Source organism: Lactuca sativa, chromosome 8, assembly GCF_002870075.4.
Source record: "Lactuca sativa cultivar Salinas chromosome 8, Lsat_Salinas_v11, whole genome shotgun sequence".
Taxonomy (NCBI): domain Eukaryota; kingdom Viridiplantae; phylum Streptophyta; class Magnoliopsida; order Asterales; family Asteraceae; genus Lactuca; species Lactuca sativa.
In genome coordinates this window covers 115,654,723-115,726,811 of record NC_056630.2, presented here as the reverse complement: position 1 = coordinate 115,726,811, position 72,089 = coordinate 115,654,723, and the positions used below count along the sequence as shown (strand labels likewise).

At 36.1% G+C, this 72,089-nt stretch overlaps 2 protein-coding genes across 2 annotated transcripts; both read left to right on the top strand.

Moving 5' to 3' along the window:
- The first annotated feature begins 20,682 nt into the window (after nucleotides 1-20,682).
- LOC111909485 (probable L-ascorbate peroxidase 4, peroxisomal) lies at nucleotides 20,683-61,882 on the top strand. Its single transcript, XM_023905310.2, has 10 exons — nucleotides 20,683-20,804; nucleotides 20,913-21,037; nucleotides 21,449-21,498; nucleotides 21,808-21,873; nucleotides 58,156-58,204; nucleotides 58,814-58,896; nucleotides 59,304-59,383; nucleotides 59,838-59,940; nucleotides 60,417-60,578; nucleotides 61,634-61,882. The coding sequence occupies exons 1-10, from the start codon at nucleotides 20,683-20,685 to the stop codon at nucleotides 61,880-61,882; spliced, it is 1,089 nt and encodes a 362-aa protein (XP_023761078.2).
- A 5,230-nt stretch (nucleotides 61,883-67,112) lies between these two features.
- LOC111909484 (uncharacterized mitochondrial protein AtMg00810-like) lies at nucleotides 67,113-67,598 on the top strand. Its single transcript, XM_023905309.1, has one exon. It carries the CDS (start codon nucleotides 67,113-67,115, stop codon nucleotides 67,596-67,598), a length of 486 nt encoding a protein of 161 aa, XP_023761077.1.
- The last annotated feature ends 4,491 nt before the right edge of the window (nucleotides 67,599-72,089 follow it).

Sequence of the window (72,089 nt, the reverse complement as noted above, 5' to 3'; positions counted from 1 at the left end):
ACGCCGAGAGGCCAGTGGCCATCGGAGATCGGAAGATCAAGGTTCTGAGGAACAAGGAGGTACCTCTGGTATTGGTTCAGTGGCGGCCTCGGAAGAGATCGGTAGTGTCTAGGGAAGCCGAAACGTGAGATGCGGGAGCAGCAGCCAGAGCTATTTTCAGAGTGAGACTTCGAGGGCGAAGTCTAATTCTAGTGGGGGAGAATTGTAACAGCCCAAAATCTCAAGTATTGTTAAGTTGCATTTTGGGGGTGTTTTAAAGGGGAGACTCGACGAGTTGGAGCCAGACTCGCCGAGTAGGGTCGCAGGTTTGGTCGCGGGTTCACGACTGGACTCGGCGAGTCGACGCTGTTCAGCGGAAACCCTAGCCGTTCAGTATTGGGTCGTATATAAGGGTTATTATGCCGTCATTTCACGACTTTTGATCGATTGGGAAGAACCCTAGGCGACTGGGGCGGCTAGAGCAAGCTTGAAGGCCATTGGTGACCTTGAAGGAATTGTTGTGCAAGGAGGAGAAGGGTTTTAGCTAAAGGAACTGCAGGGAGTTCGAGTTCTGAAGTTTGGGGACATGGAAGGTACATCATTCAGGTAATAATTCGGATTACATTCTCCTGTGATTGATGTGTATATAGATTTAGGGTTTATGGAACCCATTTGGAGTCTAGATGGATTGTTGTGTTGTTATTCAACGTTTATAACCTTGTATTAGGACCCTTAGAGGTCCAGAAGGTCCCATGTTTGTATATTCGAGAATATATGTATCTCAGGAAGCAGTTCGATCGACTGCATGGCGTAGACTCGCTGAGTCGGATGATCAGACTCGGCGAGTAGCTTGAAGATTCACTGGGACTCGCCGAGTTTGTTGTTCAGGCTCGGCGAGTAGAGTCGGGGTGGCCCCGCGATTCTTCCACGAGGACCTCGTCGAGTCAAGAGGGATACTCGACGAGTAGAAAGGGATCATGCAGGAATTGGTGAGGACGACTAGACTCGCCGAGTCGCCAGGGTACTCGCCGAGTCCAGTCGAGATGGCCGTTGACCAGAGTTGACCTGTGTGTAACGTTTTAGGGTCAGTTAACGTGGAAGATAGAAGTATTAAAAAGAGATATATGATGAGACAGGGAGCTTGTAGCTCGGAGGATCAAGTGCAAGAGATTTCAGGAGTTGCTATCTTCCAGTGTCCGCGAGGTGAGTCTTCTCACTATACTGTACCCGGAAGGGTTTGACTGTGTGACCGGAAGGTCGGATATGATATGTGATATGGATGCTATATGTGGTAAGTTATGTGTTATATGTGCTATGTATGTTATGGGCCGGAAGGCGATTATATTATGGGCCGGAAGGCAATATGTTATGGGCCGGAAGGCAATATGTTATGGGCCGGAAGGCGATATGTTGTGTGATGGACTGGAAGGTCGGCGTGGGTAAGGCCGGAAGGTTTACCCAGCAGGGACGGAAGTCCCCTGAGACACATGGACCGGAAGGTCGGGCCTGGAAAGGCGTAATTGTGTAAGGTGTATATTGGGGAACTCACTAAGCTTCGTGCTTACAGTATTTATGTTATGTTGTTTCAGGTTCTTTCAGTAACGCGGAATGGCATCGGCTCGATTGTACACATCGAGGAAAGAGTTGTATTTTGGAGGATCCTGGTTGTCTATTCAAATGAAAATGGAACTATGTTTTGTAATTCGAATATGAATAAGATTCTAAACAAGTGTTTTAACATTAAATTGATTATTTAAATGAAAAATTTTGCTTTGAAAATCACGGTGTTACACATTGAGTCACAATTGTCACTCCTCTAATGGTTCACAAACACCATAAGCAAGAGGATGAAAAGGAGAGAGGTTAGAGGCTGCCCAAAAACGTGTGAGACCCAAGAACATGTCTTAGCCACGTTTTTGGTCATAAGGGATCCATATATATAGGAGGAAATTAGGGTTATCTAACAAGGAAACCCTAATTTGGTTGCTTAAGCCCTAAGCAACCCATGGAGCCCTTTCCTTAAGGCCTTGGATGATTTCATATGGGCTTCCCCCATAGAATTCGTCCACCTTATAATAAAAGGCAATCCATGGCCCAAATTTCAATTATCTTATAATTACAATTCCAGTCCCTTAAGTTTAATTAATCTCTTTCAGTCACAAAACTAATTACCAATTAATTCTTGACTAATATTAATTAAACAATATGATTTCTCCTTTAATATATTATTCTCATAATATATTAATAAATCATATTTAATCCTTTCTCTCCATAATTCATCCTATCAAGTTGCTTTGGTGAAGGCAACCCAAAAGGACCATGCACCATCGGGTCAAGTACATACCAAATTAGTTATGGACTTAGACACTAATCCAACAGTCTCCTACTTGGATAAGTCTAATAACTATTATGCGTATGACGTCAGATCCCGATCTGCAATCGTAGCTTTCCAAAGCCGCTGTCAACTCTGATCCTATCAGATACGCGTGTCCTTAGATAAGGGATCATATATTCCTCCATTCTAGATATCGTATGAGATATGATTTCAAATCATTCTCTTTGTACTATATCTCGATTTCCGATTTATGACGACTGACTAATTGAACAAATCAAATTAGCCCTAGCCCGGCCGAGCATTTACGTTTATCATCACTAAATCATCGAGGGGCCCAAAGATATCCCTTTTATCCTACTTTGGATAAAAGGAACGGATAAACTTTGAGACAATGCTTGCTTCCACTTCCTCACCGAATCACACACAACAATATGTTTTATAAAACCAAGTTACTAGTGCGTTTACATATTATCAATGTGCAACCGATTTGCAAGATACAACTCACACATCTCGGTTTCAAGAATATAAGATGTTATCGTCTCACCAACCACTCGTGATGCAATTCATGGAGTGATCCAAGTGAGTGTGGGTTTAATCCAATGCTCAAATCATATTCATAAGCACTCATGAACATTGCAGCAAACCTTTGTCATGTCTAATACGCTCTAGACAATCTACAAACCAATTCATGACAGTCTTCATTCATACTTACTTCCAACGTATGACTAACTGTGGTCTGTTTGAATAATTCGATTATTCTTAATAAACTCAATTATCCAGGAAGTCAAAACATGAAAATGTGAAACACAAGAATAATACTAATCCCATATGGCCTCAAACCTTTGAGTATAAATAAAACACCTTTTATTTATCACCATATCGATTACTCATTATTTGTCGGTTCGGGTAATCAACTTCTTACTTGAATTATTACACTTGTCCCATGCTCTTAGCATGCACACAATGTTTACCTATGGTTCTCACTTTGTGAAATAGACCAAATTGAGCACATTTCCAAACATTCTCGTTTCACAACTCCAAATCCTTTTTCATAAGTGAAAGAATATCAAATTCTTGCTACTTATAGAATATGCTAGATTCTAACATCCTATGCAACGATCCTTTCTTAATGTCACTGCACCAAAGTCACAAAGACTATTGCCAATGATATTACAAAGTCCTCTATCGGAGATTGTTACAAGACAATTCCATAGACGTGATGTCTCTCACTCAAAGTACATTTTTTGAACATCCTTTTGCATAAAAGTTTCTAATCTAGTCATAGATATTCAATATCCAATTCCCAATATGGACACGCTTCCATATTTTCCATATGACAACTCATTCTTAATAGAATCTTATCTATTCGTAATGATTTCGATATGGTCCATCCAATATGGAAACATTTCCATAATTTCCATATGACAAGTCATTCTTAATAGAATCTTTTCTATTCATAATAATGTCGATATGGTCCATCCAATACCATGCTTCCAACTACTCACAAGCGACCAATCCTCGTCAAACTTTGGATTGTCCTTTGATAGTTGTTTAATTATTTTAGTCAAAACCAATTCTAGTCCCTTTTCCCTCTAAATGCGCTCGACATTTGGAAAATTTTAGAATGGTTAAACATTAAAGCATTTGCAATCGATCCTATACCCGAAGCGTATGGGACACGACGCATAATGTTTTATTTGCTATGTTCTCAAAATTCGAATTGTGAAGAGGAATGCCGTAATCATAATCGAAATTTTAAGAACACACTATGTACCCTTGACTAAATTTATTAACATTTCTCAACCTAATCATTTAGATTTGAAATGAAGCATAATATTCTCTCCCTTAATTATAGCAAAACAACTTTATAACCCTTACGACTTTGCAAGGTATAACTCTTGTTTTCTATAATTAATATTGCCAACTTGCAATACGTGCCTTAATAATCATACAATCATAACATTTATGCTTCCACTATCATGATGATTATTATAAAACATAACACTTATACTCCCACTAGCTTCGACATGTATTCATAAACATCTTAACTTCCAGAAAAACAATACCTATTGAATTTCTTAAGTCCATGTTTCTAATACTTAATAATTTGATAATCTTTTATCAAGGCTTCTTGAACTTATACACCTTTGCCTTAGATAGTTCATATGCGTGTCTAAACAATTAAGACTAATTGCCAAACCTCACAATTCAAATTATGGAAAGGGATACCGTAACCATAATCGAATTCGAGAATGCAATTTTACAATCACTATCTTCTTAAAATATTTCTTAGTGAAAGCATTTCCTCACAATCATTTTCATGAAGGAGGAAATCTTATGACACTTAGATTTAAACAGTGTATTTGTTCCTATCCATGTGAATTTGTCAAAACCAAAGTTTACGACAAATTCAAACTCATATGGATCGAACTTTCTTAATCTTGATTTCTTGCCTTATGGTAGCACAGCTTTCCACCATGTATTCCAAGTAGTTAAGCAGCTCACCTTTTCTTATCAATTTACTTTCCATTGATCAAGGTCCTTGCCTTTTATGCATTCAAATGAGAACTCATAGGACTCACATGCATAATTAACTCGATTGGATTGGCACAGAAACAAAATAATGTCAACACGATAGGTTGTAAACCTCAACTCGTGTGCTAGTGATGATCGATAAGGTTTATTTGATTTGTTCTTGAAACCTTTCAAGACCATTAAGACTCCCACTGACTCATTGACATATAAGATTCTCTTGTAAAAACATTTCTTGAAAAACAAATATTCAAGAGTTAGTGTATCTTTTATCAAAACTCTTCATAAATTGGTCCTAGTTGGTCTTTGTCTTATCCAAGACATCACAACTTTCCACATTTGATGAATGTTATAAACCTTCTTAATACTTTTCCACTTAATGTCACAATCTTACCTCTAAGACTTGTTTTGGAACGAAGTATGATTGACTTCTTGATTTAACCATTTCTTCAATTCTTGATTCCTCTTCTTAGACATACAATTGTACTAAGACTCACTTAGAGGATTAATTGAGATATCGTTCTTAATCATTAAGACCTATCATAAAGCATAAAAGCTACTATCCCTTCTTCTTAGAATGGAGAAACTTTTATCTTTCTGCCTACATGATTCTTCTTATTCGTTTTGCTATTGATTTAAACCTTTTTCAATCAATCTAGAATTACACTTAATCTTGTAAGTATAATCACATTTACTAAACCTTTAGTAAATCATGACGAATATCTTTGTTACTCTTATGGTGGACTTGATCAACACATAACTTTGCGTACTCGATCTCCTAGTCCTTCACTTGACACTTTCTCAATGTATTAGTCCAATTATAAAATATGAGATTTCTCATTCATCGTGCAACCAAGTTACATGATTCCAAATTTCTGTCCAATTGAAACTTTGGGCGATGAGAAACTCTCCCTATTTGGTAAATTCTCGACTTTCCATAAATAACATAATAAGAACCAAATCCATTATTGCTAATAATAGAAACATTCGAACATCAATTTTTCATATAAGCCATTGCAAGGATAAATAAATAATATAAAATCAAAATTTATTTTACTGCGGAAAAATTTTGTCCTTACAATGCAATTCATTGAAAAACTATGCTAATACATCTTTCTTAGCAATCTAATTGTAACTCTAAGTAGTAGCCCAAGAATCTAATCTTCGAGAAATGCGATCGAAATCCATTCCTTCACAGTTAGATTCTGCTCACTTCTTCCCTTAAGCTTCCTTTCTTTTCTTCAATCCTACAAAACATCAATTGCAATCTTATCACATTATGTATTAAGAATCTAGAATAGAAGCTTAAAAGAGTTAGTTAATGGATTTTACCTATATTAGAGCCATACGTTTTGACTCTCCCATCTCTTAGATCTCTTAGGTAAATGGGGCAGCTTCGTCTCCAATACCCTTTCTCTTGGCAATAAAAGCAAATTGACTCTTTTGGAACATGACATGGAACTACTTCAGGCATTTCCTTTCTCTTATGATCAAACTTTTCGATCATAGCATGTCTTTCGTTGCCATTGTCTATATCCATAGAGGTCTCGAAGGCAGATTCACCAATCAACTTTGCTTTTCTATTGCGCCAAACCATTGCTGATTCAGCAGTAATAAGCATATAGGTGAGATCTATAAGGGTCACGTCGCGGTTCATCATATAGTACTCTCTTACGAACTCACTATATGAGTTAGGAAGTGACTGAAGAACCCAATCAACAACCATTTCCTTACAGACAATGGATCCCGACATTCTTAACCTATCAATGTGTGACTTCATCCCTAGGACGTGTGCACACACCGACTTTCCTTCTTTATGTTTACTTGCCAAAAGGGCTTGAGTGACCTTGAACTTTTCAAGCCTTCGAACTTGTGGGTTAGGGAGAATAATTTGGAGGAGGTGGAGGAAGTGAAGCATGATTTCTTGTTCCTCGATCGAATCGTGGAATATCATCTTCATGTGGAATGCTTGTTCCACGGGATTTGGGAAGACCATAGTTGTCAAACTTTGACATCTACAAAACGGGAGAAAACGAATTCAAGTTAGTTGATTGATTGAGTCCTTAGTAAATCACCCAAACGAGATACTAAAGCTAGGACCCAACACAATATTCTACAACTAGGGAGAGGGATGCCGTAACCCAAATTGCAGAACATTTGAAGGTAAGTGAATGACGATTCACTAATTTCCACCATGAAAAATGAAAAAGAAATTTAAGTTTTAAATCTATGAAAACTCCTAGATCCTATGAGATTCATTGAACATTTCAATGGCATATTTAAATCTCGATATGCCCCTCTAGTTTGTGACTGGGATGCCGAGGATCACAAAGCGGGTGTGAATAACCATGCAAACTTACATGGTGCCCTCACATGTTACAATCACCTATTCGATGTGCCGGTAAACCACACACGTTCCACCGAACTATGACAAACATTGAGTCACCCTTTGCTACCTTTGCTTAGAACCATTTAATGTGCCGGTAAACCACACACGCTCCACTAACGTCTTCGCAAGGGCACAAAGTGTAATTTCATGGAATTGCATCAATTCACTTTTGCCTAAGTAACTAAGATTGGGAATTTTATGAAAACATTTAGTTACTTTAATAATTCATTATACTTATAATGGAAGGTTTCGTCCTATCCTACCCGTACGGCTAACGACCCTCCACTAGTCAAAAGTGCGGTGGGTAAGAGTGGATACCCATTCAATCGCCATTTTATTGGCAATTTCCTTAAACACCCCTTATAGACCAGCTTCGTGAATGAGGCCTACTAATGCTAAGATTGACTTTTACTCATACATATATATATATATATATATATAATGTTAGACTTTTAATGTTATATATAGTATAGGGTGTATTTTACACTTTTAAAATAATAGGTGGTTAAATTTAACAATTATACTTTTAATTCAATTAAATTTTAAACCAAAAACTTTATGGATTTATTAAACCTCTTTTAATTATACACCTTAATTAATTAATAAAACCATAAGGGTGTGATTTGAACTTTTTCAAAACGATACTAGGGTTTTAAAATTTAACATTCTTAATTAAACTTTTAATCAACTTTTAAATTCCAAAACTTGAGGGCAAGTTTTGAAACATTTCAAAACATTAGGGTTTAGAATTTAAATATACATCAAAATTAAACTATTAATCAAAATTTAAATTCCAAAACTTGAGGGCAAGTTTTGAAACCTTTTTCAAAACATTAGGGTTTTAACTATTTAAATTTCAAAACAACAAAACCTTTGGGTTCAAATTTAAACTATAAAACCTAAAGGGGAAAACATGAAACTTTTCATAACAACAAGGATCAAATAACAAATAATATAAATTAACATTTAATCACATAATTATCCATATTTGATTTATTTAATGATTTCTTGCAAAACAATTTACCAATTTAATCAAAGTAATTAATCAATTATCACATAAGGAAACAAATATTTTATTAATTGATAAATATCCTCAATTAGATCAAGAATATAGTCAAATATATCATAAAATTGGATTTATATTGATCTAATGTTATAAGGTAACTATCCCAAAGCAAAAAACAGCAAGAAATCCCGAGATATGCTCCATCTGACGAGTTGACTCGTCGAGTCAAGCTTGGACTCGTCGAGTCTGCATGGACTCGGCGAGTTCAGCTATGGACTCGGCGAGTTCAGCTATGGACTCGGCGATTCCAGCCTCCAGAAACCAAAAAATCGAATTTTTCAACCATATCAAGCATCAATACAATAGAAACCAGGCTAGTCTCTGATACCACTGATGGGTTTTGGTCCTAAGAACATCCTATGTGCTCATACAAACCCTAATGCTTGGATCTAGGTTTCTCTATTGTACATGCAAGTTATCCAAGACTATAAACCCTAATTCTAGCATACAAGTAATCATATTAACATGAGAATGGGTTTAAGATGTTACCTTGATTGTTATGTAGCAATAACAATCCCAAATCTCCTTGTATTTACTTTAGAAGGCATTGAGTCACAATTGTCACTCCTCTAATGGTTCACAAACACCATAAGCAAGAGGATGAAAAGGAGAGAGGTTAGAGGCTGCCCAAAAACGTGTGAAACCCTAGAACATGTCTTAGCCACGTTTTTGGTCATAAGGGATCCATATATATAGGAGGAAATTAGGGTTATCTAACAAGGAAACCCTAATTTGGTTGCTTAAGCCCTAAGCAACCCATGGAGCCCTTTCCTTAAGGCCTTGGACGATTTCATATGGGCTTCCCCCATTGAATTCGTCCACCTTATAATAAAAGGCAATCCATGGCCCAAATTTCAATTATCTTATAATTACAATTCCAGTCCCTTAAGTTTAATTAATCTCTTTCAGTCACAAAACTAATTACCAATTAATTCTTGACTAATATTAATTAAACAATATGATTTCTCCTTTAATATATTATTCTCATAATATATTAATAAATCATATTTAATCCTTTCTCTCCATAATTCATCCTATCAAGTTGCTTTGGTGAAGGCAACCCAAAAGGACCATGCACCATCGGGTCAAGTACATACCAAATTAGTTATGGACTTAGACACTAATCCAACAATGTCAGCCATTGATGGGGTGAAGATTTTGATGGAAGGGTGAACCAGAATGTTAATGGCTGAGAGGAACTTTTCTTTGGACAAGATGACCAAAGAATCGTTAATGAGATTGAGGTGATATTCTTGGGGGTTTTCTAGTGGACGATAAGCAGAAAAAGCACATTTGAAGAGAGTAGAAACTGGAACAATGTCTGTAAATGCATCAAATGGACCAATCAGAGGGTGGTTCTTGAGAAATTTAGTCATAAGCTTGATGGAAGCATTATATGAAGGATGATCTTCAAAAACTGCTCTGAAATTGCTTGATGCGATTGTTGGAGAATCCGAACCTGTTGGATTCACTGAGCCTGAAGCCTTGGATTGCTTCTTTGATGCACCTGATTTCACCATTGTTGAAGTTTGAAGGAATTTATAGAAGAAGTAGAACACAGAGTTCATGAAGGTTTTTTTAGAGGGAATGATCGATATTCAGAAAGCGTAAAGTGAATTTGGGAAAAAGATGTGTTTATAAAGGGGGAGTGAAAAGTGTTTAACCCTAGGTAAATGGTAAGGATAGGGTAAAACGTCGTTTGAATTGGGGGGAATCTTTGAATTTGGGATTAAATCTCAAAATAAATTAGAGATTTACTAAAACGGGTTTGCATTTAATGAAAAAATCAGACGCATGTCAATACGTCAGGTGATCGTGGGGGTGAAGGGAGAGGAAGTTGTAACGGATGCGACGTGCTGGGGAGAGGGAAAGACAAATTAAGGATGAGTTTATGGAAGCACGTTCCTTTTGTCATTATCCCTAAAATAGGTCTGACACAAGGTTTTGGGAGAGAAGAACGTGACAGTTTCTCAAAGGAATGTTTTTATTTAATGTTTTATTTAATGAAGGATCATTAAATAACATACTATTTTTTTTGTTGTTTTCCAAAGAGAATGAACCGTCTGGAAGGTGATTAATGTGATTGCGGATGAACATATCATTGCGGATGATTTCTTTGATGTTGCGGATGACTGCAGTGAAAGAAACTGAGAAGAGCACTTGTACAAAAGTTAGTAATCACAAAGAAGAAGGACCCATGAAAGATAGATATAATATATGGTTGCGGTACATTGACTGCAGTACAGGGAATGTTCCAAAACCATCTATTATCAATATCTTTCAGTAAGAACCGCAATGGAGACCATAAAGGTTTGCGGCGCTTTGTTAATTCAAGAAGAATTTAGGGTCCGAATTCATCATTCCCAACATTTGTAGGAACACATTGAGTTTTGTAGAGTCAAGTGCTTTTGTAAAAACATCAGCAATCTCTTTATGAGTAGGAACAAAGATGAGTTCAATATTACCTTTCAGAATGTGGTCTTTGATGAAGTGATACCTTAGTTCAATATGTTTAGTCTTGGAGTGCTGAATATGATTATGAGAAATCGCTATGGCACTTTCAGAGTCACAATAAATTGGTATCTGTAGCATTCTGTATCCGTAGTCTAACAGTTGTGTCTTCATCCAAAGGACTTGGGAACAACATCTGGCTGCGGCCACATATTCTGCTTTTGCGGTAGATAAAGAAACACATCTTTGTTTTCTTGAGGACCAGCTAACAAGTCTACCTTCTAAAAATTGACATCCACCAGATGTACTTTTTCGATCAAGTTTGCATCCGGCATGATCCGCATCAGTAAACGCTTGAAGATTGAAGTCATTGCCTACGGGGTACCATAGACCAAGAGATTTGCTTCCTTTTAGGTACCGAAGAATTTGTTTGGCTGTGATCATGTGAGACACTTTTGGGTCAGCCTGATACCTTGCACACACACCACTTGGAAAGACAATGTTCGGTCGGCTTGTGGTGAGATACATTAAAGAGCCAATGATACCTCTATAAGTCTTGTGATCCACAGATTCGCCAAAGGGATCAGTAGAGATCTTATATCCGAAGGCCATAGGAACCTTAGCCGAAGAACAGTTGTCCATAGAGTATTTCTTCAGAAGTTCAGTGGTGTATTTCTCCTGATGAATGAATATCCCTTGATGAATTTGTTTGACTTGAAGGCCTAAAAAGAAGTTAATCTCTCTATTCATGCTCATTTGAAATTTGTTTGTCATGAACTTAGCAAATTCATCCACCATTCCTTGATCAGACGATCCGAAGATGATATCATCCACATATATTTGTACAAGCATAAGGTGAGATCCGTTTGCTTTTCTAAATAGTGTGGGGTCAATCACTCCTCTTTTGTAACCTGAAGAGACTAAGAATTCAGAAAGAGTCTCATACCAAGCTCTAGGGGAATGCTTCAGACCGTAGACTGCTTTCTGAAGCTTGTAGCAGTGATCAGGGAACTCGATACTTTCAAAGTCGGGAGGTTGTTGAAGATAAACCTATTCTTTTAATTTCCCATTGATAAAAGCACTCTTAACGTCCATTTGGTATACTTTGATGTTTTTGTGAGAGGCAAATGCTAAGAAGATTCAGATTGCTTCCATTCTAGCCACCAGAGCGTATGTTTCATCGTAGTCAACACCTTCCAGTTGACTATAGCCTTTAGCAACTAGTCTTGCCTTATTTCTGATATCCGCACCAGATTCATCTAGCTTGTTCTTGAATACCCATCTTGTACCAACAATAGTATGGCCTTGTGGAATGGGAACAAGTTTCCATACTTTGTTTCTTTCAAATTCTTCCAGTTCTTCTTGCATTGCAGAAATCCAATCTGGTTCCAATAATGCTTCATTGATAGATCGAGGCTTGACTGCGGACATAAATGTTGCATAGTGACAATGATCAGATAAATCTTTGGCAAATCGAGTTTGGATACATGCGGATGGGTTGCCAATAATTTGGTCTGGTGGGTGATCCTTCGTCCATACATGTAGACGAGGCATCAGATGATCAGCAGCTGCAGTTGAAGGAATGTTTTCAATATCAGATGTTGCTTCGGATGGGGAAGGAAGTTCCCCCTGGATTTGTGAATAGCTTGCTGAATCATCTTGACTTGTTGGAGCGAGAGAGGAATTTTCTTTAGTTTGGAGAGGTTCCCCCTGGATTGTTGAAGGGTGTTCATCTGGAACCTGAGAAGGTTCCCCTTGGACTGCTGATGGATGTTCATCTGAATGCGAAGATGAAATTAATTTTCTGAGAGTGGGAGCTTGAGAATCATCAAGTACTGGAACCTCGATGGTTGTAGTATGAACCGAAGTAGAGCTTTCCCCCTCAACAGGAGAGGTGGAAGTATTGAGAGATGCTACTTCGGATAGAGATGGACCAGAAACATCAGCGTGTTGTTGTTGAGCAGTTGGTGATACCAGAACATCGGATAGTTTTGCCGTTTCAACAGGGTCGAAAAGATCATCATAATTTACTTCAACCAGGTTTAGAGGTCCTGAAGAAACAGGAATATCGCTCTCCATAATGGCAGTGGTTTCTTTAGATGGAGGGGTGTTGCGGATGTAAGAGTCATCGAACGTTACGTCAAAACTTTCAATGATTAACCTTGTACGTCTGATGAGAACCCGATACGCAACCTTATTTGTATAGTAACCAAGAAAGATACCTTCATTAGACTTCGGTGCAAATTTGTTAAGTTGATCTCGGTTATTGATCACAAAACATCTACACCCAAAGATGTGAAAGAAACGCACATTTGGCTTTCGGTTGTTGAGGCCCTCATATGGTGTCTTGTTGAGGTGTTTGCATACGATGCTTCGGTTCTGAACAAAGCATGCAGTGGCTACAGCTTCAACCCAGAAGTAAAGAGGAAGATGGGCGAAGTTAAGCATGGATCTGGCTGCTTCAACAAGGGTGCGGTTTCTTCGCTCAACAACACCATTTTGTTGAGGTGTATACGAAGCTGAAAAGTTATGTGAAATACCTTTTGACACCAAGAAGTTTTGGAGTGGATGATTGGTGAATTCAGTACCATTGCCACTGCGGATGCGTCTTACGGGAAGCTTGATCTGAAGTTCTATTTCTTTGATGAAGTTTATTAGAATCTGCGGTGTTTCTGATTTGAGTCTGGGAAAGAATATCCAAGTGAAGCGAGTGAAGTCATCAACTATAACCAATATAAATTTTTTATGATGAAGACTAGCTACGGTTGATGGACCGCAGAGATCAATGTGGAGAAGTTCGAGTGGTTCAGATATGGAGGAGTCAATCACCATAGGGTGACTTGCTTTTGACTTCTTACCACATTCACAAGCAGGACATAGAGTGTCATTGTTGTACTTGAGAATGGGTAGGCCTTTGAACAATTCTTCAGTGACTAAGGTATTGATGTATTTGAAGTTGGATGAGCGAGCTTGCGGTGCCATAACCAACTAACTTCGGTTACGGCTTTAGAGAGGAAGTACAGCTGCGATTTACCAATGATGAGAGACACATCCAGAGGATACATGGTGCCTTCCGATCGTGACTTGATTAAGCAAGTGCTTCTATCACTTGTCATTATGTAACAGAATTGATCATCAAACTCCACTCAATGGCCTGCCTAACATAGTTGGCCAACACTAATGAGATTGTGTTTAAAGCTTTCTACATAGGCGACCTTCTGAATTGAGAAATTCCCAGTAGTGAGTACACCATAGACGCGTATGATCCCATTCGTATTGTTTCCGAATGTGACATTTCCACCATTGCATATAGGCCTGAAATCCCAAAGCTATTCTAACCTTCCGGTCATGTGCAAGGAGCAGGCACTGTCGATCAACCATTCTTCTTCTTGATCTTCCTTGCACAAAGCCTGCAGAAATTAAGTGGTTAATTTGGGCACCCAAGCGAGTTTGGAGCCTGGAGTCACATACGATGTGTTAATTGATGCATGATGCGAGGTGGCAGGGACAGGTTTTAAGTCAACTTACAAGCCTAGTCCTGGGTGTTTGAAGTTCTTTGGAGTTTTGTGAGATTATGGATAGTTACGAGTTTTTTGGGAGAGATGAGATGTGTCATGAGAGAGAATTTTTTGACATTGACATTGACACTTGAGCTTTTTGTCATTTTCCCTGATATTTGACTTAGTCTGAGGTTTTAAAGAAAAAAATATGCTTTTGTCCAGTTCGAGGATTGTGAGATTTGACCCTTTTGGTTGTGTGTCTCGAAAAAGTGTTTTGTGCAGGTCTTGCAAGTGTGTAGACACATGCAAACCTTTTGTGATGTGATTTCTTAAACACTTGAGATGACCTTTTGAGTGCTGGAGTTGGTAAAATTCCTTTCCATTTTTGAGATTTTGAAAGTGACATTGGAAGGGTTGGAGTAGGTAGAATACCTTTCCATTTTGGATCATTGAGTGAATAGATTTGAAAACCATTTGATTGAAAAGACTTATCCTTAGAGTTTGATGTTTTTTAAGTATTGTCAGAAACGGTGAACTCCTTCCTTTTGTTTTCTTGGAAACAGATTTCTTGAAATGATAATTTGAGAAAACAAGTTTTTCAGGACTTTTTGACTTTGGACATTTCACATATTTCTTTTATTTTGAACAAATTTCCTGTTGCTTCCCATGAGAACGAAATTCTTCTTAAAAAGCTCTTTTTGCTTCGCTCTTAGGAGAACCACAGTCAGTGACATTTAATTGTGGTTTCCTTAAATCTTTTGAGGATTTTGAAAAATAGTGATTCGATTCATCCGAACTTGAGAAGTCAGGACATCACGAACATTGACCAAATTCAAAATTTTCAATTGGTAATTCATGATTTATTGGTTCAATAGTCACAGAAATTTTGACTACGGTCAGCGGTGTAGTGCTTTGGACTACCGCATAGTAAGTCTTGGAGGACAATTCGATGGGACATTTGATATTGTGCAATGGGACGGATTGCAGCTCATGACTGCGGTTAGAAACACTGCGGTCAGACTGCAATGATGGGAAGTCTAAAGAGACTTCAAGACTTTCAATAACAATTTCCTCATCGGCTACGGATGATGTCTGAGAATCTGTGTTATCAACATGAGTAGGAAATTCAGGGAGAATTTCTTCTATAACACAATTATTACTCAGATCCTGAAGTTTACCAAAGTGGGCTTGGATGTCCTTAGGAAATGTTTTGTTATTGATTGGAAATAAGAAGTTGCGGTCTGGTTGGATATAGGGACGTTCCGGTGTGAACCAAGGTGAAGAGTTCGTTGCGGTTGGATAACCGTTAGACCAACCCCAGCTAAAAGTGTTATCAACATTCCCATTATTAACAAGATTCTCAATGGCCTCAGTTTCATTAAATAGTTTTTCAATTAAAAGATTTAAGCGTACAGTTTCATTATGTGCTCAATCTCTCTGATTCAAGGCTATTTCCAATTGTGTTTCACTTAAAATCCTAGCATCTTTTTCTAGCATTAAATCCTTCTCTAACATTTCCATTTTGAGTCTCTTATTGTCCAAAAATCCTCTAACATGAAACATCTCCTGCGAAGCGATGTTCTTCTCATCTAGGGCTTTATTGTAGTCTATAAGGACGGCATCACAAGTGTCATTGAGTGTGTCTATGAAAGGTTGACAATCATGTATGCTGTAATTTAAAGTTTGAATCATAAGTTTTTACCTGTTCCACAATGCTGAGAGTTCCAACTTTTGCCATATAGCAATGATTCTTCTTTAGATTGGTTGAGTCGTCTTCATCAGCAGTTGCTACCATACAAATCTTGCCTTTTCCTTTACTGAGATTATCTTCATCTTCATCTCCTGATGACCACACTTGATGATTACTTTTCACTTGAGCAACGTAGGCCTTTCCCTTTTCTTTGTCTTCCAATTCTTGATCCATTTTGAGATAGAAGGCTCTATCTTTCACTACGTTTGCCTTGCAATCCTTGGAAAAATGGTTTTCCTTGTTGCACTTGTGACATATAATAATGTCACTCTTGTCTTCTAAAGAAGTACCGGAGTCAGTTGATTGGGACTGCGGTGGTACTTCTTTGGGTTGTGTTTGCTGAGGTTGCGGTGGAGGGAGAGGATTCTTGGTGGAACGGAAGTGATTGTTTTGAAAGTTGTGGTTGAAAGGTGGTCGATTGTATTGTTGGTTTTTGCGAAATGAAGGTGGTAAACGATTGAATTTCTGACTGATAAGAGCAATGGCATTCTGAAACTCTTCTTCATCGTCATATTCTGAGTCAGCTTCATATGGCTGCAGTGGTGAGTCATACGAAGTGGGATAGGTTTGAGTGTGAGGTGATTATGCTACTAATGCAAGTGGACCTCCGAAGTCTGAGCAGTCATTGAGTACGGTGGACTCTTGAGCTTGCAACTCTCCATAAAGCTTATAGAGAGATAATGAGTGAATCTTCTTGTTAGCTTGTACAATCATTTTGGCTGTTGTCCAGTGTCTTCCTAAGCCATTAAGGAACTGTAGATTTGTTTCATGATTGCTACGGATGGTACCCGCATTGGACAGTTTTGTGACGATCAAGTTGAATCTCTTAAATGAGTCTTCCAAAATTTCACCGGAGTGGGCTTTGAAGTTGTTGAATTCATTGAGTGCTGTAGTGAGCTTCTTGTCTTGAGCCTGCTCTGAACCTTCGTACAAGTTTTTGAGAACATCCCAAATCTCCTTTGCTGATTTGCAATTTATGATGATGTCGAAGTTGTCAGGAGCAACTCCACAGGAGATTTCATAAAAGGCAATTGCATCATTTTCCATCTTGTCTAGATCATCTTTGGTGGGACGGTTCAAAGCTGGTTGACCTCCTCCTAGCCTTGTTGTGGCTCCATCAGTTTGGACAGGTGTAAGGACTGGAACATGGGTCCTTCTTCTATGGATCTCCAGACATCTCTACCAAGTCGTCTGAGATATCTTTCCATCCTTTGAAACCAGTGATGATACTCATTTGCAACCAGTATTGGGGCTCGATTGGAACCACCAACACTGTTGGAGACATTCAGTGATAACGATTGTGCCATATTGAAGATTTTTTGTTTAGAAATGAGCTTCAGTGGTATAGAAAGCTTTTCGAAAAACCAGAGACACACTTGAACAAAAGTTAGAACAAGTATATAGCGGAATAGTTAATCTCGAAGGATCTGTTAGATCAATTATAATATTAATAGTTAGAAATTAGCGAGTTAGATGCAGAAAGTAAAGAAATGTAAATGACTATAATTGTTATATCAAGTATACACATAAGTTGATTCATAACAAGGAATACATTCAAACCAAGTTAATAAGGAAGATCAAACTTAGTGATTAAGTCTCAAAGACTTGTTCCGGAGAGAGGTTATAATCAGATATGCTTCAGTAATAATTGAGAGTAAGAAGTAAAGAGTAGAGAGATAGAGAAGATAACTTTGGAGTAATGTATTCAGAATAGATCGTAAGTTATCAGTATTTGATACAATAGAATGAGCTCTTATTTATAGAGACTCAAGAAGAACACTAGATTACAACTCTATGGTAGCCATGCAAGTCATACTGGACAATATAGTGAATTAAAATAAGACAAGTAAAGTAATCTAGCTATGATGACTGCAATAGCAAAAGACTCTGATTGCGGTTGCTGATGAGGAGACTGACTGCGGGTGTTGAAGAGGTTGTGGTAGCAAGTTTGGATGCGGTAGTTGAAGTTCAAGAGGGTCACCTTCATGATTCAACAAAGAAGAAGAGACTTACAGAAATATCAACAGAGGCTAAGAAATAGCAATCAAGATAAGGGAATAAAGCAAGAACAATGCCATGCATATTTGTTGCATAAGCTAATCTTAAACTCCATGCTTCGGTTTCTTCTAATTTGATTCCATCAGAACTGTTATTATAAATATCATCAAGGTTGCTGCAAAGACTACTACTTGAAAGTTCTCCTCCATAGTCACAAAAAGGGGAACTTCTTTTTGAATAAAATGATATTGATCCACTGTCTGAGTTTTGTTTGTGTTTAAGGCACATGACTATCAATCTGCCTTTTGTACTGTAAACATAAAAAACAATTCAAAACACATTCGTGTATGAAAAAGAATAGACCAAATAAGAAAAATGGGTCCTTATGCTTTCTTATTTTTACTTGAGTTACTAGAGAAGAATGTAATTTACACTAATTACATTATATATTCAGATACTAAAAATGTAATTTACACTAATTATATATTCTTTCATAATGAAGCTATCATTACCCCTAGAACCTTAGTGATAGGGAGTGGCTCCCCAGTGAAACTAGACTCATCTACTGTGCTTCTGCTAGCTGTAACTATACCATCAGCAGGAATACGATCCTAAATGATAATAAACATAACATTTTGTAAATGGATTAAATTTATAACAATAGTTTATATTATAGAAGTTAATAACTTTTTTTTTACTTATTCCAGGTAGTACAATAATTTTATCTCCAACAAAAATACTATCATGAGGAGCATCGACTGTTGAGGTTGACTTTTCAACATCATCACCATCCACTAAAAGACGAGCTTTTAGTGGAAGAACACTAAGAAGCCCTGTCATATCACTAGTTGCCTTAATCACAGAAGAAGCCCTATCATATCACATAACTTGTATGATGAAACACCTCTGAATATATATATATATATATATATATATATATATATATATATATATATATATAACTTCTTCACATGGGTTATTGATCTAATTCAACAAACCCTGATACATTTGGGAACATCAAAAGAACTAAGGGTTTAAGTACTTAAGTGATTGATGTTCATGGATATTACAAACATGAATGAGGAAATGAGGACTATAAACGTTATCTTGCGATGAATTTGCATCAAAAAATATTCAAGACCTAGAACATAGGATCTTCTGCATGAAAAGATATTTTCAATGTTGAGCGTATCCATCAAAGAGATAAACATGTCAATAATGAAGGATCTTCATTGTAGTCGCTATCGACATCTTGTGGAAATACAGTTGAGCGTTTAGGGCAATAAATCAGATTATCGTCCTCCTTCAAATCCGACGATTAGGTTTTCTGATTGGTGACAGGAGAAGGGAGGCGATCATGGAGGAGAGAGTGGTGAAGAACATCTAAGCGATAGAGAGAATAGATAGATAGATAGATAGATAGATAGATAGATAGAGAGAGAGAGAGAGAGAGAGAGAGAGAGACTAATTTGGGGGTTTTTCCTTTTACTGATAGTGGTGTTAGATAGAACGGTACCTTCAATTTCAATTGAGTTCCGAATTTGAGGAATTTGTGGTTTCCGACTTTAAGGAATTTGTGGTTTGAACTGAATCGTATCATCCGTAATAAATCCAATTGAGTTTGTGATTTCTTCCTGAACTGTTCGTGTAGCATTGGTGGCAGCGGGGGTAACTGCATCATGCTCGTGAATGATTAGGTTACTATGAACGTAAGGTCGGAGGCGAGGGCTTGAAACGGGAATGGTGGCGATCGGAGGAGATGAGGTAGTTGGTATGACGATATGATACACAGATGCCAAGAAGACGATAGAAGTCGTTATATTTAGGGCCATTTTCATCGGGATAGAACAAACATTTGTGTTTCACACATTACCCTTGTCCTTTTTAAGTTAAGATACCCCCTCTCATATAAGTTTCTTTCTATTTACAAAAATGCTACAAGTAATCTTGATCATCTGTTTTTTTATCTAACGTTCCACATTTAGTTCTCAGGTCCCAGGAAACTATGAGTTCTCAGATAATCATTCATCTCTCTCTCTCTCTCTCTCTCTCTCTCTCTCTCTATATATATATATATATATATATATATATATATATATATATATATATATATATATATATATATTAAGTTGGAGTAAAATCGTATTAATTACAAATGAAAATGAAAATGAAAATGGTGTAACAAGAGCTGTTAGTAGGCCATTAAACTCTATGTTGTTGAAATATACAACATTAACCAAAATTAGGGTCATCTCATCTCTTAGGCAATTACTCAACTTGTTAGGCAATAATAAAACAATCAATCATCTAATTCATTATGCATGATATGGGCAAGCACCACGTGAGTTTTTTTAGAAATTCAAAACGTATTGGTAGAACATTCTATAAAAATATAAAAATTAAAAATTAAAAATTAAAAAAATTTAAAAAAAAAATTAAGGTTTTATCATATTCTAACATTTAATAGTTTAATATCCCCCAAGAATTTTGTTTATAATCTTTTGGAAACATAATCATATAATCTCTTTATAAACTTCAAAATAATGAAATACTTGGTTATGAATATTAATAAAAATATATATTCAAGTGAGATCTAAAAGGTCATAAATAACTCGACTTTGCATAAACAGAGACACATAATTCGTTGTTCTTCACCATCTTCGATCGCTCCCAAATCTCAAAATGAACTATGATTTAACAAATCTGTCGGATTATTGGTACAGAAAAGAAATAGAGAAAGCTCGCAGAGACCTACGTTATTTGATCTTCTGCAAAGAATGTGCGCCAATCATGCTTCGTTTAGCGTAAGATCCTTCTTGTATAGCGCATATATATATATATATATATATATATATATATATATATATATATATTGATAATCGAATTGAAATTGATGATTATATTGTATGTAGATTTCATGATGCTGGAACGTATTGCAAACGTACGGGGACTGGAGGTCCAAATGGCTCCATCAGGAAGCCTGAAGAGTTTGAACAAATCTGTAATAGAGGACTAAAAACAGCCATTGATTTTTGTGGTAAAATGCTTATATATGTTGTTGATATTTACTATGGATTATTATATAAAATGATTTGCTAGCGGTGTCATAGGAAAATCCTTCATTCAGATGTTAGAAACAAAGAGGTTTTGTTTGTTGATTTATTCAAAATCGATTTTCCAATTTCTGTCTAGGAACGGCCGGACCAAATGCTATAACATCACGCTTCATCGCTTCTTGCCTGATCAGTAATTATAGTCGATAAATAATTGGTTAATTTCTCCACATTTTTTGATACTTCTTTATCTAGCTTAAATCAAATGGTCTACAATACAAATGTTTTACATTTTCTGATAGCATTTGCATTTCCATGGTTAACTTTCCTTTACAACAACAATGTAATTAAAATTAGTTCAATTTATTAATTGACATTTTTTTGGTCCACTGTAGAAGAAATTAAGTTAAAGCATCCGATGATCTCATATGTAGACATATATCAGGTTATTTTAATCTTACTTATTGATATAAGTTTTTTAATAGATTAGAGCAATCTGTCGATTATGACCAAGGTGATATATTAAAATCGGTGTTTTCCTTTTGGTGCCTGCCTACCTTTTTAGCACAATGTGAAAGGGCAATGTATTCATCGGGTCGATAACTGATTCCGTGTCACTTAACTTACTTCCAACTAAGTCAGACAAACTACACTTCCGTGGATGTACAAACGACTTAGACAGTGTGTGACTAAAGGTTTTTGGTTCATGTGTAGTTTAAATTACGTACTTGAACAATAAGTGGTCTATTGGCAGCTTGCAGGCATTGTTGCTGTGGAGATCAGTGGTGGCCCTACCATTGAATTCATTCCTGGTAGAAAGGTATATTGATTTTCGCCAATTGATAATAAAATTTTCCTTATTCTTATGTCTAATCCATCTGTAAGCAAATTTCCAAAACTTTAAAAGGCCCCCTCCCCCACGTGTACTGCGACTCCCCAATATTGCGAGGTTTGGGGAGAAGGCCCGGATATGGCAAAGATACTAGGGAGCCCCTATTGGAACTAGGTCGCGCACCTTCTTCTGGCCAACCCTTAATTGAAACCCCAAAAATATGAACTTGAGACCTCCCTTATTGGGTGCCTCCCCTATGGGGTGCCCAAGTGTTACCCGATGATCCACCAATACACCTTGGAATATATATATATATATATATATATATATATATATATATATATATATATATATATATATATATATATATATAGTTGGGAATTAAGGCATTCTAAACACACTAAATCTACACAACGAAATAATCAAAACAAACCCTATGTATACATACACTCTAAAGATCTAGGTTTTACTAGTAATAGCAACCTACTTTGAGATTAAACAAAAGATGGAATTACTAACCTTTTAATCTCTTGACTTCTCGATTAACATCTCGTGACAACAACAATTGCAAGGATGACAAAGATCCAAACCATGAATCATTATAATGAAATTCATAATAAATTAACAACTTATTTTATCTTAATTCCTTAATGCTTAATTGGGTAAAGAGGGCAACCAAAAGGACCTTACTAATATTAGAAATATTACAATTTAATTAATGACATTGGACACTCAATCCAATAGTTTTCCACTTGGACAAGTCATCAACTATGTGTGGTACAATACATCCCTGATAAATATCATATACCATACAATGCAACTTGTAAACTCTAATCTAATCAAGAATCAATCCTTAGATAAGTGATCATTTATTCCTTTCTTCTAGATATCTGTATGAAGCTGAGACATGGAAAAGGGTCAATCTCAGTGTTCAAGATTATGTTACCGATAAATATTTTTGACGACTATTTATAACTACTAAATTGAACATATTAATTTTGGTCGGGTCTAGGCCAAGCACTTTAGATATCAGCACCAAATCATCAAGGGGCCTATAGATATCACTTATCTTGTTAAAGCGGAAGGAACAAATAAACTTTAACTTCATAGTTTTTGTCTACTCAACATATCATACATGGACATACCCTTTATTACTACCAGTTACGGATAACACTGGAGCAAACCAATACACAACATATTTTTAAATAAAAACCCCACATGCATCTAACTTTGAAGAATAAGAGATATTATTATCATAGAATTACTCATGCCTTCATGAATGAAGTAATCTCTAAGTACAAGTCGATCAAATACTTAAATCTTTATTCACGTACTCATTAATGTTAGCGCAATCTCTATGTTATGTCTAAACTCTATGGAAAATCCACTAACGCTCATGATTGTCTTAAATCACTACTTTCTTCCAAGAGTATAACTGACTGTGGAGGTTTGAATAACTTAATACTCGAGAAGTGGGTTCCAAACATTCAAAAGGAGAACATGGTGATAAGCTAAATAAAATGACTGGTTCCATCATATATTAAGATCTTTACTTAATAATCACCAAACTAAACTAAGTGTGCTCAAGATTATCTTCCTATACGACTCTATAGACTATGATGTCTTCACATTCAAACAACTATCAAATATGATTGTACTTACTGAGTATGTGTTATGTGATCTTGTATGAATTAAGATCCATAATTAAGGTGAATTCACCCTTATAGTCGCAAAGAAACTTCAAAAGGACCATCAATGATTGAGTTTTAATATCGATATCACTAATGATTCTCTTTTAGTCATATAGTCTTCTTTTACAGTATAACTAGCTGAAGTATACTCTAAGTTTCTTGTTAAATCTATTGTGGTGTATTACTTGGTACTCATCCAAGCTAATACTTCACCATTTAGTAACTAGCTGAAATATACTCTAAGTTTCTTGTTAAGTCTATTCTGAATACAAATAAAATTGTCTTTATTAGTGTGGAACTTAGCATTAATGTAACATTTACATTGATATCTTCCATACTAACAATATATTTTCCTTTGTCCCTCTAGGAAACTTCAAAATGTTCTTGATTTCGATTCATTCATTCTTGTCAAATGGATCTGATTCGGCCTTTCATGCATAAGGCATACGAGTCATTAGATCTAACACATGTTACATTATCCATGATCAATCCCATAGAAGAAACATGTAGGGCTTTACTCATTTTCTCTAGCTAAATAGTAGAACTAGTACATTAGTATTGCTTAATGGCATGCCATACATTGTAAGCAAATACTCAATTGGAGTTTGCATCTTGAGTTTCATCAAGACTTTATGTACTTTAGCTTAATCCAATGAATCACTTAGATGTATCTCTATATATCCTTATATTATATATGTGTGTTGCATATCCCATGTTTATCATAGAAACAAAATCCAAAACCAAGCCAGGCTTTTACACTTTCTAAGTTAGAACATTGTTTCCTATGAATTCATACATAGTTTATGTATATGACCAAGGTTAAGACAATGCTCCCACTAGTATTGACATGTATATGGCTCATCTACATTTCTCGAAATTCAAACTCCTGAATTCTGTCATTGAAAAAAAAATCCAATTGTTCCCATTGGCTTTGACATATATATGGTTCATCATCATTTCTCGAAATTCCAAATCTTGATTTCACTCATTGAAACAAGAATTCCAATTTGTGAGATGCTCGTTTCAGTTCATAAATGAACTTCATAAGCCTACACATCTTCACAACATATCTTGGTTTGAATATGTGTTTGTTCCCATCTATGTTTTGTCATTCTTGAAGATCTAATTACACTCAATGTTTTAAGGCTAAGTGTGTGATCAACCAATTTTCAAAACTTACATGGACTGAATCTCGCTCTTTATGTCCTACTTTTATCTTGAAGCCTTTAGGGTCTTTTATTGCTTATGATAGCTGGTCTAATCTTATTTCCATCTACTAGTGACTCATAATCCTTAGTAATATAGATTTTATATTACTAGGTCTATGACTTCCTCTATCAAGTCTATAAGGAAGAGGTTGTTATATGTCAGTTTCCTCAATGGCTCTATCAATCTCAAATAAAATACTTAGGTTGACTTTATGTTCTTTGTTGATTGACTATTAAATCTTATCAAGATCAATATGGCTCCCACTAGCACTTTTGGATATTAGCTCCCTCCCTTGGAAGATTGTCCTTTGAGAAATAAACATTTTTTTTCTAAGAAGATTTATAAAACAAATACCTAAAAGTCTAATTAGGATATTCAACGAGATAACGCATCTTTATACTATGTCCTAGATTTTCAAGCGATTCACGACATGCGTAAGCCTCTTAATCGTAGACTTCCATTTGTGTTAGTGAGGGATGAACCCTAATCCACATCTCAAAGATTGTTTCATAAACCTTCTTAGTTGGTTCAAGACCAAGGACTCTTGTAAAACTATTTGTGGTACAATGCATGAACTGTTTTGTGAAGCATAATTCGACACATCAAGTATCAAATCAAACAATGATTTGTTTTTCTTTCAAACTAACATTTTTTGTGACATTGTTCTGGGTGGAAACAACTCATGAAACTATTTCACAATTCCTTAGATGATCGATAAAGTTTATGACTAAGATGCTCACTATCCCTATTAAATTTGTGTATCTCATCCTATTGCCCAGTTAATTCTCAACTTCGCTTTATGAGAGCTCTGAACACTTGAAAAGTTCCAAATTTATGTTTATTCATGTAATGTCCTGATTTTTCACCATAAAATTTTTCATTTTTAGTTGTTCAATTAGATCAAAGTAAAATTAATTTATGCGAAAAACATGTTTCCATTGCGTCTTTACAGTTGAGCCTTTCCCTTCTCATGATTTGAAGAGGTACCTGAAAACATTTTTAATCAACTACACAAGCATGAAGCTTAGTTCCCCAAAATACCATAGATCACAATGTGTATACAATGCATACACATAATGGCCTTCAGCATAAAGTTGGTCCACCGTTTTACCTTTAGCATAAAGCTAGTCCACTACTTTGCCTTCAATATAAAGTTGCTCCGCTATTACTGAATATCTATACTTACAACTCTTAATGTTGATCTTGCCATCAACTCAACCCTTGGCCTTCAGCATAAAGTTGGTCTGCATGCATCTTGGCCTTTCGTACAAAGTAGGGAAGACTCATCCCTCCTAATGCATCTTATTTACATATAAACTAATAGTATTACAAGAAGCGACCTAACACGTCTATTAGTCTCATAGCATATCACATCCTAGGAGGATATTGCAACCTGACATTAAGGACATAAAGGCTATACTTTCTACTCTTATATCCTAACATACATGGATATATATTGTAATGCATAGTATAGTGAGGGAATTAAACTATAAAATTACTCAAAGGATACACAAATATTTGGGTGATTCGACTGGTGAGCAACGCACCAAACAAGTGTTAACGTATAATACTATAAATTATTAATCTCTATGGTAGTCAGGTAATGAAGCTAGATCTTTCACTAATCCTAGTAAATACCGATCTATAGCAGATAAGGAAAACTAGGTAAGATCATATTGGAGGTAGGGCCTCTTTTGTATACTGTTTGGAAATCCCACTTTAAACACCTCACTAGATCTAGCCTAAACATCAATCCCGTAAATACATCAATCAGTGGTATGACTAGAATCACTGATAAATCTTATTTATACATTCATAACAATGACTATGAATATAAATATTAGTTACAAGTAAAGCGTAGTAAGTGCAGCTTAACTTACACGAATTTTTAGTGAAAACTAAGAAGATCAAAGGTACGAATCCGACCCGAAAGCTTCTGCTCCTCCGGGCTCTCTAATGCTCCAGAGTTTCACTAAAGTGAAACTTCCCTGACTCCTGTAAAACTCCAGAAAAGTCGGAATTAGAGAAAGATATAAGTGAGTTTTTAGTGTGTGGAGTTAATGAGCTTAAGGTGCTATTTATAGGCTTTTGAGGGGGCAGGGGGCTCAGCTAGGTAGCTAGGGTGGCTCTTAGACGTAACACGTGGCACAATGTGAATGGTTTTGTGGCGCCCTATCCGGGTAAAATCATGAATCTTAAAAAACTCATATCATTCACATACGAGCTCCTTTCAACATTCTTTATTCACACATAGGTATTTCCGGGTACTAAAACTATCATTTTGACTTTGTCGGTTAATTCTCAATCCATTTTAAATTTAACAGACTAAGGTGATTACACTGCAAAAGACCATGCAAAATTCAAAACTTATTCATATGAAATCCATTCTCAATGTTCTCTATATCGACAAATTGGTATCTACGAGCACTTTGATTCTCGTTTAGATTGTTTTAGCTAACACGCAACCGATCTTCATTTCGATTTCTGTGTTGCAGACTGCTACTCCGAAACTTCGAAAAACAATAACTTCCTCATACGAATTCGGATTTAGGTGTTCTTTATGTTCACGCTCTCTAAATTAAGATTACTACATCTTTTGTTAAGAATACATTGGCTAAAATGCAATGTATCAATACTTCAAATTTCGTAATTAGTTGTCTATATTGTAAGGTGAAAACAGGGTGTTACAACTCATATAAACATGTTCATACAAAGTTGTTCTTACCATGTATCGTAGTTATTCTGAACGGTAACCTAGTGTGAACTAATTCCAACGAATATTCACATCAGCTAGTGATGTATTCATCATCTATCTTGATAAACAAGATTTGCATTTATCATAAGACTTGTTGACAAATCTGATCCAACTGAATACTTGGTAACGCATTTCTTATTTATGTGTCCAAGAATATGATTCCACAAATACATTTTACCCAAACTTTTAGATGTATTTGAATTTGTATTTATTATGGTTAATCTAAATGGTACATTAGTTAGATTAATTCCAATAGACATTCACACTATCGTACAATGCTTTTGTCATCCATCTTAACGAATGAAACTTGCATTTATCATAAGACTTGTGGTCAAATGAATTAAAAAATCATATCTGACTGGATATTTGGTAATGCAATTATCATCTATGTCCACGAAGATGATTTCATGATAATATATTTTATTCAAATATTTGAATCAACTATGAACTATTGTCAATATACTTGTGTTGCAAATTTTATTGACTTTCTTTTAACATGTTAAAATTTTAAATAAGTCAGAACGATCTCTTGAAACATTTTATAAACAATTTGAATCATAATACTATACACCCAACATTCAGGAAAAATAGTTGTCTTTTGATCCTATTAATAGTAGCAAGGGCTCGGTATTCGTGATCAAGTTATCTTCATTGTGTTTCAGTCTTAATACTTCTTTTGGTCATTACACATTTTTTCAAATGATAGTACTTTATCCTTAGTAAAGTATTCAAAGGATTAGAAGTAATATTCTAATGGTATTGTGAGTTCATATATCTTATTGTAGAGTAAACATTCAGGAACGAGTTTTATTTTAATCATATCGATGGTAGCATGGACTCATAATCCATGTTCAAGTTATCTTGTCCGTGTTTTAGTCTTTACTTTCCTTTAGATATATTGGGAATTTATGATTTATTGGTCATTCTCTTGTTTTGGAAACAAATAGCCTATCATAACATGTCTCAAAATAATCCTTCATATTGTCCTTGGCGTTTAGGGTCAAGTTATGTATACCAACACTAATCGCCTTTTTAGTCATGGGAAACTAACTTTCTTATTCTTGATAGTTCCATTAATGATAGTAATTATAGGAGCATTTGATGTTTGAGTTTCTATGATTGGTCATGTTAGTTCCAAAATATATGGACATATCAACATGTCATGCAACTCCTTCATGGAAATTTCAAAGTTGTTCATGTCAAAATCAATGTGAACTGATTATCTGTACATGTCATCTAGTTGATTATGATAATCATATACAACTCCTAACTTAATTAAATTTTCATTTCACTTCAACATTTTAATTATAGTTTTGCAATATAGTGGTGGTGGTTGTCGAAGCCAACAAATAAATACCTTAAATATTGCACATTAAAATAGTGTATACTGATAAAGGGAACGAATCTGCGGCGATTGGTTCAACTTGTAACACAAGAAAAATCTCTTAGGAAAAATACTAGAAAAAGACAATAAAAATAAGGGTTTTAGTTTTTGTTATAAATTGAATTTTAACTAGCACAAATGAAACCAAAGGGCTTCTAGCCTAGCGGTATCAGGAGGTGCCCTCTCTCTTTGAGGTTGAGGGTTCAATTCTCGTCGTGGACATAGGTGGAATCAGGTGTTAGTTTAGGAGTAGATTATATATTTGTATTTACCGATTCAAAAAAAAAAAAAAAAAAAAAAAAAAAAAAAAAAAAAAAAAAACTAGTACAAATGAAACAAAAATAAATCTAAATTTTTTTTATGTAAATCAACATGGAGGAAATGGTTAACATTGAAACCTTCATCACTTGAACATTTGGTTAAATAATCATTATAATCTCATGGTGCAATACTTACGTCCAAAATCTAATTTGGTTATAACAACTTATAAGCATAAATTACATCAACTATTCTTAAATATTAAAATGACTTGAGAAGCTCATAACACATTTCCTTAATCAATGTCACAAAATTAATGAAGCATGTAATTAGTGAAAATCAATTAGCATTAGGTTTTCAGAATTACCAAATCCAAAGGTAATCAAAATGCTTCCATAAACCATTATGGAGAAAATATTTTCTTAGTCTAAATGAAATGAAAACAAACATTCAAACTAATTGTTGCTTGTTAATTTGGATATGCATTACTTAATCAAGAAATTAACTAACAAGATTAATATCCATACAACTAAACTCATGATTAAAGATATATAAATATGAAGGAAGATTTTCTAGAAATATCTTCATAGACATTTAAACACAAGCTCATGACATTGTTAAAAATAACCAAGCATTCAAGAAACTACGTCCAAGTCAACCAAAGATAAACTTATCCTAACATGGCTAAGATTAAGGAAAAGTAAAACGGTTTAGAAATGCCCAACATAATATAAAAGAAATGAGATGAAAAGATGTAACTTCAAGCTTTCTTCTTGTCTTCAAAAACTCTAGAGAAAAGTTCTTTGATGTTGGTTTTCGATCTAGGAAAACATACCCACGAATCATCCACAAATAGCAACAGAAGGCAAAATGACAACCCCCCCCACCCCCACCCACCCACCCACGAGCAAAGAGTCACATAGGGGTATACACTTCCAAGAGTAAATTTTGCACTTGTCTTTTAGCCTAGTTCCTCAATCTTCCATTATTAATTAAGCCAAATGTGCAAACACATAGTCCATAAATCTTAATATTCTAATCCTTTCTTCCATATAATCTTCAAAATAAGCTCCAATCACATTAACCTTTAATCTAACTATCTTTGATAGTCCCCAACAATCTAGATCATTCGATCATGATCCACTTGTCTTCTGAATCTCCCCCCAATTTTTTCTCCATTCCGCATAATCTTCAGTAAATCTAAAATTAAAGTAAGTAAATAAAATGAACCTATCAAATCATTTCAAGCTTGAACCTTACTTGTCCTCAAGTAAGACAAGACTAAAATGAGCTCGAAATGATCTAAACTAGAAAAATAAAAACAAAGGTGGAGCTATAGAACTTGGTCAATGTCATTCAACATGGTCAGAATTGATCTCGTTTGTACCCCCCATCAAATTTCTATCAAGCTACTTTCTAAAAACATAAACCACAGCCCAAAGCAACTTCTTTGGGTGAGTAAAGAGAGAAGGTCAGTCGAAGCCCACATTAAAAAATGCATATAATGAAGAACCTCTGTAGCTATGGAGAAAACATATAGATGAGCTCACTTGGTGCTCTTTTTAAGTGTTCACTTAATATCATAAAGATGTGTGATCTCACGTTTGAAGGTCACTTTCAAGACATAATTGGGTTTCATTACTCTGTTATCGGTGTAGGAATCAGTTCACTTAGTGTTGGCCTAAATCTCCCGTACCAATCCAACACAATATCCTTTATAACCTCACCAAAGTTGTGAAAAAAAAGGAAAAAAGAAAAAACTCGATCTGTGGACAATCAACCTACCTAAAATCAATAACATTGTCGGGTAACCAAAGATATAGCAAAATGTGTCTAATAATTGGACCGGTCAGCAATCTAAAATATTTTCCAATTTAAAATTTCTTATTCTATTCTTTTCTTCTCTTTTTCTTTTTCTTTTTCCCTTTCATTGTCTTTTTATTTGTGTTTTCTTTTTTTCTTTTTTTTATTTATTATTCAAATAAGGGCTTGAAAATGAACACATAAATCAAGACTTCTACCAAAACTTGACTCAAAAACTTGGTTCTAAATACATGTGCATAGAACCTATGGATAATGATATGAATGGTCAAAAATTATGAACATTACCATATCATAGAGCACAAAATTGTATGCTACTATACATTACATCTCATTGTAAGATGTGATGAAGACCTCTAACAAGTACGTAAATGATTTTCTAAAAAAATAACAAAAATATTGCAAAAATGGCGAGTAAAAACACCCACTAAAAATGCTCAAAAATCTATATATGGATTACTACTCGGGGGCAAGCACCAATGCTTCATCCTAATTGATTCAAACATGATCAAGTTTGATCCCTCTCCGTGGAATAACCCACATGTGTGAACATCCATTACTATAGTATATCCTACATTTTTTTAGTAATGTATACATAATTGTTAATGTAAACTAACCTTGACAATGATCATTTACCTCTTTTAGCACCTGTAGTTGATCCCAAGCATGACGTCCATACTTTGGCCTAGTGATCTCACTATTAAAGGGGTATGCAAAACAATCCAACCCTCTATCCAGTGTTTTATCCTAATCATCTCCTTATTAAACTCGTGATGACAAGTAGTATTCTAGAGCATTCTTGAAGGATACAAACTCTAGGGTTTTATCCTGATCATTTCCGAATATTCCAAATAATCCCTTGTATTAATTAATATTCAACCTCCTTAATCTATTAAAACCTTTTATTTAATTTACCAAATAATTCTATTTAATTTATTAATTCCTTAATAAATTAATACATTATTAATCTCTATTTTCTTATGCTATCTGGGTCATGAGGCCAACCCAAAAGGACCTTGTTATTATTGGAAATATTATCAAAACAATCAAAATATTTCTCAAATAATCAACATAGAGTAGTCATCTTATGCAACTGTCAAACTCTGATTAAGAGTCAACTGTAAGTCCTTAGACATGTGATCTTTTGTTCTAGATATCTCTCTGAACATGAGTCATGGATATGAGTCAATCTCATTGTTGGACATTTTGTTTCCCGATTAACGATTTCTGACATTACACCTGACAAATAAATCGAGCATAATAATTTAGTTGAGGCTCAGCCAAACACTTCAGATGGCAACACCAAATTATCGAGGGTCCCATAGATATCGCTTCCCGATTATGAGAAGGAAAAAAAAGTTTAACTATATATTTTTGCCTACTAGTCTAATTATACATGGAAATGCCCTTTATGACTACCACTTACGAATTGGGTTGGAGCACTCCAATGCACAATGGATTTCATAATATGTAGCTAGGTTTGAAGAATACAAGATATTGTCGCTTACAATTACTTGTGACCGGATCCATGAAGTAATATATAAGTACAAATGGCTCCAATACTTAAATATGTATTTCAAGTACTCGTGTAGTATTGGTGCAATTTTGTCACACCCCGAAAACCAAAGGCGGAAACGTTCCCGGGGTTGACTCCATGTTGTGTATCAAATCCAATGTACATAGTAATCACAGTAAACAACCATTACATTACATATATATGAAAGTTTACATTTGGTTCAAAAGTAAATTGTACAAAAGTTATACATATATCATATGAACAAAAGAGACGAGTCTTCAGAGCACTCCGTCTTTACCAAAAGATATCGCTGGGTACCTGTCTAACTTGGACCTGAGAATACAAGCGGTTTGAAAATCAGCATAAAGCTGGTGAGTTCATAAGCGGTTTTGTTTTGTGAAAATGTATCGATTTCCTTTAGTTTTCTGAAAAGATTTGATATCCAAGAAAATCCCATATTTTCTTATGTAAAGTAGTTAAGATATCTTTCATTACAGTTCTATTACATATATAAGTTAACCCCAGGAAAATCCCATATTTTCCTAATTGTAAGATTGATTTGATAACACATAGTATAGTTTAATATACAAAACTATAATTTAGACGAACTGTAAATAGAAAGTATTTTGAAAACCTTGGGACTACATCCCGAACCAGTTATAAGATAATTCGATAAAAACCATGGGATTACTATCCCGAAAGTAGGTATAAGATAGCTTGATAACCATGGGATCACTATCCCGAAACTAGATATATGATAGATTGATAAAATCATGGGATTATCATCCCGTATAAGATTTAGTTTCAAAACCATGGGATTGCCATCCCGAACGAAATATAGACACAAGATCATGGGATTATCATCCCGAACGAGATATAGACATAAAACCATGGGAATACCATCCCGAATGAGATATAGATACAAGACCATGGGATTACCATCCCGAACAAGATATAAATTCTAAACAAATCCTAGCTGTGAATAAGTTATATTAATACGTATTGTGAGTCGGGTAACCATGCTGATATGACAACGAGACCTCCTTGACGTTAGTCAGACGTCGAATGATATCCAGAATTTGTCACCCCAGGCGTGCCCGCCTAACTGTAGCTAGCAGTTAAGGTGTGGGATTGTCAGTCCCGAATAGATCTATTCACAAACTCTTCGCTCTCCCTCCATGAGACTCTGGTTACACTTCCGGAGAGGATTTACTTGATCATCCATAAAGGGTAGTGACTATCTCACAAACTAGTATTTAACTATTCACAGGATTCTTATACGATTACAAACATACATAGACTTTAAGACACGATTCAGTGAAAATAGTTACATACAATGAGACTATCTGGCAAAACATTCGAATGGTATAGAGATAAACTGAACCAGACATAGTTTATCTAATGACTTAATACAGGTATCAATACTTGATATAAAGAGTAACATAGAACCCCAAATTATTCCCATAATAATTTGATTAGATTGTTTATTTTCTTAACTAAAATCCATTTAGTTGTAATTGAAAATCATTCCTTATGCTCAACATAATACATAAGGAGTAAAAGAGTTTGTAAGGTTGACAGATATTATTTGTAATACATAAAAGTTATGATTTGAAAGCAGTTTTGGTTTGCTTGTATTCCCCCCCTGAAAACAGTTAAAAACAGTGAAAAAGGCGTAGGGGTATGAACTCACCAGACGAGAAGTATGACGATTTGGATGCTAAGAGTTGATCCGGGGCTTGCAAATACACGAGATTCCTAATTATAATGTAAAGATACACATTCGTATCTAATTAGGACTTAGATTAATTGTTGGATAGGGACAATTGCTTCTAGTCGCGAAAACACTCCGATACGAGTGTTTGGAGGGACCCGGGTGGCGTTTAAGGATGGGAAATGACACTAGGGACTTGGGACTTGATTTTACTCCCCATGAGTAAACTTATACAAGAGTTTTTGGTCCAAAACACCCAATCCCCATGAGTTTACGGCCGTAAACTCATGGTGGGTGTGGTTTAAGGTGCTAAATGACTTCATACACTTAGGGAATAATTTCTAGACTTGGTTTAGGGACTTGGAATAGTTTTAAAACATAAAATAGACCCTTTATATGGGAGTTTACGGCCTAGCATGGCTCCTTGGCCGTAAACTCCTATTTTTCCAAGAAAATGGTGTCAAATGTTGCTAGATCAAATCACATGTGATTAATAGAATTATTCCAAGGTCTAACATGAATTTGTATGGGACATATGAGGGATTTATGGAGTTTACGGCCTATGAGAACCCCCTCTTGGCCGTAAACTCTATTATATGGTGCTACAAGGTGCTTCAAGGCATAAAACTTGCATGAATGGACTTCTAAAATTCATCTAAGGGCCTTAGGGGTGTGTAGATTGCATTCTAACACTAAAATTTTTGGAGTTTACGGCCCAAGAACATGTCTTGGCCGTAAACTCTTATAAACCCCATAAAATATGTGTTTAAGGCCTTCAAAGTATTTTTGGTTGGTCCCTTGATTTATTCCAAGGCTTTTGGTGGTGTTGGATGGCTTTCTAACACCTTAGAATTGATTTTATGCTAAGTTTTGGGGAGTTTACGGCCCAAGAACTATCCTTGGCCGTAAACTCATATATATCCCCCAAAATTCATGTTTCAAGTGTCCAAATGCTAATACCAAGGTTCTATAATTCATATTTAAGTTGTAGGGGTGATTTGGAAGGGTTTAAGGGCATGAAAAACCCCATTAACTTGAGTTTACGGCCTAAGCTTATGCCTTGGCCGTAAACTCCTTCAAATGACTCAAAATTAAAGTTTTAAATGTTCTAAGTCCATATCTTGAAGTCCCTTAGCCATATCTAAAGTCCAAACAAGTCTAGGAAGGAGTTTAAGGGCTAAAAACCCTTCAAAATGGTGTTTACAGCCTAGGCTGCCTCCTGGGCCGTAAACTCACATACTTTGTCCAATTTCTTGATTAAGTGTCTAATTTGGAAGCTAAACATGCTATAGATTAAGGCTAGGAAGGTACCTTAAGGATTTGAGGCCTTAAAATTGAGTTTTGGACACTTAATCTTTGGATTTAGGAGAGAGGTTAGAGAGAGAGTAGAGAGAGAATGAAAAAGCTTCAAATGAGTGTTAAAACATGTTTATATAGTCCCTAAAACTTGGACACGGTGGAATTCTACCCGATACCGGCCTTAAACGATGCTTTGGGTCGCACCCGATTGAGTTTTCGTCACCCGACGAGGATATTTCTAAAACTTAAGAAATAAATGTTTTGGACTAAATTCATGAGTTCCTAGATGATTTGGACCCTCATTGAATGAAAATAATTATATAATTTTTAGTTAACTAAGCCCAAAAACGATAACGGGACATTTCGATTTCCGACGAGTTATACGGGTAGAACGGGTTTTCGGCGATGATCAACTTCGGGTTGTTACATTATCCCCCCGTTAGAGGGAATTTCGTCCCGAAATTCAAAGAATAAGATATAGGTTATGGATTGGAATGAAATACGGATGGATTTGTTGCCTCGAATCTTCACTTCCCCAAGTGGAATCTGGTCTCTGTTGGGCGTTCTAACGAATTCTCATTATCGGAATATGTCTTGGTTTCGTTTCTTGACTCTCTCTCAATTCACGATATCAATCTGCTTTCCCGTGGAAGTTCCAACCCTGAATGACTTCGGTTTCCTCAAAGGATTCACTAGGGTTTCGTTGGGCAGACACTTCTAAGGATTCGAGACGTGATGATCTAGATAGATATTACCAAGCTCTAAGGGCATCCGAAACTCGAAGGTTACGGAATCAATCTCTACGAAGATCTCGAAAGGTTTGATGTGAGACTAACTAGGTGCTCGGAAGAAACTCCCGGGAATCTTTCGGGATAGACATTTAGAGGGAATAGTTGCTAACTTCCCATTTCTCAATAATCACAGAAACAAGGGATGCGTGATAATTTACATTGGGAAAACTTTTGATTTCTAAAGCATAGAATGATACGAGAGTTTGATGCCGAATATCACGAGAACAGGGTCAAGGATAAATCTAGACGGGTGACCCTTTCGAGAGCAAAGATAACAACAAGAATGAGACTCGGTCATTTCTGGTTAAACATGGCATCAAAGTATTTTCATGGAAAGTTTCTCCCTTTTTAAATCGAATGGAACAGAACAGTCCTCCGGACCAAGGATTCAATCTATAGATACGAAGTTAGTGTTCTCTATCTCACTAGTTAGTCGTCTCGATTACATATGAAGGATTGAGTTTAGAAAACGTTCGAATAGATAGATAACAGATTTCCCTTTTGCACCCAAAATCAAAAAAGAGTTCTAAGTATAAGAATTTTCAAAGAGAGATATACCTGCGGCAGCATAGGGATCTGTGGTTGTAGCTGTCTTGGGACAATTCCTTTTGAAGTGCCCAGCTTCACCACAATTATAGCAGGCCGGACTGATTCCCGCTCCGGATGATTGGTTCGTTGGCTTCGCTGGTTTTCTACAGGTTCGCGCAAGATGGCCCTTATTGCCACAGTTGTCGCAGATCCTTTCGCGACATGGTCCAGGAATGCGGTGGTGGTAGTTACACTTACCACACCAAGGAAGGGTACCAGTGTATCCACTGGCGGGAGTTTGGGCTGTGGAACCTACAGCCGAGACAGCAACAAGGGCAGTAGCAGCATGGATTGCTACCGTTTGCTGTTTCTTAGAAGACCCTTGCGTACTCTGGGCCTTACGCTTGTTCCAGGATTTCTTTTTACTTCCTCCTCCACTAGTGACTGGCTCAGGGGTAGTAGCTTCTTCATCAGAGTCGTCTTCGTGATCTATCAGGATTTTCGCAAGACATTTGGCACTGTCATAAGTGTCTGGCTTCGCAGCCAAAACATTCCCCTTTGTTGGCTGGGTCAACCCCCAGATGAATCTCTCTATCTTTTTACTTTCCGGGGTAACCATTCCCGGACAAAGTAGGGCCAGATCGTCGAATCTTGAGGTATAAGCAGTTATGTCAGAACCCTTCATCTTAAGGTTCCATAGTTCATGTTCTAGCTTCTGAAGTTCGCCCCGAGGGCAATACTCTGCGAGAAGAAGCTCCTTCATAGCTTCCCAACCCATAGCATTGGCTACAGGTAAAGTTAAGGATTTGACTCGGCCATTCCACCAAGTCAGGGCTTTGTCTAGGAAGGTGCAGGCAGCAAACTTGACTCTATCAGACTCCGAACAGCTGCATATTTCAAAGATTGATTCGATTCTCTCGAACCATCGGGTTAAGGCAATGACACCCCTTGTGCCATCGAAGAATGTCGGTTTTGCGTTCATGAAGTCTTTATAGGAACCCCCTTTTTGGTGTCCCTGGCTATCATCTGGGTTTTGGGTTTCATCTCCCGAACCCCTAGAGTTCAGTTGAGGTAAGAGAGCTGATATGGTAGCGGAAATGGTTGCCTGAAGTGTTTCCAAATTAATCTGAATAGGAGGTGGTGGCGGAGGAGGATTGTCGTTGTTCCTTGAGCTGGGTCTCTTTCTTGGAGTCATCTTGATCTAAAAAGATCAGGAAAGAGAGGATCATAAGTCCTCTGAATTGAATCAAGAGATATGGAACAGGAGATATCTCATCAATGCAATTATAGCATCATACTAAGCGATAAAGCAGGAAGGAGTTATCAGATAGAACATTTTATCGCTAGAGGAATGATTAAGGAATAACGCGTATACGAGGATTTTCTACAAAGGATCGGCTCGAGAAATACTCCCATAGTATTTCATGGTTCGCTGCAGCGACAATTTGTTGTTTGGAATATTAGGTAAGTTTTAGGTATGTCGCATGCCACAGTCACTCCCAAGCATATGTTGGTCGTGTCTCGAATGAATATAGTTGGCCAGGCTATATTGACCCTAGACACGACTACATAACTGCCCAGGTTTAACCGCAGCGTACAACACTCATTTACTTATGTTTTGTTCTACTTATAGTTACGGATTTCGACGGCTCGGCATACTTAAATACTTTTGAAAATACTTCTATCTTGTAGGATACTTTTAGTTCAGAGCACTTAGGCCCCTTAATGTTTATAGTCTTATACCATGTAAGGTTTGGTATACTCTGTTCACTATAAACAAGGGCTCTGATACCAATCTGTCACACCCCGAAAACCAAAGGCGGAAACGTTCCCGGGGTTGACTCCATGTTGTGTATCAAATCCAATGTACATAGTAATCACAGTAAACAACCATTACATTACATATATATGAAAGTTTACATTTGGTTCAAAAGTAAATTGTACAAAAGTTATACATATATCATATGAACAAAAGAGACGAGTCTTCAGAGCACTCCGTCTTCACCAAAAGATATCGCTGGGTACCTGTCTAACTTGGACCTGAGAATACAAGCGGTTTGAAAATCAGCATAAAGCTGGTGAGTTCATAAGCGGTTTTGTTTTGTGAAAATGTATCGATTTCCTTTAGTTTTCTGAAAAGATTTGATATCCAAGAAAATCCCATATTTTCTTATGTAAAGTAGTTAAGATATCTTTCATTACAGTTCTATTACATATATAAGTTAACCCCAGGAAAATCCCATATTTTCCTAATTGTAAGATTGATTTGATAACACATAGTATAGTTTAATATACAAAACTATAATTTAGACGAACTGTAAATAGAAAGTATTTTGAAAACCTTGGGACTACATCCCGAACCAGTTATAAGATAATTCGATAAAAACCATGGGATTACTATCCCGAAAGTAGGTATAAGATAGCTTGATAACCATGGGATCACTATCCCGAAACTAGATATATGATAGATTGATAAAATCATGGGATTATCATCCCGTATAAGATTTAGTTTCAAAACCATGGGATTGCCATCCCGAACGAAATATAGACACAAGATCATGGGATTATCATCCCGAACGAGATATAGACATAAAACCATGGGAATACCATCCCGAATGAGATATAGATACAAGACCATGGGATTACCATCCCGAACAAGATATAAATTCTAAACAAATCCTAGCTGTGAATAAGTTATATTAATACGTATTGTGAGTCGGGTAACCATGCTGATATGACAACGAGACCTCCTTGACGTTAGTCAGACGTCGAATGATATCCAGAATTTGTCACCCCAGGCGTGCCCGCCTAACTGTAGCTAGCAGTTAAGGTGTGGGATTGTCAGTCCCGAATAGATCTATTCACAAACTCTTCGCTCTCCCTCCATGAGACTCTGGTTACACTTCCAGAGAGGATTTACTTGATCATCCATAAAGGGTAGTGACTATCTCACAAACTAGTATTTAACTATTCACAGGATTCTTATACGATTACAAACATACATAGACTTTAAGACACGATTCAGTGAAAATAGTTACATACAATGAGACTATCTGGCAAAACATTCGAATGGTATAGAGATAAACTGAACCAGACATAGTTTATCTAATGACTTAATACAGGTATCAATACTTGATATAAAGAGTAACATAGAACCCCAAATTATTCCCATAATAATTTGATTAGATTGTTTATTTTCTTAACTAAAATCCATTTAGTTGTAATTGAAAATCATTCCTTATGCTCAACATAATACATAAGGAGTAAAAGAGTTTGTGTAACGCCAATATTTCCAAAAACAAAAATTTTCATTTAAATAAGCAATTTAATATTAAAACACTTGTCTAAAATCTTATTCGCATTTTAATTACAAAACATAGTTCATTTTCGTTATAATAGAAGACCAGGATCCTCCAAAACACAACTCTTTCTTCGGTGTGTACAATCGAACCGTTGCCATCCCGCGTTATTGTAAGAACCTGAAACAACATAACATAAAAAACGTAAGCACGAAGCTTAGTGAGTTCCCCAATATACCTTGCGCACATACGCCCTCCGGCCCGGACCTTTCGGTCCACATAACATTGCCTTCCGGCCCGACCCTTCGGTCCATAATATCTATATCGCCTTCCGGCCCATAAGATAATTGCCTTCCGGCCCATACACATATATAACACATAATACAATACTCTAACACATTAAGCACATATATCATATATCATACCTGACCTTTCTGTCACATAATACCTTGCCTTCCGGCCCATATATAAGCATACATATCACGCGTAGCAACTAACTTTCCAGTTATAGCATATAAACATAACACGTAGCATACTTGACCCTTCGGTCACACAATCAAACCCTTCCGGGTGAGGTATAGTGAGAAGACTCACCTCACGGTCACTGGGGGATAGCAACTCCCGAAATCCCTTGCACTTGATCCTCCGAGCTCCAAGCTCCCTGTCTCATCATATAACCCTTTTTAGCACTTCTATCTTCCACGCTAACTGACCCTGAGAAATCACACCAGTCAACTCTGGTCAACAGTCCATTGTCAGTTCGACTGGACTCGGCGAGTTCCCTGGCGACTCGGCGAGTCTGGTCGTTCTCATCAATTCCTGCGGAATCCCTTTCTACTCGTCGAGTATCCCTCTTGACTCGACGAGGTCCTCGTGGAAGAATCGCGGGGCCACCCCGACTCTACTCGCCGAGTCTGAAGAACAACTCGGCGAGTCCCAGTAAATCTTCAAGCTACTCGCCGAGTCTGAAGAACAACTCGGCGAGTCCATGCCATGCAGACGAGTAACTGCTTCCTGAAATACGTATGGTCCCGAAGTACACAATCATGGGGCCTTCTGGACCTCTAATCATCCTATTACTGGGGTATAAACTTTTGTATAACAACATAATAATCCATCAAATCACCAAATGGGTTTCACAAACCCTAATCCCATAACACATCAACATAGCAGAGGATAATTCGAGTTCTTACCTGAATAATGTATCCTCTTTGCCCCCAATCCTCGGAATGTGACTCCCTTGCTGCTCCTTTAGCCAATCCCTTCCCTTCCTTGCACAACAATTCTTCCAAGATCAACAATGGCCCTAAGACTTTGCTCCAGATGCCATAGTCGTTTAGGGTTCTCCACAATCGGCCAAAAGACGTGAAATGACGACATAACAACCCTTATATACGACCCAATACGAAACGGCTAGGGTTTCTGCTGAACAGCGTCGACTCGCCGAGTCCATACCTGGACTCCTCGAGTCCAGTCGCGAACCCGCGACCAAATCTGCGACCCTACTCGGCGAGTCTGGCTCCAACTCGCCGAGTCTCCCCTTTAAAACACCCCAAAATGCAATTTAACAATACTTGAGATTTTGGGCTGTTACAATTCTCCCCCACTAGAATTAGACTTCGCCCTCGAAGTCTCACTCTGAAAATAGTTCTGGATGCTGCTCCCGCATCACACGTTTCGGCTTCCCTAAACACTACCGATCTCTCCCGAGGCCGCTACTGAACCAATACCAGAGGTACCTCCTTGTTCCTCAGAACCTTGATCTTCCGATCTCCGACGGCCACTGGCCTCTCGACGTAACACAGGCTCGCATCCACCTAATCGTTCTCTAGCAGAACCACTGCTGACCCATCCGCTATACACCTCTTCAACTGTGACACATACCAGTGTCATGGATCCCAATTCCGTTGACAGCTCCAAACGATAGGCCACCCTTCCTACCTTCGCACCTTCACGAAAAGACCCAACATACCGGGGCCCCCCATTTACCCCTCTTCCTAAATCGAAGCACCCCGTCAGAAATACGAAGTCGCTGACCTGAATCACATACTCGTAACGGCGTTTGCCTGCATAACTTTCCTGTTAACTCTAGACGATCACTAACTCTCTTTAACCTGCTGAGTCTGCTTTGCCAACTAAAGCCCGATCTCCGTACTGCACATCACTCTCTGTAACCGAAAATTACCCAAGATGCAACTCTGCTCTAAATCTCGACGATCACTCGACCCATAAGGGTTAGGAAACCATGAACCACCGGATCCCCGATCCAAAGCCCACTTTGTCCATCCCAGACCAACTGAGAGATCCATTCTCACTCCCAGAGTAACTCTCACAAATTCTCCTCTTGCCATCATATACACATGCTGAACTAGCCCCAACACTCGTAGGTTGGAAGACCCGATACACTGATGATATCCTCGAACATCTCCCAAGATGAACCACTACATCCACCCTACACTCTGATCAGATTCACACTGAGAACTTAAAATTTTCTCTCTCCATGCATCCCTTCTAAGCCTCAACAGACATCCCAACCGGATGGGTTCCTACTCCACTGCCGCGAACACGATGCTCAAAACCATACTCGAAATACTCTAACCATAACTCTGCCCTGCAGCTTTCGCTTTCGTGAACTTGCACCCCCTTCGGAGTTACATACCCTCCTCTTTTCCTTTTCCACGGAACTCTCTTGAACATAATGCCACTCCAACCGGTGCCACGGTGCTCGCCCCAAGCGACACCACCCTTTTTGCGTAACTGCTATTCACATACCCTGGTTCTCATTGCAGGGGCTCTCAAGCCCATGCACTCCCTCCACTCATCAAAATCACTGCCTCAGCTAAAAATATCAATACCCCGGGGCCAGACCTTCCAATGCAATCACACTGCAACATACGCGATCCGCAAATCTCGAGCTAATCCAGCAATACCAACAGAGTCTCCAGTATGACTGGACCGACTCTCATAACACATACTAGCCACTCGAGGCTATATCTCTGTGGGTCCGTACACCCAACTCTGCGAACCCTCAGGTTCTAACTCTGGGAACCTTCCGGTTCCAGCTCTAGAAACATGCACAACATAATCCCGTGAGATTAATGCAGTACAACCCATCACGTACCTCAAACGTACCAATACTCTGATCGCAAAATTCCGATTACTTACTCAAGCTTGATCCCGACCTCCTCTCAGGCCTCCACAATCAAATGCCCTAGGTCTGTATCTCGCCCCGCATACCCAACACTCGCTCTCGTCGGCCTATACTTTGCGCTGACAAACACTGCCGAATCCCAACAGCTAAGCACCCTCACATACTCATCGATCTCCCGGAGAATTTTACAATTCTCCCCCACTAAAGCACTGACTAGCTGCCACCGATCGTCATTAACGACCTTACAGAGCAATCCTGTACAAAGAGAACACTTACACCCTGACTGCTTCCCACCAGCACAAGCAACCCTCAGCAAAACACACCTCCTCCCTGATCAACCCACTCACAAGAATCTAGTCCTTCAATCATCCATTCCACGACTGCAGATGCTACCCGTCATTCAACCCAATGCCGCACCTCCAATATCAACCCTCACGAACGATGACCAACGGAATTCCCAAGCAATAACCCATAACCAAACCCACAACCTGCCAAAGGTTGAATATCGCATCGAAAACCGCACAAAGTTACCGACACTAAAACACCAGACTATAACCATACCAAACCATCAGGGAACAACGAATGCCAAAACGAAACCTGAAGCACCAATCCATAACCATGCCAAACCCGCAAAACAACGAATACCGCATCGAAATCCACACTACCAGCACAAACAATACGCCACAATCAACGCAACCTACTCAAGACATCAAGAGAGCATCATACCCGCAGTTGCCTCCGACACTGCTCTGTCTCCCTCTGCCGCAATCCGATAAGCACAACCCTGAGCCCTTGGACTCTACTCCATCCTGTCCTCCTCCTGAACTCCTCAAGGTGGCCGGTGCTAGAGCCTACACCGATCCTGCAAAAAGCTGTGGACAGTTGACCCTCAAATGTCCAACCTGCCGACAATGGCGACAAATCCTCAAATCCCGAATCGGCACTGACTGCCGACAATCCCGCGCATAGTGCCCCTCTTTCCCGCACTTGCAGCATGCACCACCGGACCAGCAATTCCGGTGTGACCCCTCCCACACTTTCCACAAGTGTGGCCGCTCCGATTCCCCCATTCCAACGTCTACGGTCCTGAACCGTTTCGGCGCCGACTGCGACTGCATCGGGGCCTGCCTCAGCTCACGCGACTGCAACTCAACCTCTAAATCACGCCACAGGGCGGCCTTCTGCAATTCCAACAGGGTCTCGCACCTCCGCGCGGACACGAACTGTCTGATACCCCCCTTGGGCATACTCGGATATCGGGGCATTTGAGCCTGCTCCGAAGCGAACTCAGGGCGAAACATCGCCCTCCCAATAAACATCCTGGTGATCTCAGTCACCGACTCCAAATCCTGCTTCAGCTCAAGGAATTCCCGAGCCAATCTCTCCTTCTCATCTCGCAGAACACAGCGAGTACTGAACATCTTTATGAATTGATCCCATAAAACCGCAGCCCCCTGCGCATCGGAAAATGACCTCGTGGTCAATCTCCACCAATCCTTCGCCCCGAGCCTCAACAGGTTCAGAGCACACCCCACCCTCTGATCAGCAGGGCATAAACTCGTGGTGAAACACCTCTCCATGTCTGATAACCATCTCATAGCAACAATCGAGTCCTGAACTCCATCGAATGTGGGGGGCTTCGCATAATAGAAGTCCCGATACTGAAAACCCCGACTAGTCCCTTTCTTTGCCGTTGCTACAGCCGCTGTAACCGCCGCGGCAGCCGTCTCTGCGAAAGCCGCATATCGCTCATCAAACTACTTCAATCATAGTGGTCCTGATCGACCCAACCAATTCTGGCGACTCAGCCCGCAACAATGCAGCAACCTCAACACGCCGGATCTCGCGGATCCTCGCATCCCGCTCACTCGTGCTCGTCCGATCGATAACCGGATAACAAGACAGCCACGAGCATCATCCGCTACGAACCATGGTACTCATCTATCTCAAACTGTTCCGATGTATGGTGCCCTGACCATAACATCACTCTGTATCCGCTCCGATGTATGGTATTCGAACCATAACATCACTCCTCAATCTCTTCCTTAGGACCTTCAGAATGCCCCCTGTATCAAGTATGGGTCCTCTGCTTTTAGTAGTACGGGCCCATACTACCTGCCACATCTACCCATACTTTCCACACGGACCATCCCAGAGTTCCTAAGTAGCTGATAAACCTGCATCTTTCACCCATCTCATCGCGTGTGCTCGCTTTCCAGCGAAATTCTCTACCCTACCAGCGCACTCATTTGGCTAGGTTTACTCTCTAGTTCCTTCCGTTGTCCTCCCACTTCTTTGCTATCAGCTGCTGAAGAGTTCCTAATGATGCCAGCCCTCTACCTCCTGAGTATCGTCATACTCCCTTGGTAGCTGACTCCCATCATCGACAACTCCACAAAGCACAAAGCAAGCAGCATTCGAGCATTGAAGCATACATAGGACTCCCCATCTGTGGTAGCTCCACCTTCTCGGCTCATCCCCGGAAGTACCTCCGTATCCCGTAGCTTTACCCCTTGTACGTTCTAACTAGATACTCTCACTCATCACATACACACAAAAGCATAACGCACATATAACAGCAAACCCTAGACTAAGGCATCACAAATCAGGCCACTCTAGTCCTAAGATGTGAAGTACCTAGCCTGCCTCTAGCATGCAATAATGTCTCATAAAGTGCATAATAGATATTTCACAATACAAAAGTAAGGGTATTTTGGGAAATCACCGTTTGGCTCTGGCTGATTGTACACACTGCTCTTTCTTGCTTTCCCTTTGAACTCTTATTCACTTTTAGAAAACCATTTATTTGGAAAACTTTTTCTTACTTCCTCAGTTTGAGTCCAGATTTACCCGTAGGCGCGTCCGAATCCCTCAAACCAAGGCTCTGATACCAATTTGTAACGCCAATATTTCCAAAAACAAAAATTTTCATTTAAATAAGCAATTTAATATTAAAACACTTGTCTAAAATCTTATTCGCATTTTAATTACAAAACATAGTTCATTTTCGTTATAATAGAAGACCAGGATCCTCCAAAACACAACTCTTTCTTCGGTGTGTACAATCGAACCGTTGCCATCCCGCGTTATTGTAAGAACCTGAAACAACATAACATAAACAACGTAAGCACGAAGCTTAGTGAGTTCCCCAATATACCTTGCGCACATACGCCCTCCGGCCCGGACCTTTCGGTCCACATAACATTGCCTTCCGGCCCGACCCTTCGGTCCATAATATCTATATCGCCTTCCGGCCCATAAGATAATTGCCTTCCGGCCCATACACATATATAACACATAATACAATACTCTAACACATTAAGCACATATATCATATATCATACCTGACCTTTTTGTCACATAATACCTTGCCTTCCGGCCCATATATAAGCATACATATCACGCGTAGCAACTAACTTTCCAGTTATAGCATATAAACATAACACGTAGCATACTTGACCCTTCGGTCACACAATCAAACCCTTCCGGGTGAGGTATAGTGAGAAGACTCACCTCACGGTCACTGGGGGATAGCAACTCCCGAAATCCCTTGCACTTGATCCTCCGAGCTCCAAGCTCCCTGTCTCATCATATAACCCTTTTTAGCACTTCTATCTTCCACGCTAACTGACCCTGAGAAATCACACCAGTCAACTCTGGTCAACAGTCCATTGTCAGTTCGACTGGACTCGGCGAGTTCCCTGGCGACTCGGCGAGTCTGGTCGTTCTCATCAATTCCTGCGGAATCCCTTTCTACTCGTCGAGTATCCCTCTTGACTCGACGAGGTCCTCGTGGAAGAATCGCGGGGCCACCCCGACTCTACTCGCCGAGTCTGAAGAACAACTCGGCGAGTCCCAGTAAATCTTCAAGCTACTCGCCGAGTCTGAAGAACAACTCGGCGAGTCCATGCCATGCAGACGAGTAACTGCTTCCTGAAATACGTATGGTCCCGAAGTACACAATCATGGGGCCTTCTGGACCTCTAATCATCCTATTACTGGGGTATAAACTTTTGTATAACAACATAATAATCCATCAAATCACCAAATGGGTTTCACAAACCCTAATCCCATAACACATCAACATAGCAGAGGATAATTCGAGTTCTTACCTGAATAATGTATCCTCTTTGCCCCCAATCCTCGGAATGTGACTCCCTTGCTGCTCCTTTAGCCAATCCCTTCCCTTCCTTGCACAACAATTCTTCCAAGATCAACAATGGCCCTAAGACTTTGCTCCAGATGCCATAGTCGTTTAGGGTTCTCCACAATCGGCCAAAAGACGTGAAATGACGACATAACAACCCTTATATACGACCCAATACGAAACGGCTAGGGTTTCTGCTGAACAGCGTCGACTCGCCGAGTCCATACCTGGACTCGTCGAGTCCAGTCGCGAACCCGCGACCAAATCTGCGACCCTACTCGGCGAGTCTGGCTCCAACTCGCCGAGTCTCCCCTTTAAAACACCCCAAAATGCAATTTAACAATACTTGAGATTTTGGGCTGTTACAGTTTGTAAGGTTGACAGATATTATTTGTAATACATAAAAGTTATGATTTGAAAGCAGTTTTGGTTTGCTTGTATTCCCCCCCTGAAAACAGTTAAAAACAGTGAAAAAGGCGTAGGGGTATGAACTCACCAGACGAGAAGTATGACGATTTGGATGCTAAGAGTTGATCCGGGGCTTGCAAATACACGAGATTCCTAATTATAATGTAAAGATACACATTCGTATCTAATTAGGACTTAGATTAATTGTTGGATAGGGACAATTGCTTCTAGTCGCGAAAACACTCCGATACGAGTGTTTGGAGGGACCCGGGTGGCGTTTAAGGATGGGAAATGACACTAGGGACTTGGGACTTGATTTTACTCCCCATGAGTAAACTTATACAAGAGTTTTTGGTCCAAAACACCCAATCCCCATGAGTTTACGGCCGTAAACTCATGGTGGGTGTGGTTTAAGGTGCTAAATGACTTCATACACTTAGGGAATAATTTCTAGACTTGGTTTAGGGACTTGGAATAGTTTTAAAACATAAAATAGACCCTTTATATGGGAGTTTACGGCCTAGCATGGCTCCTTGGCCGTAAACTCCTATTTTTCCAAGAAAATGGTGTCAAATGTTGCTAGATCAAATCACATGTGATTAATAGAATTATTCCAAGGTCTAACATGAATTTGTATGGGACATATGAGGGATTTATGGAGTTTACGGCCTATGAGAACCCCCTCTTGGCCGTAAACTCTATTATATGGTGCTACAAGGTGCTTCAAGGCATAAAACTTGCATGAATGGACTTCTAAAATTCATCTAAGGGCCTTAGGGGTGTGTAGATTGCATTCTAACACTAAAATTTTTGGAGTTTACGGCCCAAGAACATGTCTTGGCCGTAAACTCTTATAAACCCCATAAAATATGTGTTTAAGGCCTTCAAAGTATTTTTGGTTGGTCCCTTGATTTATTCCAAGGCTTTTGGTGGTGTTGGATGGCTTTCTAACACCTTAGAATTGATTTTATGCTAAGTTTTGGGGAGTTTACGGCCCAAGAACTATCCTTGGCCGTAAACTCATCTATATCCCCCAAAATTCATGTTTCAAGTGTCCAAATGCTAATACCAAGGTTCTATAATTCATATTTAAGCTGTAGGGGTGATTTGGAAGGGTTTAAGGGCATGAAAAACCCCATTAACTTGAGTTTACGGCCTAAGCTTATGCCTTGGCCGTAAACTCCTTCAAATGACTCAAAATTAAAGTTTTAAATGTTCTAAGTCCATATCTTGAAGTCCCTTAGCCATATCTAAAGTCCAAACAAGTCTAGGAAGGAGTTTAAGGGCTAAAAACCCTTCAAAATGGTGTTTACGGCCTAGGCTGCCTCCTGGGCCGTAAACTCACATACTTTGTCCAATTTCTTGATTAAGTGTCTAATTTGGAAGCTAAACATGCTATAGATTAAGGCTAGGAAGGTACCTTAAGGATTTGAGGCCTTAAAATTGAGTTTTGGACACTTAATCTTTGGATTTAGGAGAGAGGTTAGAGAGAGAGTAGAGAGAGAAGGAAAAAGCTTCAAATGAGTGTTAAAACATGTTTATATAGTCCCTAAAACTTGGACACGGTGGAATTCTACCCGATACCGGCCTTAAACGATGCTTTGGGTCGCACCCGATTGAGTTTTCGTCACCCGACGAGGATATTTCTAAAACTTAAGAAATAAATGTTTTGGGCTAAATTCATGAGTTCCTAGATGATTTGGACCCTCATTGAATGAAAATAATTATATAATTTTTAGTTAACTAAGCCCAAAAACGATAACGGGACATTTCGATTTCCGACGAGTTATACGGGTAGAACGGGTTTTCGGCGATGATCAACTTCGGGTTGTTACAAATTTCTATTGCTATGCCCAAAAGAAACTTTGCTCAATCAACCAATGTTCATGGAAATCTTTAATTCCAACATTCACTCCTAACAATGTGACCGATTGTGGAGTTTTTAACATAATTAAATATTCTGGAAGTTGGTTCAAAACATACAAAAGTGAAACACGATATTTTGAATTGACAATACTTTGATAGTAAATTAAAACTCTTTATTAAGAAACGTCAAAATAAAACATCAAAAACTTACATAATATATACTATAAATGTTTCATAATGATTCAAACTACCAGCTAAACTACTACGTCAAATCACTCTCTAGTTTCATGCCAATAGTCCTAGCATAACCATTGTGTTTCTCTCATGATAGTGGTTTTGTGAATGGATCAGCACGATTCTCATCAGGTGATACCTAACTTGTGATGATGTGCAACACCCGTATTTTCAATAATAATTGACTACGTTTATTTTACGACGTTAGTTATCTATTATTATCCATTATATATCGAGTTATATTTCATACTCCAATATTATATTAATTCGAAATTTATTAACATATATTTCATAGCTTACAATTTATATCATATTGACAGATTGAGAAATATAATTATAAGTGATCATACATTTAATCTAAGATATATGTATATATCAATAAAATATATAATCGTGTTGTGGATATATAACTTGATTGGACAAAGTTTTATAAATTATACGCAAATATACATATATCGAATTAGTTATCAATTATTGAATTTAAATAGGCCATAGAGTAATATTCGATAATGATAATATATTATTTTTATATATTTAGCCAATTCGAAATTTATTGATATATAATTCATAAATTAGAGTTTCTATTATTTTGACTAAATATTTGTAAAAAAATGACTTAAAGTTTATATATTATAAACGTTTATTTGAGTTAGTCGAGAATTTATTTGTTTGACTTATATATATAACAAATATATTTAAACTACAATTATATATATAAGAAGATATAAATAAATAAAAATAAAAACATGTGTATGGCTTATTGGTTTAAAAGGGTTATGTTACTTTAATTAAACATATATCCATATATGTAGATATATACACGGTTATATATAGATTATATTAAATATAATTTATGAAGGTTTTTAAGAAATAAGAAATATGCATATTTGTATATAGATATATATAGAGTACACACGTATACATGTAAATTGGATAAGATAAAGTGGATTGCATGTTAAGGAACAATCAAACAGTAGTCACTATCATGGTTGTAGACTCGCTACTCGATACCTACTCGGCCGACTACCGAGTAGTCGGGAGTACTCGGGGAGTACTCGGATTCGGTAATTCATATAGAAATATTTTTAGGGAAATTATATATGTCAAAATCATAAGTTAAAACCATAAGTTGAATGAAATATATAACAAAATTAGATACATGTAAATACACAAAAACTAAAAAAACACACAATGGTCCCACTTCGTGAATAATTATTGAAAATTTAAGATATATATGTAGTAATAATTACATATGTGTGTGTTAAATAATAAATCATCAAGTATACTATACATATTAATCATCGAGTTGGCCGAGTTTTACAACGGTGTTCACTTCAACAAGGGGCCGATCGGGGAGTACTCGGATTTTGTAACTCGCCTCGGCAAGGGGCCAAGTAGCGAGTACTCGGATGAGTACTTGGCAAACTCGGCGAGTTTTACAACACTGGTCACCATATTAAATCCTATGTGGATAGTTTAATTTAAGGATAAGTGGCATAAACGTGTCAATAGGTGAAGAGCACCATTTAATTGTTTGTACGATTTTTCTACGTCATCATAAATTTTGATGTAGTATATATAAAGCTCTTATGAAGAACCAAATTGTGATATCTTTCTACATATTAGTAAGAGGGAAATATAGGAAGTTTTCAATAAAACGTAATTTCACAAGAGATTGATACGTGTTGGTCAAATTGTCTGCAAAATCACATACTTGGCGGTTTCAAGAGTGTTCAGGTGAGTTATCTCACTATACTATGTATTACATATATATATATATATATATATATATATATATATATATATATATATATATATTCATGTATGTTAGGATAGAGAGCTAGTAGAGTAAAAAGATAGTCTTTATGTGCTTTATGTTATTATACATGAGTTATTGGGTAGAGCCGAAAGTATAATCTCTATGTGCTTATTGTTACTGTACTTAAGCTAGTAGAATAGTGCTGAAAGTATAATTTGTATGTGTTTAAATGTTATTATATTTAAGTTATTACAGTTAAGTTAGGGGTTGACGGCGGAACGACGATAGGTCGGGAGCCTATAGACCCGTGTGTTGACGACGAAATGGCAAGTAGGCCGTAAATCTAGATACACATATTATTGGTGGATCGGCGAAAGGCCGTGCGCCATTGTTTGTATGCATGTATATGTATTGTGATATATGGTATCTTGGGAAACTCACTAAGCCTCGACTTACAGTTGTTGAATAACTATTTTCCAGGTTGATCTTCTGATCATCAAAAGGCTCCAGCGTGACTATACTTGCATCGAAGAAATTAATAATGTTTTTAGACTTCCACTAAATCTCTCTTTTATATTTAATAAATGTATGACAATGATCTTTTAATAAAGATGGGCTTTTGGATTTGTGTTTTATATATATTTTAAAAATGATAAATTTTGTGTTGAAAATCGGGACATAACAAGTTGGTATCAGAGCCCTGGTTTGAGAGAATTGGAAGAACATTCATGTGATTCCAGACTCAAACTGAGGATTTGAATATCTTAACAAATCTTTTTAAGAAAAAGAACTTTAAAAAAAATATATGATGCGTACAGTCAGCTAGAACTCTGAAAGGAAAGTGATTCCCAAAATATTCATATTTGTTATGTCTGTTGATATATGAGATGGTAAAAATGCTTGCTAGTATGTAGGCTAGGGATCTTTTCAGGAGTTGCTAGTTAGAATTGTCTGATACTTAACATGCCTTATAGCCTAAGGATTTGCTCCTTAATTGCTAGTATGTAGGCTAGGGATCTTTAGAGCATCGGTTTTCACATCACTCTTAATAATTGGATTTTCGATTGGAATGACCTCAATTTCTTCCTCATCCTCTCTTGACTTCTTCTTTGATCTGCTTTTTCGGTTTCTTTTCCGCTTCTCATGGTCCCCACATTGACATTTGGATTCTTTTCGGTTTGAGAAGGTATTTTTCCATAGGATTCCAACTTGCTTAATGATGTAATTATATCTCACACTTGTGTTTCAAGGTTGGAAATACTAGTCCTTTTCTTTTTTGGAATCATTGGGTGCTAGTGGCAAGAGACTTAACAATGTCTTCTAAAGATATTCCAGAGCCACATGATTGAAATTGATGAGGTTGTTGGTAATGTTGTTAAGGGTGTGGTTGATGGTGTGGCTTGGATTGTTATTGGGATTGGTGTTGTGGATGTTGGTGATAGGATTGTTTTGGTAGGTAGGAAGGTCTCATCAAGGCAATTTTAGGTAAAGATCTTAGGTTCTAGTTCATGTTAGGATTGGGCTTCCAACTTGATTTTTATGCATTTTAATAACTAGATAGCTTGTTGTGGAAATTTAAAAGTTGTCTCATGGCATTTAGGCCTTCCATATCTTCTTGAAGAATGGGACACATATATGTGGTATGCCCATTGTTGCACATATACTAGAAGCCATCATTTGTGGAATTCCTCCCATGGCTAACTTTTGAGCAACGAATCTAAAATGTACACATATACCGTGGGATTTCACATGTGTTTCACATATACAACATCTTCTTGACTCTATGTTTAATATAACCACGTCATTGAATTTGGGATGTGCGTCTCTGTTCATATCTTATTGTGGACCAAAGTGTTAGCAATTTGCGGCTGTGGTGTTACAGAGTTATCCTGTTTACTGAGGAGATTTGCTGAGGACACCTCCACCACTTGAAGTGTCTACAAGTTTTCTTTTCATTGGTAACAAGCCCTCATAAAAGTGTTAGAAAATGAGTTTCTTGGGTATTTGATGTTATGGGAAACTCAAACACAAACTATTGAATCTCTCCCAATAATAATGAAATGTCTCCTTTTAACCTTGGAGGATTCCACAAATCTTATTCTAAGACTTGAGAGTCCAGAAGCATGGTTGAACTTGTCAAACAAAGCTCTCGCCATGTTGGTCCAAGAATTTATCGGCCCCAATGAAAGATAAAATAACCAATATTTTGCTCTATCAGCTGATAAAAATCATAATGCCCTTAGCTTGATTTGGTCATCAGTTGACCCTCGTGGCTTCATGCAAGTGCAAATGATGTGGAACATATTCAAATGCTTGTGAGGGTCTTTATTCTCCGATCCATGAAAAGTGGGAAGATAATTAACTAAGCTTGACTTTAATTTTGAGCCTCTTTCCAAAACAAGATAATTGATGCCAATTGGAGTTTTTGTGACATCAGTTTCCGTCATTTGCCTCAAGGTTCTTTTGGGAACTCCGTCCCCCATTACATCTATGATGGTTAGATTGGGTTGTATGTGTGGTATATATGGATTGTTTGGAATTGGGTATGTGGGTGGTGATTTGGGAATTTCTTAGCAAGGATCGGGACTTAATTCAGATTCCACTTTGGTTTCAATGTCACTGGAAGAAGCGGTTTCAACTTCTGGAGAAATGTTAGTATTTGAAGCTTGATAAAATTCTAGCTTGCTTTCTTTTGCCAAATGCATTACTTCTTTCTCACTTTCAGGATCGTAAACTAGAGTACTTATACGATGAGATTTGAGCATAGAGAAAGAAACTAGTTATATATAAACCAATCCCTAACAACGATGCTAAAATTTGTTTGTTGTTGAAACCAACAAATAAATACCGAAATATTGCACACTAAAATAGTGTATAATGGTAAAGGGATCAAATCCATGAGAATTGATTCAATTTTTAACTCAAGAAAAATCTCTTTGTAAAAATACTTGTAAAATGAAAATAAAAGTAAAAAATAGGGATTTTAGTTTTTGTTATAGGTCTATATTTAACTAGCACAAATGAAATCAATACAGAGGAAATGGTTGACATTGGAAGTTTGGAACTTCATCACTTGAAGAATTAGAATCTAAAGCTTCAATACTTGTATCTGAAATCTAATTTGACTATAGTAACTTATATGCATAAATTACCTAAACTCTTCTTAATATTAAAGAGGCTAGAGAAGCTCATAACACATTTTCATAATTAATGAAGCATGTAATTTGTGAAAAACAATTAGCATTATGTTTTAAGAGTTATCAAATCCAAAAGGTAATCAAAATGTTTCCATTACCATATAGGAGAAAATATGTTCTTAGTCTAAATGAAATGAAAATAAACATTCAAACTAATTTTTGATTGTTAATTTCAAGATCCATTACTTAATCAAGAAATTTAACCAACAAGATTAATATTTATACATCAAAGCTCATGAATAATAATATATAAATATGAAAGGAGTTTTTCTAGAAAATATCTTCATAGACCTTCAAACCCAAGTTCATGACATTATTCAAAATAATGAAGTATTCAAGAAACTACATCCAAGTCGACCAAAGATAAACTTAGCCTAACGTGGTTAAGATTAGGGAAAAGTAAAACAGTTGAGAAATACCCAACATAATCTATGAGAAATGAGATAAAAATATCCAACTTCTAGCTTTCTTCTTGTCTTGAATGAGATAAAAATGAGATAAACTTAGCTTTCTTTGATGTTGATTTTTGATCTGGGAAAAGATAGCCACCAACCATCCACAAATAGCAGCAAAAGGATAAACTAAACAACCCCCTAACAAGTCACGTGGGCCGAACACATCCAAGAGTAAATTCCACGCGGGCCGTGTGACTTTCCTCCATGTGGTTTTTAGGTTTTTTCATCAATTGGGATTTTACACTTGACTTTTGCCCTAGTTTTTCAATCTTCCATTCTCTTCCATTGTTAATTAATCCTGAATGTGCAAACATATAGTCCATGAATCTTCAACCTCTAATCCATCAAGTTCAACTTTCTACCATATAATCATTAAAATAATCTTCAATGACATAATCTTTAATCCAACTCCCATTGATAGGCTTGAAAAGTGTCGATCATTTTCTCGTGCTCCATTTTTTTCCGAATCCCCCCCTCCCCACTTTTTGCTCTATTCCGCATAGCCTACAATAAATCTAAAATTAAATCAAAGACCATAAAGTTTCCGAAATAGATATAAAAAATAAGGAAAAGGAAAATATGCATGTTGATTAACTAAAATCAACATGAAATATGTTAAAACAAACTATAAAAAGAAGTAAATAAAATGAACCTATCAAGTGATTAGAGAAACATCAAGAAGAGAATTTATCAAAGGAATGATCTTTCTTTTCATTAATGAGAACAATTACCAAACTACAAATTTAAACAAGACTGATCATCTTATCAGCTTATTCTTTTATTGGTGTATAGCAATAGATTTTAGTGGATGAAATTCTAGACATCACTCAATATTATTTTTGTTCAAGTTTATTTTATTTATCCTAATGAATAACTACCCAAATTATTTAATGAGGCTAGGGTCCATATTTGGTTCTATGAGGTGTAAAGGGATGTCTTAAACACACCACAAACTTATTTAGGTAGATAATAGTCTTTGCAAGTTTCAATCACCATGAACCTCCTAGATCTTTGAGATTCATTGACAATTAATGGCATGTTAATCTCATATTGTGCTCATTTTATTTCTATGACAATGATGTCGTGGATTATAGAACAAATGGTGAATCAACCATGAACAAATTGCATGATGCTCGACTCAAGTTGAACATGAGATTCGCGAGTCTCACATCATTTCCAACCATAATCCTCAAATTGATGTGCCACCTAACCATACATGCTCCATCAATAGATTATAAGGAAATTTTCATTTTTCTTGGGTAACACGTGATTCAAATTTTTAATTATATCCAACAGGAATTTTGTTTTATTATTTAGTTAGCACTTTTAAGTTTAAACATATATTCTATCAAACCCTTTCCATAACTCCACTCTCAAAATGCAAAGAGGCGGTGAGGGTGGTAAGTTATAAGCTTTGAAAAACTGACATCATTAGGAATTTAGCAGACCTCCTTAAACCTCTCTTATAATATTAGAGGGGTGAAGTTAATCATGGTTCAATTGATAATGTTTTAAGTAAACATGTGAATGCACATGTCGTAAATACATCATACATATGGTAATCATACTATATAATAAAATTAAATATATTCAAATTTAATTCTCTATAAAATATTATTTAAACTTTTAATTGTAAATGTTTAAATTTAAATCTAACTGAAATAACATTAAAATACAAATTAAATATTATTTAAATGATATTAAAATAAATGGATTTGTTAATTTAGAGATATGTTAAATATTCAACTCTCTATTTAAATAATATTTAAAGATTTGAATTAACTTAAATTTCTAGGAAAAATCTTATTTAAATGACATTTAAAATTAATGTGTTTGCCTAAATCAAAAATCCAGCAGGAAACCCACCGAGTCATGCAGCGTCTGACGAACATATTCATATTTTTTTTGTTTTTCTTGTTTAACAGTGCATCATTAAAATATATTGTCTCTGATACCACTGTTGGAATTAAGGTATTCTATGTACACTAGATCTACGCAACTTAATAAAAAATCCTCTTTGTACATGTACTCTCATGATCTAGATTTTACTAATTATAACAACCTACTTTAAGATTAAACAAAAGATGGAATTACTAACGTTTTGATCTATTGATTTATCGATTGACATCTCGTGAGAACGACAATTGCAAGGATGAAAAGAAAGCAAACTAGGAATCCCTCTAGTGTAATCACACATTAAACACCAACAAGCAAAAGGAACTTTAGGATACAGGAGGCGTGGAACAAAAATTCCAATAAACCTAGAAGGGTTATAATTTTTGTCCATATGGAGAGAGAGAGAGAGAGAGAGAGAGAGAGAGATAGAGGGAGAAGGAGGACTCGACGAATTTTTAGAGACAAAAAGAAGCGTCAGGGTCTAACCCCTAACATCCTATTTATAGTCTCGAGTTTAACTTAAATCTCCAAATATCAATCATTATCCTTATTTGAATCAGTTTATATGTTTTATCAATAAAGATACATTTGATCCAATAGATTTCAAAAAGATCTGGAATATTCTAATTAATTACTAATAAATTAATTAATATTCAACCTATTTAATTAATTAAAATTATTTAAGTAATTCCAAAATACTTTCCATTTAATTTATTAATTAATAATAAATTAACAACACATTTTCTCTTAATTCCTTACTGCTTAATTAGGTCATGAGGGCAATCCAAAAGGACCTACTAATATTAGACATATTATCAATTAGTTAATGACATTGGAAATTATTTTCTGGCACAAGTTTACTTCTCTTATATATGTTTTGTGTTTCATTTAGGATTCGGACGAATGCACAATGGAAGGCAGACTCCCAGATGATGGAGATGGTTTGAATCCTTTATTTATGTACACTCAATCTACATTTCATGTAACGGTTTAAGTTGTTTGTCATTGGTTCCGAGAGATGTATTTATAATTGTGTCGTACTATTAAATTGCTAGAGAGATAAATATAATGAATTTTGAAATCTTGTCAACTGTTGTTCAGGAATAATGTAAATTTTAGATTAATAAAGAAAGCTCTATTTTCATGACCAAAAGAGGGGTTACATACGAGAAATAGCATCATATCTCCATTGATTTTTTTATTATAGCATTTCACTTTCATAATTTTCTATTATATAATAGTACTTCCATAAATCTATCAAAATATGGAAATATCAACAATATACACAACAATTTCCATTGTTATAATTTAGTAGATTTTTCAATGTACATTATCTTAATAATATTTTTTAATGTACAAGGTTATAATTGTGTAGTGTTTTCAAAGTATAATGGCTTATTAAATAGTTGATTTGCAATGCTAATAGAAAGAAGTGAAAGTGTGAGGCTATATAAATGGGTTACCGAGTTAATTCCACATTCATACTATTGATCACACAACTATAAACCATTAATTTTATTCTGTTGTTGAAATTCTTAAACTTATTGCAGGAACATTAGATCTAAAGGACAAGTTTAAGTGCATGGGCTTAACGCAACGAGACATTGTGGTTCTTGCAGGAGCCCAGACTTTGGTAATTTGTATCGTAGTTGTTTTTTTATAGGTTGCATAAAATAGATAACTTCCAAGTTTTTTTATCATAACATTGCACTTCTATTTTTTCTTCTATTTTTTTCTTATTACAACATTGTAATTTTGAACATATTCATATTAGGGAATTATGCTTTGGAAAATACTTCTTGGTTTTAAAACGTAATGCTCCAAAAAATAAAAACAATGTTGTAATAAGAAAAAAAGTAAAATAAAAGTACAATGCTATAATAATTTTTTTCCAAAAGTACATGTTATCTTTTGCATTTAATCATTTGCTTTATGCTACCAAAGTTTTTTTTCTTAAAGGAACCTAATATGATGTTCAATTCGTTATATGAAAGAATTTACATTTTTGTCACTTGTATTTACCATATTTTTTGTTATCAGCTAAGAACCTATGCAGATAGATCAGACTATGATGTCCCTTGGACTAGAAAGCCACCAAGATTTGATAACTCATACTTCAAGTAAGGCTTGCTGTTTTTTTAAACAATACCACTTATAATTTTCTATGGACTAGTTTAAAAATTATTTCATTTATTTGTGAACTATAGCCTCCTCCTTTATTTTCTTTTGTACTTCACAAAATCTACTCAATTATAGGATTGTACCTTTCAGTTTTTATTATTAGGCCATTACACTTTGAAATTTTTTACCGTTGTAGGCGCAAAAATTGCTTTGTATTTAAATGACTTTCCTATAATTTGATAGAATTTTCAAAATATAATGTTGGAATAGAAAGAAATGAAAACATAATATTATAATAAACACAATGCACGTTTTATTTCTTGCATTTCACCTATTTTCTCAATATTTGATAACACCAAGTATTTGGAAAGCATGTATATGTTTATGTTAAAATAAAAAAATACACTCTGTGGAACACTTTTAGTTAATACCATATGATTTTTGTTAAACTAGGGAGCTACAGAGAAAGCAGTTGAAAGGGATTTTAGAGCTTCCTTCAGATATATCATTGGTGGATAACTTTGGGTTCTCCTTAATGGTTGACATCTATGCCAAGGTATAGAGCGAAATCCCTATTCTAAATTCAAGACATAGCAACACTTTCATTTTTTGTTTATTATGGTGTTGCACTCTAGTTTCTTCCTGTTACAACATTTTCTTACTAATCCATTATAAAGTATGTTGAAAACAATGTACTTTACCTTTAGTGCCAATATGGATAATGTACTTTGTTTTTCACCCATCATAGAAAAGTAATTATAATTATTAGATAATATAGAAGAGTACTTTATTTTATACCTATACAACCAACTTACTTGCATCTTGCTACGATATGAGCATCATAAGTTTTATTCAAGGATTTGTAAGTACATTGTGGTTACGTATATAGAGAATATACATATTGTTATTATTTGTTACATATCACTGTAGATAAATTTCAAGGTCTAATACATTTTGTTTTATTTAGTATTTTCTCATGGAAATGTAATTTTTTATTGTTTATGCTGAATTATTAAAATCAATCAATTGTAGGAAGAGGATACATTCTTCCTGCACTATGCAATATCACACAAGAATCTTTCTCAATTAGGATTCATTCGAAAGGTAGATTTTCCTTATTTTTACAAGAAGGAGGAGAGTAATGTGTTGGCAAAAAGCATCGTCGGAGCTATCATATTTGCTTCTATCATAATTGTTTGTTTTTGTATAAGGTTGTATTGAGTAAAATCCATCGGAATGTAGAAAAAAATATTCTAAAAAGTAATTACAATACTAGAACCTTGTGCAATTGGAATGTGTGAGACAGACTGTGTGAATTTTGATAAACTGGTATGCATTAATAATTGAAATATCACAAGTTTGATTTTAGGAGTTTTTGGTTTTGTTGCATGTGTTTGTAATAGGTAAACAAGTGAAATTACATTGACATGTAATTACTTTAATTGGACCTGTTAAGTCTAAATTAGTGTTGTGTCAAATGTATGCTTATAGTGTTGTTGCCTTATTCCGATTCCGAAATGGGCATGTCCATGATCGGAATTGATGTTTTATTTAGTCTATACATAGTGTGCATGTATACTCTAGGGTGACAACTTTTGAAGTAAGTATAGAGTAGTTCCACCTCAAGAACTATTCTATTTCTATGATTAATAATCATTCGACACCTTTTTGATCATTGTCGTTTCTTGTCTTTAATTCATCTCACAAATATAGAATCTATCGATAATTATTGTTTCTCACAATTGGTATCAAAGTAGGAGATATTGTAATCAATTTGCTATTCCTATATTGAGTGAAAGGTTTTTATTAGGGTTTTACAATTCTCTTAGATCTGTTCTTGATATCTCAATCGTTTCAATTGATTGTAGATCTCAAATCTAGATTTGTCGTTTTCCTTTGAACTCGATTCAAGTTTACACATCTGATTCGATATTTTGTTTCATTGAATTCTCATTAATATGGCTAATGAGGATCTTCACTCTCTCTCATTCCATCTCCCAAGTAGCGTTGCTTTAACAACAAGGATTCCTATCCTTTTTCTAGAAGATTATGAGGTTTGGGCTCTTCACTTTGAAGATTACATATTGGGAATCGATGAACATAGTTCTATTATTTGTCATCCAATGACTATTGCAACATACAAATATTCATAAACAAAGAAAGAAGTCAAAACTCAGAAGGATTATGATGCAATGATTGCATACAATCCTGCAAATGATGAGAAGATCAAGCTAATGTGAAATCCAAAGGCAATGAGAATTATTCAATTTGATCTTCCTCCTGACACATTCCGTCTTGTTAGTGCATGTGATATTGCAAAAGGAATATGGGATAGACTGAAGGAATTGTTTTCGGGTGATGACGACTTGCAACATTCTTTGCAGACGACACTTTTGTCGGAATTCGGATCTTTTGTGCAGAAACCATATGAGAATTTAGAAAAGACAGTCAATTGCTTCAATCACTTGTTAAGCAGAATGCATAAATACGGTCTTTAGCTACAATTCATTGCACAGAAGGTAACATTCATGAATGGCCTCAAATCCGAATGGAAGGATATAGTTTCTATTGTTAAGGCTCATGAACAATTCAAAAGTTATTCGCTAGAAAAACTTGTGGGTATTCTGAAATCTCATGAAGATGAAGCTACTAAGGAAGCAAAGCTTGTTTCTAGTGTTGGATCCTTGGTGTTAGTTGCTAAAGGTAAGAAGTTAGTTTTTGATGATTCTGAATCTAGCATTTCGGATGATGGAATCTTAAAAGAATATAAAGCGTTAATGGTGTCTAACCCAAAGAAGTTCTTTAAGAAAAACTACTCTCGTTTCAGAAACAATTACAAGCAGGGTAATTCCAGTTATGAAAAGCCAAGAGATGAGAGTTACAAGAATTCTTAGAATGACAAAGAAAAGAAAGAGAAGAAGTTAGCGGGTGATTCTAGTTATGACTGTAACTATTGTCATGGCAAGAATCACTTCGCAAAGGAATGCATGCTGCGTAAGCAGAATGAGAAGAAGGAGAATGTTAAAGACAAAGCTTACTACACTCAGAAGATAGACGAACTCTGAAAGAAGAATGCATCATCTGCGAAACCTATTCTAATGGTACAAGAAGATAGTGATGATGGTCAGGTTAAAGTGTGTTCTACTGACTCAGAAGATTATGAAGTTAGGAGATCTACCCATGGTAGGTGTTTTGTGGTGAACTCCGAGAAGCATGGTTATGTAGGCAAGTGTTTGATGGTTCAGAGTGACAGTTCAGAATAGAGAGGATATGCAACTGATGGTGCAAATGCTTCAGAGAGCTGTTTTGATGCAAAGACAGTCATACAGCAGGTGAGCGAATGTGAGAAGGTGGTCTATTCTTAAATCTCTTAATATTCCTACTTCTCATTATCATTCTAAATTGGATGATTTACGTTATACGATTTCTGATTTTAGTGATAACTTAAAAAGTACTTGTATCAGTAATTCTAATCTGAATGATAAATTTAATAGGGTAACATTGAAGAATGAGGAGAGACGAATAAAAATAGAAGCCTTGGAAGTTGAGCTTAATAGATCAAGAGATGATATTAATTTCCTTAAAAGAGATAGTAGGGCACTTTTGAAACAACGGATTATTTTTTGTTTGATTGCTAAATGTTTGTATTTTAATATTACTCAGCTTCATTTGGATTGTGAAATAGGTAAAGGTTTGCATAAGATGATTTTGCCATTTCTTGAATTAAAAGAAGATGAAATTGATGTAGAATGCTATAAATGTGAATCGATTGTTTCTTCAAATAATGTTTCTGATTCTTATAGGGTTGGACTTGAGACAATTGATGAATATATTAAGTCTAAAGATCATAAAAACATGTCGTAAAATGTTTTAACTGAAAAAGATAAACAAGAAGTCAAAATGAGTGTTATGTAGAAATATGACTTATTATGCAAGAAAATGAAGTCGGATAATACTCTCAATTCTAAGAACACTTCTGATTTTAATGAAAGTGAAATGAGTGAAATTTTTGTTTATAGGATGAAATTGATTGTTCTGCTTTTGTGCAAACCTTTGATGAACTAAAGAAAATTTTGAATTCTAAAAACTCAATCAAATTTATTCGAATTGTTGAAAACAAAGGTTCAAAAGTTTTAAAAGAAAAAGAAATAGTTTTTCCAAAAGTGCAAACACTTCCAAAATCAAGTTTTTGTAAAGAAAGGATTGAACAAAAATGACACTTTTGAATTAACGTCCATGGTTGCTGATGATAATGCAAAAGGGTGTGATGAATTTTTTTGGTCAAAGCCAATGGACAATGTTAATGAAACAAAAATTCTCTTAGAAATGACTTCCTGAAAAAAAAAAAAAAAAAAGGAAATCCGTTTCAGAACCATTGAATCATGTGGACATTTGTTACAATCAGGTCGGACCAAGTGGTAAAAAAGATATTTCAAGTGAAACTTCTTTAGAACATAATGAAATGTCAATTAGAAAGGAAAAACTGAAAGCTAACATTCATAAATCAGGAATTAATTGCAAAGAAAAGACAAATGAATGCATGATACAGAAAGAATTTGATTAAAAGAAAACAATTATGGAAGAAAGTTGGAATGAATTCAAATCAAAGTTTTTTCAATTCATCAAGATATTTTAGTGAAAATGATGATTCATCTCAAATTTCGAAAAAAAAATCAAGCTTTTCACCAAAGTCACAGTTTTCAAAACCGATTGCTAAAACAATAGATTTTAAGGTTGAAAACAAACTTGCTTCAGAACCAGAAATTACTCTTAAAGAATATGAAGCAAAGTTGAAAAGGGAAGAAAAAGAAATTTTGAAAAGGATGGCTCCAAAATCCAAAGAAAATATTCTTTGAAAATCCAATTTTGTTGAAATAAATCTTTGTGATAAGAAAATTGAAGTTTTCATAATGGAAAAAGGGATGAAAAATACTTTGATAAGAAAATCCTTTTGGGTTGACAAAACTAAGTTTTTCCGGTGCAAAAGAGATTCTCACAAGGACCCAAGATGGTTTGGGTTCCTAAACCTTTTGAAATTTTGCCGGTTATGCATGACGAACAATATGATTCAGAATGGTACATCGATAGCGGCTGTTCTCGTCACATGCAAAGTAGAAGAGAGGAATTAATAGAGTTTCAGACTTTAAAAGATGGCGTAAAAATGAAGTATGCAAACAATGCCACTAGAGAAATAAAGGGATATGGAATGATGACAAATGGAGAATTCACGATTTGGAAGGTAGCTTATGTTGAAGGATTGCAACATAATCTAATAAGTGTTTCTCAATTGGTTGTAGGTATTGGTTTCAAAGTGTCTTTTGATGAAGAAGGTTTTGAAACCATAGAAAAAAAATCTAAATCTTTTCTTTTAAATTCAAGGAGGAAAGGATAATTGTACCCCCTAAATCTAAATTCGATCCAAGAGAAACCATATATTTGCTTGCTTACGAAAGCTTCTTCGGATGATAGTTGTTTGCAGCACAAACGACTCTCTCATCTGAACTTCAAATATATCAATAAGATTGTGCTTGGTGATCTTGTTCGTGGTCTTCATCTTCTGAAATTTGAAAAGAAAACACTTATGTGTTGCATGTGAGCTCGGAAAACAAAGTAGACAGAGTCATTCTTCTATAATAAATACCAAAGATCATTGAACCACTTGAATTGATGCATATTGATCTTTTTGGTCCATCTATTATTGAAAGCATTGGAGGTAACAAATATATTTTGGTTATTGTTGATGATTTTTCACGTTTTACTTGGGTATTTTTTTCTTAGAAAGAAATTTGATGCCACTCAGAAGCTCATTGATTTCATCAAACAAGTTGAGCTACAATTGCGAAAGCCAGTTCAAAAAATTCGTCGTGATAACGGTTTAGAATTCAAAAATCATGCATTTGAAGAATTCTTGACAAAAAGTAATTTATCACAATTTCTCTTCGCCTTACACTCGACAACATAACGGTGTAGTTGAAATACGAAATCGTTCACTATGTGAAGCTGCAAGGACAATGCTTTCATTTGCGAATCTTCCTTTATATTTCAGGGATGATGCTATTGCCATTGCTTGTTTTACTTAGAACTATTCTTACATTAATAAATGATTTCTAATTACTCCATATGAAGTTCTGAACAATCGTAAGCCTAACATTAAATTCTTTCATGTGTTTGGATCTAGGTGCTTCCTGTTCAATTCAAAAGAACATTGGAACAAATTTGATGAAAAACTTGATGAAGGAATCTTTCCAGGGTACTCATTAACATCTAAGGCATATCGTGTTCTAAACAAGAAATCAAAGAAGATCCAAGAAACCTACTACGTTATGTTTGATGACAATTATATGAAGAAATGTCAAAAGCGTGATTGTCAATCTGAAGAAATCTTTCAGTCAACAAATTCTAAGACTACTCCTCTTATGAATCTATATGAAGATTTTCTAAATTTGTTTGATGAACATGAAAGGGAAATCTCCTCAGAATCAAAAGCCAAGGACAATCGTGAGGATTAATTAATCAAGATCGTTGATGAAGCCGCTGAAGAAATCGAAACTCCTCTCGAGCAACCAATTCCAAATGCTTAAGACATCCCAATTCCTCCAGCGACTTTTGGTGATCCAATCCAAGGGAGAGTTCAAATCCAAATACCGATGTTCCACTTTAGGGGAGAACTCAACTCAGAATGATAGGTCACATGCAAATTTCCAAAAAGAGAATACTGAAAATAATGACACGGATGCAAAATCGGAATTTGAAGATATTTTTGCTGAAATTGATCCAGCCAACGATCAGAACTATCTACCAATGACAAAATGGACTGAAGATCATCCTTCATCTCAAGTGATCAAAGTATCTTCTTCAGGAGTTCTTACTCGTGCTCAACAAAAATCGAAACAAACTACATTATTTTCTAAATTGGAATTTTGCATGTTTAATTCTTTTATTTCAAAAATTGAACATAAAACGGTTAAAATTGCTCTTGATCATGCAAATTGGGTTGAAGCAATGCAAGAATAACTTAAACTAATTTGAACGAAACTAGTGTGGAGATTAGTTCCTACACAAGCAAATGCATCCGTGGTTGGTATGATATGGGTTTTTTTTCCAGAAACAAGATGGATAAAGAATGAAATGTCAATCGTAATAAGGCACACTTGTTCATTAAAGGTTATTGTCAAGAAGAAGGAATTGACTATAAAGAGACATTCACACATGTGGATAGACTCAAATCATTTCGCATATTTCTTGCTTATGCAGATCACACAAATTTTGAAGTTTATCAAATTAATGTGAAGTGTGCATTTCTGAATAGAGTACTTGAAGAAACAGTCTACGTTGAACAACCTCCGGGTTTTGTGAACAAAAAATTTCTGAATCATTGTTACATTATGGACAAAGCAGTATGGTCTTAAACAAGCTCTGAGGGCATGGTATGAAACTCTGACTCGTTATCTTAAACAATCTAAATTCAAACAAGGTACTATTGATCCTACCTTCCTTCGGAAGAAGGAGGGTAACCATTTAATAATAGTTTAGATTTATGTTGATGGCATTATTTTTGGATCTAATAATCCTAGTTTAATTGCTAAATTCCGAAAATTAATGGAAAAAATTGAAATGAATTATGTGGGTAAAATTAACTTTTTTCTTGGCTTAAATATAAGACAGGGTTCAGAGGAAATATTCATCAATCAAGAAGCCTTCACAAAGATTTAATTGGCGAAATTCAGAATGTTGGGTGATTCAAAGATCAAAGTTCATATGTCGTTCGGAATGAAACTCGCTCCTTCTCTTGATAAAGCAGAAGTTGATTTCACCTTGTTTCGTCAGATGATCGGATCTTTGTTGTATATAACATCTAGTCGTCCTGACATAATGTTTGTTGTGTATTATTGTGCCAATTTTAAAACAAGTCCTCGTGAACCTCACATGTTGACAGTTAAGAACATATTCAGATATCTGAAGTGTACTACTTTTCTTGGTTTATGGTATCCATCCAATTCTGGGTTCTTTGTGCAAGCATACTCGAATGCTAACTTAGGAGGTTGTGGTCTTGATTGTAAAAGCACATCAAGGGGATGTCAGTTTCTGGATGGCAAGCTTGTTAGTAGGCAATCTAATAAGAAAACATGTGTATCCTTATCTACAGCTGAAGCAGAATACATTGCAGCAACATCTTGTACATCCCAAGTGTTGTGGATTCAGAACCTGCTATGAGACTATGGACTCAATATAAAGCGAATTCCTCTATATTGTGATTCTGAAAGTGTTATAAGAATCTGCCACAATCCAATGCAACATTAAAAGACAAAGCATATAGAACTGAGATACCATTTTATAAAAGACCACGTTGAAGATGGAAATGTGGAAGTTCTTTTTGTTCCTTCCTTAGATCAATTGGCTGATATATTTACAAAGGCCTAACCGGAAGCAACTTTCAATCATATTCCACGAGGACTGGGAATGATTGAAGTTGAACCAGTTCCAAAAATTGTTGGATTAGGTGTCTAAGCTCATAACTATATTTGGTATGTACTTGATTTGATTATGAGCATTGTCTTTTTGGGTTACCTTCACTCATGCAACTTGACAGGATGACAAGTGGAGAGAGAGAGAGAGAGAGAGAGAGAGTAGGATTTATTATATGAATAATAAATTGGTACTTAGAATGGTTTGACTAATATATTATAAGATTACGATATTATTTGGAAATCACATTATTGATTAGTGATTAATCAAGAAATTAATCTAGTATTAATTTTGGGATTAAAGGAACTGATTAATAATGGAGGGACTGATCATGTAAATCAGTAATAGTTGTAGTTTGGGCTAATGGACCTTACTGATAAAAGGTGGATGAAAATCTATGGGAAGCCCATAAAGTTTACATCCAAGGCCTATCATATGGGTGTCCATGGATCGCTTAAGGCCTAAGCAAGGAAATTAGGGTTTCCACCCGAAAACCCTAATAGCACCAACTATATATAACCCTCTTGCTTAAGGATTTCGACCGAATGATTTTCTAAGAGACACTGGCCGAAAATCCTGTCTCTCCATCTTCATCCTTTGCATAAATTGTTTATGACTCCATTAGAGGTGCAACACTTGGGGCACTAATCTTTCAAAGGTCAAGGAGTTCTTGTTATTGCTACATAACAAGTGAGGTAATGTTCTTGATGGGTGTTATACATAGTAAACAATCTTATGTGTGTATGCAACCCTAATTTGAGGATCTATGTTTTCACTAGTAGACATACAAGCATTGAACAAAAAAAACTAGAAACCCTACGAGGCACATGTAATTTTCGAAATTAACATATAATTAGGGTTATGATACATACCTTTATTGTTATATTGTAATAACAAACAAATCCTTGAAGATCTTGAACTTTGGTAGCAAGCGCCACAAGTGCCACGCCTCTAATGGCTCACAAACAAACCTAGCAACCAAGTATTACTATGGAGAGAGAGAAGGGAAGTGGAAAATTTGGCTCTAAGCCTTTCTTGGAGAGTATGGGACGAAATCCAACCCTATAGGGATTTATATAGGTGATAAGGAAGGTTTAGGATAAGGAAGATGTATCTTAGATAACCCTAATCCCTTAACTTTCTCACTAAGGCTTCCAAGGCACCCTTAGAGCCCAAGGAAACCTAGGACACTCTAGATTTCGTTTCCTACCTCTAAGTGAGGTTCTAGATTGCTCAATCCTCCACTTTTAAACATTGTCACCTTTAGTCCCTACAGTTTTAATTAATTCATTTAATCCCAAAATTAATTCCAAATTAATTTCTGATTAAATATTAATTAAACAATATGATTTCTAATTAATATATTATATCCATAATACATTAATAAATCATTTATCGTGATTTCAAATTAATTTAATAACCAAATAATAAGTTAATAAATCATTCTTCTCTCTCTAACATTTATCCTGTTCAATTGCTAGGTTTGAAGGCAACCCAAAAGGACATTGCTACTATCAATTCAAGTACATACCAATTATAGTTATGGGCTTAGACAACTAATCCAAAAGTCTCCCACTTTGATAAGTCTAATAACTATAGTTGCAAGTATAACTTCAAAATTTGATTAGCAAATTTTACCTACCAAACGCCACTGTCGAACTCACCTAGTCAGTGACGTGTCCTTAGATAATGGATCAAATATTCCTCCATTCTACAAGATATCGTATGGATATGATACATGGATTATAATCAATCTCTATCCAATAGTTGTTTCCCGATTTACATTTATGATGACTGACTAATTGAACAGATCAAATCAGTCCAGGCTTGGCCAAGCGCTTAGCGTGTCATCACTAAATCATCGAGGGGACCACAAATATCGCTTTTAACCCATTTAGGGTATAAGGAATGGATAAACTATGTCTCATATGCTTGTACTATTTACTCATCAAATCATACACAATAATATGTTTTATAACATCAAGTTACTGATGCGTTTACGTATTATCAATGCACAACCAACTCGTAAAAACAACTATATGTCTCCGTTTCAAGAATATAAGATATTATCATATTATGATAGAATCCATGAAGTTATGATAGAATCCATGAAGTGATTCAAGTGAGCATGGGTTTAATCCAATACTCAAATCCTATTTTCGGAGTACTCATGAACACTGCAACAAACATTTGTTATGTCTAAGCACTTAGACAATCTACAGTCATGTTCATGACAGACTTAATTCACTTCTTACTTCCAAAGTATGATTGACTGTGGATGTTTGAATAGTTATATTATTCGGGAAGTAAAAGTTGCGAAGTGAAACAGAAGAATAACTTAATTCAATATGGTCGCAAAACTTTTGAATATATAAATAAAACACTTATTATTTAATCACCATATTAATTATACTTTATTCATTGTACAATGTTTCGAACAATCAATTAAATACTTGAATTAAAAGATCTGTCATGCCATGTTCTTAGCATGGACACCATGTTTATCAATGGTCCTTCCTTTGTGAAATAGATCAATTGGATACATTTTCAATTATACTCATTTCACAATCCTTATTACAAGTGTAAAAATACAAAATTCATGCCACTTCTACAATATGCTAGAGTCTAAACTTTCATGAAATAATCCTTTTATAATGTCAAGACATCAAAGTCACAGAGACTTTGTGAACAATATTACAAAGCATTCCACTGGAGATTTGTTACAAAACAATCCATGGAAGCGAAGTCTCATATTCAAACTACATTCCTTTGAACATCCTTCTGGAATAAAAGTTTCTAACTTATATATAGACTCTTAATATCCAACTCCCATAATGGAAACATTTCCATATTGCCATTTGACATTCATTCTTAACAGAATCCTATCTATTCAGAATTACGTCAATACGGTCCATTTATTACTATACTTCCAACTGTCCATAAGCAACCAATCTTTAGCGAACCTCATGTTGACCTTGACAGTTGTTAAAAACTTTAGTCATCTCAAGTTCTAGTCCTTTTCCTTCCTAATTCCTTGGGCATTTGGAAAATCAGAACGAGTGAATATTATAGCATGTGCAATCGATTCTATACCCGAAGCATATGGGATTCGATCCACATTGTCTTAGATAGAAACATGATACCTAACCAGTCTCCTTTATAATATTTCCATATATAGAGTTTTCAATGTTGAAACATTTTAACTTGATATTCATATATACCCATGACTAAGATTGATTAATACTTCAATCTAAACTTTTAGATTAGAAATGAAGTAATAGTATCCTCTCCCTTTCTATAGCGAAACAAATTTCAAACTCTACAACTTTGCAAATTGAAAACTTTTTTTTCCTATAAATAGCATTGCTAACTTGCAACACTCATCATGATGATTATACTCCCGTTAGCATAATAATTATATTCTTACTAGCATAACGATTATGCTCCCAATAGCTTTGAAATGTATCCAGAAATCAGCTGGACTTCTAGAAATCAATACCTATTGACTTTCTTACCAAAGTTCAGATTTCTGATACGAGATGCTTCAATAAGTCTTTATCTAGGCTTCTCATTCCCAAAAATCATTCAATAAATAGCTTATGTGTGTGTCTAAACCTTTCTGAACTTATAGCAACAACTCCCGAATGTTCAAACCTTTTGCCATTTCTCACAATTCGAACTATGAAAAGGGATGTCGTAATCATACTCGAATTTGAGAACGCAATTGTCGTCACTTCTAACTCTAATGATATTTATCAATCCTTTTAACATCTACTAGTGAAAGCTTTTTCTCATAATTATTTTTATGAAGTAGAGAGAAACCTCTTGCCACTTAGATTTCATGGTGTATGTGTTCCCATCCATATGGATTTTTCATTTCTAACCTCTATCATAAGACAAGGTTTATGACAAATTCAAACTCATTAGGACTGAACTTGCTTAATCTCAATTTCTTGACATTCGGAAGCACATGAGCCTACCAGTGCTTCCAGGTTATTGAGCAACTCACCCACACTGACCAATGTACCTTCATAGATTGTAACAATTGGTAAAAATTAGTCAGTGTTTGGCGGTCAAACCACTGTGAACCGCTATATATTAATGACCAATTATATGTAATTTTATGTTTAATATGTATATTGAATATAGTATAAATTTATAATTTCTTTTAGAACATCCCAAATTGCTTAAACCGTCTATCGTTGAAGATTGAATAAAAAAAATGAACAAAAATTAAAT

Excerpts from the sequence above, each read along its gene's own strand:
- LOC111909484 (XM_023905309.1), top strand. The coding sequence starts at position 67,113 with ATGTTGGGTGATTCAAAGATCAAAGTTCATATGTCGTTCGGAATGAAA.
- LOC111909485 (XM_023905310.2), top strand. The coding sequence starts at position 20,683 with ATGAACTATGATTTAACAAATCTGTCGGATTATTGGTACAGAAAAGAA. Across the intron at positions 20,805-20,912 it reads CCAATCATGCTTCGTTTAGC|ATTTCATGATGCTGGAACGT; the intron begins GTAAGATCCTTC and ends TATTGTATGTAG. Across the intron at positions 21,874-58,155 it reads AATTCATTCCTGGTAGAAAG|GATTCGGACGAATGCACAAT; the intron begins GTATATTGATTT and ends TGTTTCATTTAG.